The 72089-nt window shown below is 39.4% G+C and overlaps 3 protein-coding genes across 3 annotated transcripts; all 3 read left to right on the forward strand.

Moving 5' to 3' along the window:
• Positions 1–2430: 2430 nt before the first annotated feature.
• On the forward strand, positions 2431–32207 carry rabep1 (rabaptin, RAB GTPase binding effector protein 1). The gene is made up of 18 exons (XM_079237401.1): positions 2431–2542; positions 5274–5402; positions 6943–7146; positions 7294–7454; positions 8737–8856; positions 10665–10800; positions 11424–11602; positions 12308–12418; positions 15037–15498; positions 16421–16525; positions 16628–16744; positions 22186–22284; positions 23154–23294; positions 25890–26079; positions 27977–28032; positions 28859–28957; positions 29060–29176; positions 30380–32207. The coding sequence occupies exons 1-18, from the start codon at positions 2497–2499 to the stop codon at positions 30479–30481; spliced, it is 2574 nt and encodes an 857-aa protein (XP_079093527.1). The 5' UTR covers positions 2431–2496; the 3' UTR covers positions 30482–32207.
• A 1543-nt stretch (positions 32208–33750) lies between these two features.
• Positions 33751–47879, forward strand: mpzl1l (myelin protein zero-like 1 like; the record flags this gene model as incomplete). Its single annotated transcript, XM_079214468.1, has 6 exons — positions 33751–33823; positions 36602–36783; positions 38052–38262; positions 41144–41273; positions 46031–46136; positions 47784–47879. The coding sequence occupies 6 exons, from the start codon at positions 33751–33753 to the stop codon at positions 47877–47879; spliced, it is 798 nt and encodes a 265-aa protein (XP_079070594.1).
• A 9710-nt stretch (positions 47880–57589) lies between these two features.
• Positions 57590–64189, forward strand: lrrc32 (leucine rich repeat containing 32; the record flags this gene model as incomplete). The annotated part of the gene is given in 4 exon segments (XM_079214557.1): positions 57590–57634; positions 57636–57676; positions 59388–59484; positions 61771–64189. Coding segments are annotated over 4 exon segments (2019 nt in total). The 3' UTR covers positions 63607–64189.
• Positions 64190–72089: the final 7900 nt, after the last annotated feature.

A 72089-nucleotide genomic window follows, 5' to 3' on the forward strand; every position in this document is an offset into this window, starting at 1 on the left:
AGTTTATCACTCTTGTCTCACTCTGAGATGTCAAACTGTCCACCAACACGCAATGGCAATGATTATACTGGAAAATAACCACTTACCATAGGCAGCTGTCACTGATAAGCGCTGCTGAGCCGCCGGAGCCACGTAGACAAAGTCTGACTGTTTAAATACTATCAATTGTTTACTGTTAATTCTGTTTTTGTAGTGCACATTTCATACGTCATGTGTTGTGCATGTGCCTATTTTCTACTTCTACTCGACTGTTGTACTTTTTACTCCGCTCCATTCATCGCCTTCCTGTCTAGTAAAAACCTTGTATCTCCAGATGTTTTGATGTTGTTTGTGATGAACTGAAGGATGAAGTGTTTCCTTTATGGGCTAGGAAAATCCTTTTCAGCTAAATAAACTCTGTAAAAAGACTCTTGGATCAGCTGGAAAATACATCGTGATGAAGCTGAAAACAGGCTACTATTAAACAGGATTAAAATAGTCAACAGGATATAAAGGAGTTCAAATACAACATACACATTAATGCAGCAAGGAGGGACATTTCAATACTTTTACTTTTTATACTTAAAGAAAACTTTGCTGATAATACTGACATTATTCTATTTTAACAAAATATTAATACTGGAGCATTTCTTTGTCTGTATAAAGTTATATAAGATAAATGGTGTAATTTTGAGGAAAAAGAAGCAAACATTTTTGACACGTCCAACATGTGTGTTGGCAGAGTTCCCACCTACCTGCTCTTGATATGCACTTGTTTATGAAGATGAAGAGGAGGCTGATCACAATACTCGCAAAAATAATCACAATTATCACCCATAACCAGAGGAAGTTGCGCCAAAAATCCATGGGAGCTCTGCTCGACACAACAAGAGGAGATTAAAGAGAAAAATAAAATCAGATTAAAGATGCCAGACAAATGATTCTTCACTACAAGGAGACATCTGACTTCTTGCTTTTCAGTATACAGAACTGAGGGTCGGAAATAAGATCATTCACCACTTCCCCTTTTTGTGCGTTGACTAAGTCTCAAGGTTATTTTGGTGTTTACGTTAGCACTCTGAGATTCAAACAAGCCTCTTGGCAATCTCTAGGGACTTTTTTCTTGTGAAGAAGTCGACCAAAAATGTGAACAAAAGCTTTTGTTCGGCTGAGGCATCTGTGACTGTAATTGACATGACCTCACTTAATAGTGTACACCAGCTAAAACTATGTATTCGTGTCCCCTTATAGTCATGAACAGAATTCAATAAATGTTATGTTTTTTTCTCTTTATCTTCACCCCCCCCCCCCATATCCTCTTTACAACAGCTTCCTGCCAACTTCCAGCGAAGTCTGACAAATACTGCTGCTTATAAAGAAGTCTAGCTGGATATTGTGATATCTAATCACACATGGATGCAAATAAAAGTGATATCTTGAATACAAACACATATATATATTTATTATTAATTCATTTGGCAAAAGACCGGGGTTTTAGGGCTCATTCAAGTCGAAAATGCTAGTTCATCGAACATCAACTTCTTCTTTCCAAATACTCAGAATGTGCCTCACCTTCTCTGAACAGCTGATGTCTTCAGGGCGGTTAAAGTGTCTTGAAACGTCTCAAAAAATGGTTGATAAAAGCGGAGGGCAAGATATGACAATGTGTCATCATGTGTTGTATTTGCATGGCAGTTTTATTTTGTATTTTCTGAGTTCAAGGCTGAGACTGAACCTACCCCCCCCCACCCTCTGCCATGCTCCAGTAACCCTGGCATGTGTGTGTGTGTGTGTGTGTGTGTGTGTGTGTGTGTGTGTGTGTGTGTGTGTGTGTGTGTGTGTGTGTGTGTGTGTGTGTGTCTGTGTGTGTCTGGGAGAATCAACTAAGAATGTCAAATGTATACATATGTGTGATGTTTTGTGGGAAATGTTACTCTTAAGTCTCTGTGGTGTTAAAACCAATATTTTATGCATTTATCATTGAGGAAATGCAGTGATGTCAATGTCTGATGAGAGCTGAGTACTGCATCCATTTCTGAGTCTCTTTATATTTTCAGTTCCTCTTAAATAAACCTCATGTTACATTCGTTTTATAACTGTATAGCAACACTAGGAAACAGATTTAAGGCGGCTGCCTTTTTAAATTACTCCTTTTTTTTTAATCAAAAAGAGATAAACCAAATGTGAACGTGGATCTTGATACTTGAGAAAGTTTAAATTACCTTATTCTGAAAGGGAAGACCGGAATCACATTTAGTAAACAGGAAGTGTGCAAGCTATTAGCGTAACAAAATTGCAAATCACGTTCTTTTAATGTTTTTTTTTTAAACATTTACTAAAAATGTTGATTTAATTGTTATAATATTTGTAAAATATATCGTCGAGCCGTGACGATGTGTATTTTATTTTGAAAGTCTTACCGGAATCCGCACTCTTCGCCCTTCCTCGGCGGCTTAACACTAGTTGTGATGTTAGCCTGTTTTCTTGGACACTCCCGGTAACTGCCTTAGGAAAACCATGGCCGAGCAGGCCTCGGGACCCCCTCTGTTGTCCCAACATGACGGTAAACATGTTTGTGTTTGTGGGTTGTTGTGTTGAGTGTTTGTGGGAGAAAGAAGCGAAGCCAGCGGCCCTCTGTGTGCATCCCTGAAAACATTAGCTCAGTTAGCATCTTCATGGCCGACGTGTCACTGGCTTATTCTGGACATTTAACACTACGCAGTTAAACCTGGACATGGACTAGTTAGTGGGAAGTTACTGAAGCTTTACTTCCATCGCTGATAATATAATATATATATATATATATATATATATATATATATATATATATATATATATATATATATATATATATATACTAGCTGGCTACATGTTAGCTGGGAGCTAAATCTAGTCTGACAAATGTGTTCTCGGCCTTTTCGGTCTGTTAATGTGGATCATATGGATTATATATTTAAAGAGGTGTGTGTGTGTGGCCCGCAAACTCGAGGAGTTGGACCATAATACAGGAAGGTTGATCCTGCAGGAGGTGGTTCTCAAACAGGGGTCCGGGGACCATGTTGGGGTCCTGCAGGAGAATCAACAATGCAGCTTTCAGTAATCGGTTTATTGCCTTTTTATTATTATTATTTCACACATACAAGGAATTTGACTTTGGTGCATGGCAATAAAAACAAAAAACACAGATAGAAAAATATTAAAATTTACAAGAAAAATATGGTAGACCAATAACAGTACTTTAAAACAAGTGCATTTTAACATAAATAAAAGATCTGCAAGAGTGAGTAACAGTGTCAGAGTCAGTGGGGGTTCTGGGTTTTATTTATGAACCCAAATGCAGATGAGCAGAAACTGTTTTTGTAACATGAGGTCTTGGTCCTGATGGACCACAGCCACCTGCTGACTCGGTACTGATCTGATTTCTTTTAATTTTGTAGAAAAATGTGGAAGTATAGAAGTTTTATTTTTTGTTTATAGTTCTCACTTCTCATACTTAAATCTGGCTTTAGCAACAAAATATTTTTTCCAATATGCATCATTTGGGATTGAAATGAGTCCCATTTCCATCCTGCAGTTTCACTGGTGTGGAAACACGAGAGAACCGCCCAATAATAGTGATTGACTGGTGGAAAGCCATCTCAGGCGGTCCATCTTTGATAATTTGAGTAAGTTTTGTCCAAGAGAGTGTCGGTGTGTGATTTAGTGTTGGTCATTTCAATCAATATTTGGAAACGGTGCCTGTGACAGTTTTAGCAGAGTGTAATACAGATTTTGGTTATTGATAGACTATAAACACTCTGATGGTTCAATTACAAATTGAAAATGTAAATTTAGGGGCAGGTCAATTATTTATGTTATTTTTTTTTTCTTTGCTGGGTTTTCTCCTGCCGATATCTGTCTTTCAGCTGTATCTATATGTGCTTGTTCCTTTATGTGTAAAAAGTAAAACTAAGGAGAAAATTATTGTAAGCTGGTCCTTTTTTTATCAGGTAATGAGGCAGTAAGTGTCAGCTTTATAGCATGCAGTATTTTTATTTTATTGCATATAATAAAACCTCACCTAAGTGCTCGGAGGTTAAGTCAGGTCTATATCGACTGCTTACGTTCCCTTATAATCTCTAAACCGCTTTACTTATTTGCGTCTAAGGTGAATTGATGGTTGGTTGGTTAATAATTACAGACTTGTTTTACTTGGTGATCTTTGTGCATTTCTGAAGCAAATGCATGAGTTTCTTACACCAAGACAGATTCTCGGTTGGGTAGTTTATTATTTTATAACTACAGAAGCAAAGTGTTTTTTTGGGGGGGGGGGGGGGGATTTCATGTGTTAATTCACCAAAAAGCCACATGGACGTGTGGTAATGGAATTTCTGCCTTGGCGTCCACTCAGCTGTCACATGATCGCGGTGGATTTGAGCCGAAGCGCTCGGCTGCTCGTGTTCGTCAGTGTTTCCGTTCCCTGCGTCTGTGTTTTGAGGGTATCGTTGGCTCTATGGGTGCAGTCCGCTGGTTTTGAATAAGAAAGGAAGTAGATGAGATGTCGGAAAACCAAAAAAAACATGTGACTTTTGTTCATCAGTTTACACTTTGGAGTATTTGTTTGTTTGGGAAGAATATCAAGTAGCCCGATACTGCATTGATAAATACAAGTGTGTGGACTCTACAGAGAATGTGTGATTCATCATTATAGAAAAAATGATATTGAAAAGGAATCGGTAATAGTGGATATGTTGGCCTCGCAGATGTGGGGTTTATTTGCTGTGGTTCTCAGGTCTCAGGGGTTGTGCGACAATGTCTATCAGAGGAAAGCAGTAATGATGTATTATGTCTGCATCATAAAGGTTTTTGCAGACTTTAAAGAAGTATAAAATAATATAAACCTATTTATCAATAAATAAAACTGGGCCTCCACGAATCCATGAATTATTTTCTTGAACATTCATTCATCTTCAAATCATCTTGTTTTGATTATTTTTAAGACAAAAACAATATTTACAATCATAGAAGTCAAAACGTTCCATCACATTTGAGAAGCTGGAACCAGAAATGACTCGACAATTAGTAATCTATCAAATTATTGTTGATTATTTTCTTGCCTGTTTATTGGTATATTGTTATTTGATTGTCTTTTCTTATTAATACATTGTAACTGAAGTGATTTCTTGAATGCAAGTAGAATTAGCTCATTCATGTCTTTTTTAAAATTTTATTTCAAGGTTGTGATTTTATATTTGCATCATCAGATTAATTATAACCCTTTTGTGTGTGTTTTTGTATTCTTCTCCGTCACCCAGAGGTGCTCCAGCAGCGAGTGGCTGCTCTGGAGCAGGAGAGGGCCGAGTTCATCAAACTCAAGCAGCAGCTGGAGGCCGAGTTCAACCAGAAGCGAGCCAAGTTCAAAGAGCTCTACATGTCCAAGGAAGGTGAGGATACCGTCTCTGTTTACAACAGGGGTGCCCAATACGTCGTGCGGGTAGATCACGGGTACATCGCATGCCATTTAAAAAATAAAATAAAACTTTATTGTCAAAACGTAGCTCCCGGTGGGCAAATTAACAGGATCGTTCGAAAGCGCTGCGCCTCGCCTGCAATCCAAACGAGAGCAGGCGGGAGCAGCAGGGGGCAGAGTCAAACTGCGGTCAAGTCGGACAGTTTTCAGCTGCCTTCAAAGTAGTCGGTAACAGGAAGTCACAGAAAAAATTACTTCCTGTTAGTTCCGAACTTTAGGCTTCTTGTAGTTTACAGATTTATTCATATGTGTTTATAAATATATATTTATGTAGAAATGTGGGTCTAGCATCCTTTGTTCTTTTCATGTCTGCATGTGAAATACATTACTACTGGTTTTGATATATGATTTGTATTATCAACCACACAAGATATGTTTTTAGATTAAACATGAGACTAATAGTCAACAATCGAGCGTTAAGTATTACAACTACGCATAAAATAAGGATTTTCTACAACATGTGTTTGCTGTCAAATCTAAGAGCCAATCAGCTCTCTGATGTGGCGACAGCCAGGCGTTTCCCATCATGCACTGCGCCACGCAGTCGGTGGAGAGCTACTGCGGCGCCTGGCTCTGAAATCGGGGGCTGCCTTGCTCTCGTGAGATTATCGTTGACCACGTTTGCATGACGTCAGATCAAGTCGGGATCAAGTCAGACTAAAATCCAACCGGCATACATTGCGCACCGATCGCCGGCGATCGATTCTGCGCAGAACTGGCTCATCTCGAATTAACCTATTATTGTCAGTCACCATAGACGGTGCGCCCGCAATGGTTGGCAGCTTGAATGGATTTATTGCCAAGTACAGGGAGGATGATGTTTTCCCCGACTTCCTTAATTACCACTGCATAATACACCAACAAGCATTATGCGCTACAATGCTAAATGTAAAAGAGATCATGGATGTGGCAACGAAGATCGCCTGTTTGTTCGAGCGAGAGCTCTTCAAAGACGGCTGTTCCGTGCGCATCTGGAGAAGGCTGTCTTTATAATAATATTATAAAAATATTAAGTCCAAACACCGTTCCACCATGACTGATGACCATTTGGTCTGCCTGAGGCTAGCTACCAGCAGCTACTCTCCGGACTATGCAACCCTGCTGGTTCCATTCAGTGAAGTCATCAGAGTAAAATGTAATGACCAAAAATGTACAGAATTGTATTGTGTCATAAGGGTTCATGCAGTTATGCAAGGTATGCCAATATTGTAAATATAAAGTATACTGTGTGTGTATATATATGTATGTATTTACTATTATTAATGTAGGTAGATCTTTTTGACTTGGTCATTTTAAAAGTAGCTCGCGAGCCAAAAAAGTGTGGGCACCCCTGGTTTACAACAACGCTGTGCACAATACTGCTTCTTCCTCTACCTCTTCCTCACCATGCTGTGTTTGTGCCCCTCATTCTTCATGTCACCTTTGACCTTTGATCCCCCCCTTCCCTCTTCCAGAGGAGCTGAAGAGGCAGAACGTGGTGCTGGAGGGCGCCCAGGTCGAGCTGAGCTGCGTCCTGGACCAGCTGTCTCACGCCCAGACTGAGGTGGAGACCATCAAAACCGTCGCCACCTTGTCGGAGAACACCAAGCAGGAAGCCATTGACCAGGTCCGCAGCCAGTGGCAGGAGGAGGTGGCCTCGCTGCAGGCCATCATGAAAGGTAAAGAGCTGTTCTACGTGCACAATTATATGGTGTCATTTCACTCACACATTTTATTTCACACTGTGTGCAGAGAGTTGAGATCTGTAAAATATCGAAAGAACCGTACATTTTTTTTACATTTTAATTGCATGCTTTAATGACCAGAAACCGTGTGCGAGTACGAGGTCCAGTTCCACCAGCGTCTGGAGCAGGAGCGGGCCCAGTGGAACCAGTACCGGGAGGCAGTGGAGAGGGAACTGGGTGAGCTGAGGCGCCGCCTCACCGAGGGCCAGGAGGAGGAGAACCTGGAGGACGCAATGAAAAAAGTAGGCTTACCGTTTAACGTTTAACTTTGTATATACATATATTTATAGTTTTATGTTTTACAGAAAGTGAAAAAAGATGTATAGATACAAACAATGTCTCTTTTTACACATCTGACAGAAATCTGTAGAAAACTAATCAATTACTGCTTAGTCTTGAAATATTTGTTTTTTTATTTATTAAGTATGACTATTAATATCCAAAAGTGGATATATATATATATATATATATATATATATATATATATATATAAAAAAAAAGATTAGAGTGGTGAGAAGCCAAAATTGGCTTGCTTGAATTATTGTGTGTGTGTGTATATATATATATATATACACACAATAAATATATATATATATATACACACAATAAATCAAGACAATTTTGGCTTCTCACCACTCTAATCTTTTAAGTACTTGTGTAAAGCAAATAAATAAGTGAATAAAAATAGAATAAAACTGCGACACAGGATTGGAACTTAGAAAATATATATTTTATTTCACTTCACTGTGTCTTTGCGTCTAACTACAGAAAACGTGTTACAACATGTTATGTGTTACAACATTCTGGTATACTACATTACAGGTAGTATTTTTTGTGTGGAGTAAAAATTATTAAAATTATTAGAACATCTTTACATGGAAATAAATGACACTGAGAGGTAGAAAATTGTCATAAAAAAACATAAAGAGACGAAACTTAAATAGTAACGTAAAGGAATAGTCCCCCCCCCCCCCCCCCCCCCCACCCCCCAAAAAAATAAATAAATAAATTGTATACAGTACTCGGCTCTCCAGGTGATGTGCACATCAATGCAAACAGACTTGGAGACTCGGAACAAGACGGCAAAAAAGGTTTTCAAAACATTCTGAAAATGCACAACTAATTACTTCACTGGAGGAAGCTCACTGCAGAGACGTATAAGTGTACTCCAGGACATTGTGACATCACTGTGGGCGAATGTGGCTCAGTGGTTAGTAGGGTCGTCCTTCAATCAGAGGATCGCCGGTTCGATCCTCGGCTCCGCTAGCCCATGTCATTGTGTCCTTGAGCAAGACACTTAACCCTAAATTGCAGGAAAAGCATATATTTTGCACAGATATCCTATTTCACAAATATTACTGGGTATATTTCAAAAACACAAATATTGACAATTTGTATGATTTTTCTTTTTTTAATTATATTATATTCTTTTTTTTCTTTGTGGCTCAAGGTGGGGCCAGGCCCCATGGCCCTCTATTGGCCGGCTGCCACTGGCTTTACCGATGTTTAAACTTTGTTTTAAAGGCGCAGGAAGACGCGGAGAAGCTGCGCTCGGTGGTGATGCCCCTGGAGCACGAGATCGGCGCCCTGAAAGCCAGGCTGACCACCGCAGAGGAACGGGTGAGGGAGCTGGAGGCCTCCAAGGTGAGTTGGCAGGGAATCACACTCCGCATCGGCCGTTGATCTAATCGTCGTGTGTAACATGAAAGAGGTCACGTGTCGGGATAAACCCTCAGAGAATGCAGTTCCCCTTCAGCGCATTGTTATAGTCTTTACGGTCCACTGCTTTATAGGGATAGGTATATTTTGTTTTTTTCGATACCGGTGCTAAACCGATACTTTTAAAACGATACCGGTGCCTGAACCGATACTTTATTATTGCAAAGGCAAAAAAAAAAGCTCGTGCTCGTGTCTCCAGCGATCTCTGTGTGCGCGCACTGTGTGTGGTGTGTGAGCGCTGGAAGCCCCGCCCCCTCGAGCCCCGCTCTGCATGCAGGCAGACAGAGAGCAGAGCAGCGAGTGTGCTCTGATCCGCGCTATTTTAATAATCGTTTTTAACATGCGCTACCTTTTTAGTATCTATATATACCGTGCAACTTTACAGAGTAGTATTAAAAAATATATATTTAAATCGGCTCAGGCACCGGAAGGAAGCACCGAAATCTGCGTTGCTTTTCGGTCCGGTAGGTACCGGACGTGTTGTTGGTACCCAACCCTACTGCTTTACGGTTTTTGATTCACTAAAGGGCTGCAACAACGAATTGATAAAAATCGACTATCAAAAGAGTTGGCAACAAAAAAAAGAGCTGGCCGCCAGCGTGTCTGAGATTGGAGTGAGACGAGGAGAAAAGCTGAGGTTGTGATCTTCGCAAAATAAAATATCTTTGTGTCGAGTCTTGGCCAATCAGCGTTAAGATGTCTACAGCGTCTTCATTTCCCTCAAATGTGTTTTTAATGAAAGCTAGTCAGCTTGCTATCACGTTAGCTAACGTGTTTGGGTTGTGTATTGTCGTTAAAGTTACTTTATGTTCCGTTACAGTTCAGTCTTGCTTGGAAAAAAACGTAACGTGATGAAACATGCCGTAACCCCCCGGTCTGGTTCAGTTCACCAGTCACTCGTTAACATTAAACCGGCACACCGGTGGATCTGGCTTGCAAGTAGAATGAATCAAATCACGTAGTTGGGCTTAGCCAACAACGGTCAAAACAGACGTGAGAGGAGCAGTACAGCTTCCCACTGTCCCAGTATTTCATACATATTGATAAAGCAGGGTATGTAAAAGCAGCTTCTGCTCCAAGGAGATCAATTACAGTAAAACGGGCTCACATTTGGCAGATGTAAAGCATACACGTGTATGTTTTTTGTGTTAGTCCATTTTTATTTTCAGGGATGTTCGAGGAGCAACCTGTTTGTGCTTTCTGAAGATGTTTTGCACTGTCAGTTCTGTTTTTGAATAAAGGATTGGAAATTAATGCTTTTTTTTAAATTATTTTTTTTATCCGATTCATCGAAAAAATAATCAATCGATTATTAAAATAATCGTTAGTTGCAGCCCTAATTCACTCCCATCCCTTGTTTCCAGCCGCAGCTTTTATTTATGAATAAGTAATAAAGAAACATTGTTAGCTGGCGCAGTTAGCAACTAGTGGGTGAAGAAAGTGGAGTGTTTAGCAACTAAGGAGCCACATCGTTTCCCTGACAAGTTGATGGGGATTGAAGCAGAGCTAAAAGGAGAGTGAATATTGGACTTGTATTCTCCTCCAAACGCCTAAAAGAGGCTAAAGTTGCTCAGTGTTGTATCTTATAAACTGTTTTTACAGCTTCTTCTGCGGCCAGAATGTGAAATATTGCTGCTTCGAGTCACCGCTCCTTCTGCAGCGATGGCAACTTCTGATGTTTTTCAGGTCGGAGGGCAAGTAAAAGTGTTCCCTCGTCTTGGTTTCTGTCGCAGGTGAAGGAGCTCAATCACGTCCTGGAGGCGGAGAAGTCGTGTCGCACCGACCTGGAAATGTACGTCGCCGTGCTGAACACCCAGAAGTCCGTCCTCCAAGAAGACGCGGAGAAACTACGAAAAGAGCTCCACGAAGGTACTTTCTTTTTTTGTTTCTTCAATTAATGAAAGTCCTTTTGAGATAGAGGGAGAGATAGAGAGATAACTTTAAAAAAAAAAGTAATTCCATTTTAATACTCAATACATCTCAGAGGGAAATATTTAACTTTTTATTTGCAATTAAATTTTTGATAAAAGTAAAAAGAGTTTACATAAAAAAATTAAATTAAAAAAATGCGTTGTGTAAAATAATCCTTTATTAGTCCTGCAGTGGGAAATTGCAGGATTACAGCAGGTAAAGTCCACGTCTTGTGACCAGTTATGTTATTGTGTTCCACAAAAAGATTAATTTTTCCCCTGAAATGTAATATTTATTTGTATTCATTGTTTGAGGTCCAAAGAAGTAAAACTCCCAGATATTTGACAGTCCAACAAACTGAATTACATTTGTGTATTCAAACTTATTATTTCCAACCATAACAATCGTATTTATCATCATACTTTATCTTTTAAATCTTTAGAAGTTGGGAACCATGGACTAAATGTGTTAAAAGCCTAAAGTTACTGTGAGGAACTCTAAACTGGATCAGAATCAGTTTAGTCCTGATCATATTTCTTTCTTTCTTTCCCTCCCTCGTTTCTTGTCGTTTGGTGCTTCAGTCTGCCACAAGCTGGAGTTAGAGCGGCAGCAGCACAACCAGCTGAAACACACCTGGCAGAGAGCCAACGACCAGTTCCTGGAGTCGCAGCGTCTCCTCATCAGGGACATGCAGCGCATCGAGAGCGTGCTGTCCTCGGAACAGCTGCGCCAGGTGGAGGAGATGAAGAAGAAAGACCAGGTACGCAAACACAGACCCGTGGTCTCCCAAAAGTACAATGAGAATTGTTATACCCGATAGAGTAGACTCAAACTATCCCACAATGCAACTGGAAAAGCAGAGGACAAATGCATTAGTTGTGGCACGAAAATAATATTTTTAATGCGGACAGAGCATCACAACACAAACGGCCACGAAATACTGTGTATTTATGTATTTGGAAAATACATAACCCTTTACTTTTACTTCTGTTCTTACCTTTTCACAATAAAAGCCCAAGACACGTCGTCACAATTTTGATAAGAGGCTACTCAACAAAATAGCTTTCAATAGGTTTTTATTTAAGTAATGATGTGGGTATTTAATATGGATGTTGATCTGGCACTTTTTTAATTGTGCAACAGCAGTGACACAACTAATGGCGCTGAGGAAAAAAAAAAAAACCTGAGTAATGTCTGAAAGTGTTTCTCTTCATTTCGTGAATGATTTTTGGACAAAAATAAAAAACTCAATATATTTAATTCCAGTCCAACGTGACTGCATACCTCAACCTTAATAATACAATCATTAAAATTATTTTATTAAAGGCAGCATTTATGTTTAAGCTGTTATACAGCATTGCATTTAGATTTTCTAAATAATAAAGTGGAGTAAATGGAACAATAACGTGATGAAATTTGCCATTAAAACCTCTTTTTAAAATTCTTTTCTGTGTCTCCTTCCAAGGAGGAGGACGAGCAGGAGATGCTGAGCCAAGTGAAGGAGCTGCATGAGGAGGATGTGGGAGACCACACCGAGCCTCTGGAGGATTCCTTCCTCGGGCTGAGCGTCGAGGAGGTACGAGCATTATGTAATATGATACGCTCTCAGGGAACAGAGCGGAGCCATTATTGTCTTACGTCATATTATATTCCCTCTTGAGTAACGTGAGCTTCAATCAGGCAACACGGCACCTTCACTTCTGTCTCTTTTTGTTTTCTCGCAGCATTTAACCCTTCAGGGTCTTAGGCCTTTTTCCTTGATTTTACATAATTTCTTTCACCTTTTTAAAGCTACTTGCATGTGAGATGTATACCAATGTGTTAGATAAAAATTGCAGACCAATCTCAGCTCTCTATATAATGAGGCACCATTGTCCCAAGGCACAAGTGTAAATGGATAATATGACCCTAAAGCTGAAAAATTGAAGCTCGATTTTGGAAATTCTTCATATCTCTTGTGAAAACATACCTTTACTCATGTGGACAAACTGTTTTGGTGATGGAAATTGGTTTAGCTTGGTAGTGTGCTGTCTATCTAAGTGAAAACCAGTGTATTTTTTCAGCGTGGGTGGGTAGGTCCTTAGGGATTTCCTGAGGTAGTTTCACACAAAATGTCGACAGACACCTGAATTGACAACTCACGGTAAAAGGTGGAGCTCGACACAGACTCCAGAGTTTCAGCTCCTGTGAGAGTCACGTAGGAACACACAGAGGGGGAGGGGGCGGAAACTACAGAGTCTGGCAGATCTAAGGACAGCGGATTCTTATTTCTGTCGTTATTTTCACAGAGCTATTAATATTTTTAAAAAGATCGTCAAACAAAATTTGTGCTTTTGTGACTTATCTCAACCTTAAGCACACATTTGTCTTTTCTTGTCATATTTTCATTCAGTATTACTTAACAGATCCCTTTGTGTATTCTTAAGGTCTAAAAATGTTTTATATTCCTCATAAACAATTTGTCGAGCTTCCCCTGTTTACATCCATGTTTTAATTAATCAATAATTAATGTTTTATTTGAGTCAATCATGGTTTTCTAGTTGCAGAATTCCATGTTTTTTATTTTTTTTACTGGATCTGGTAACGACAAATGGTTTATTTTGTTGCTTTTTTCTGAGTGAAGGGTTTGTCACTCATGATGTGTTCAAAGACCGTCGGCAATGACGGTGTCTGTTTTTATAGCTTCTGGCTGTGATAAATGCTGTAATTTTGGATATTTAAAAAAGAAAACATGCTTTACACACCTTGTTTTGGGATTTAAGAAGTTTAATAACAAAAGACCAGTGTCTGCACAGCTTAAAATTACTAAAAGAAACATCTCACCTTCAGCATTAATGCACCATTAAAGAAATCAGAACCACATACAATTGATTTGGCTTGGTGAATGGTTCACAATAAACGCATACAAATATGAAAATATACACAAGAAGATTATAAACAATAAAAAAACATGAGATTACTTAAAAATAAGTTTTTGTTTATCCAGTTATTTAAGTGTTGTCTATTTACAGCACGGGTCACTAACAGGTGGACCGCGGTCCGGGTCCGGACCCAGACACCGTTGTTTCTGGACCCTGGACCGAAAACCAATTATTATGATTACCGAATTATTAACTGTTGATGGATCACTTCTATTTTACCGGCGCAGCTTTTCCTGTCTTTACGGCTCTTGTTCAGAGGTCCAGGAAACACACCAACAAATCACACGCCTTGTAAAGCCTCTCACGTGATCCTATTCGACCAATCACTTGTGTGTATTCCGTTAAGCCCCGCCCTCGACTCGAGTGAGCTATTCACACACACGAGCGACAGGAGAGAGACCAGATAGTTGGAAAAAGTATGTGAGTCAGAGAAGTTATTTCACTTGGCGCTCCAAAAAGATAAATGTGGACCGCTTAACCAGAGCCTGGACAAATTCCCACAACCAGTTCAAAAGCAGTATGTCTCATGTTCAGCAATATTAAAAGCAGTGATGTGAAGCGCCGCTACAAGACAAGGCACACATCTTTAGAGCAAACGGATCGACTCGCATCCGAAATTAAGGCATAGAAAAATAAACCTAAGAGGCCAATATGATCAGAACCCTAACACATGAATTGATATGATCAGAACCCTAACACATGAATTAACTGACCAATGATGTGAACAGAGAGGAGAAATGAGCTGAAAGTGGTTTAATAACCAGGTAAAGTCCCTGAATACACATTTCTCTTTTTAGATGACAAGAATATAATATCTTGGCTCTTTTGATTGACATCACTTGACGCCCGAATAAACTGAATTTGAAGCTACATGACAATTCAGTTAAATTAATTTTTCAAAAATTAAGGACTTTATTTAATTTATTTAGTCACATTATTCAAAAGCTTTCTGTTTTAAATCCAGCTTTTATTTTTCCTCGAAATAAGAGAAGATAATGTATTATTAGAGTATGTATTATATATAATTATTCCATTTAAATTGGAAATCTGTAATAATAAATATTGTTTAGATGTTAATTCATTGAACTTTATTTAATTTGACAGTCAGTTGTTGACGTACAGACGTTGTTAATACAACTGTTGACTAATTCAATACATATGGCACAACATCATATAGCACACATTTGACATTCTTGTGATGTTCCGGACCTTTGCATGAGGAAACTCTCTTGAGTTTCCAGATTTCTCACGTCTTTGCCCTTTTCTCCTGCAGCCTCATGGCAACCACAGCGGCCACGGCTCTCTGCACTCTTTAGACACCGACGTGGTGACGGGTGGCCCCACGGACCCCTACAAGGAAAACCTGCGGCGGGTCCAGTCCACGGACAGCCTGGGCTCGTCGCTGTCCGTCCAGCAGGGCCTTGGCGGCCACAACCACAAGGCCAAGTCGGCTAGCCACCTGGACGAGTCTGACTTCGGGCCCCTGGTGGGGGCTGACTGCGGCGCGGCGGACGCTAGCTTTGGCGAAACCTCGTCCATCAGCTCCATGAAGCTGACGGGGAGCCACTTCCTGCTGACGAAGGACCAGGAGAAGGCCATCAAGGCCATGACGCCCGAGCAGGAAGAGACAGCGTCGCTGCTGTCCAGCATCTCCCAAGCACCCGACAGCGCCTTCCTATCGCCGGCCGGCTACCGACTGGTCAGCGACAGCGAGTGGAACCTGCTGCAGCAAGAGGTGCAGCGCCGAGGCTTTTAAAAATGTTCTAAAAACTCTACTGCGGTTTAATATCATCTAAAATCTTCAGTGGACATTAAGCGTACACGTCTCTGGTAGCGTTGGGAGGTTTTCCTCCGATTCTAGGACGATTTAACAGCGCGGCAGATGATGAATAGCATTTATTGTTTTATGATTTCCTGACTATTAGATTAAAGTGATATTTCTTTTAATATATATAACTGCTGTTAAGCGTGCCCCACGTTCAATTAATTCCATCCTTTATTCACCTCAAGGTACCTCAGGGTGAGCAATTTATATACAAATGCTGATTTTTTTTTTTTTTTTTTGTGGAAAAAGTATCTTTAGAGTCACTGGGGCAGAGGCAGAAGAGTTGAGAATTGTAATTTGAGCTTTCTAATGAACAGACAAAAAAGTCTTCTGGAACACAAGCTGTAAAGAGTGATTCTTTATTGCTTGCAAGCGGAGAGCAGTTTACACAGACACGTATCAGAGTGACAGTGGAAAAGACTCACACAGACTTCCCTGTCCGTCAGATGAAATTCAGACCACCAATAAAAATGAGCCACACACTTGAAAAAAGCCAACATATGAGTCACATAACCAAGTCTCATGTTCTTGTTCCAACTATTAATTAAATTTATCAGCAGGTGCAGACTTATCTATTCACCCTCGTTCTGTATCTGGCCTTGAGGAGAAAGCAGCAGTATTTCAAAATAATTGACTGGGAACCTAGTTTGTGCTGGGAGTATTTGGGCCTTCCAATCTTGAGACTATGACAGGATATATTTTACCATTACAAGTGTTCCCTTTTTAAGGAGTTTATACTCATGGTTGAATGCACTTATTGTAAGTCGCTTTGGATAAAAGCGTCGGCTAAATGAAATGTAATGCTTCATTCGTTATTGTTGTCTGCCACCAGATGAAAAACGCTGGCAGGAAGGTCGGCCGACGTTGCGACATGTGCTCCAACTACGAGAAGCAGCTGCAGGCCATCCAGGGCCAAGAGGCCGAGACACGAGACCAGGTTTGTGTCTCCGGTGTCGCTTTTTTATTCAGAACGCTTGTTGACGTCAAACCATGGGAGTTTTAAAAATGCTCATTGGAGGAACCTTCCGTCTCCTTCCAGGTGAAGAAGCTGCAGGTGATGCTCCATCAGGCCAACGATCAGCTGGAGAGGACGATGACGGAGAAACAGAATTTGGAAGATTTGGTCAAAGTGGGCAACGAGGAAACCACCGCTAAGGTTTGAACACGCTGAACGTTTTTAATAATTATTCCCTTCAGATATGTGCGACTGACAGTGTGAACCTGGGACCTAAAGCTTAAAGTTCTCATTCTCAAATAAAATTTGATGTCCTAGAATGAAAGCTGCAGGCTACAAATGTATTATTTGAGTTTCAAGGGAGGTGTTCGTATCTTATGAACCTTTCAGGACTGTTAAGTTCCCACAGTGCTTTTGAGAATGTAAACAGGGAGTATAATGTTGCCATGGATTTTGGAGAAATCCCAACCTTCACATTTATGGGATATTTCCACCATTTAAATTACGCCAAATTAGCTTTTAGCAGATCCTGTTTGCATTGTACCCATAAATATACAGACGACTATCAGTGGATTCCCTTGATAATGAAGAAAAATACAAAATATGACGATTCTCAAACGAGTTCTGCAGTTATAAGAAACAGATTTTTTGTTATCTCTAATACAATTTATGGATAATTCTCCAATAAGCATCAGAGACGATGAAAGTCCCAACTAACTCTAAGTTTTAAAGCCTCTGCGAAAGAGAACTGTTAAAGAAATAATCACGTATAGATGGTGTTACCTCACAACTAAATGGTGGTTAGGCTGCACGACCTTTTGGGGTAAGGATCAGGATTATTATTCTGTAAAGTGTTTTATGGATAAACAAAGCAAGCATTTAGACTCATATTAAACATGCTCAACAAATTGTTTGTGTCACAAACTGTCGTGGTTTTTTTACGCTGTTAAAGAGCGTTAGTTGTGGGTTATTAATTGTTGTTATAAAGTTATAACCATGACACGTAAGTAGCCCCGACCGCTGCGCCCTCAGCGGTGAGCTGTGAACAATACATTTTGCTGCCTGCCGAAGAGCGACAACAGTTGTTACGGCTATGCACCACCGGTATGACGGTATATACAAAATTCATACCGTATGGAAATTTGAAACTGGTATACCGGTTCAACCGGTATATCGCCCAGCCCTACATTTACAGTAACATTCGTGCTTGGTGCACGTCAGAGAAGCTTGATAGCTTTGTGGCTAATTTGATTGGTTGAGTGGTAGATTCGGAGAAGAGTCTGTCAGACCCGAAGTGCATTCGAGCATTTATTCTGGATATACAATGCTCCAAAGCAAATATGCTGCTTGGCTGTTGTGCATTATGTATATTATTTACATCCTGTTTTATATCTACCTAGATGTAGTGCAGTGAGGACTAAGGCTGCAACAACGAATCGATAAAAATCGATTAGCAAAAGTCTTGGCAACGAATTTCATTATCGATTCGTTGTGTCGCGCGATTATTACGGCAGTCATAAAGTCGCGTAGAAAAAAAAAAAGAGCGGCACAGAGCCGCCAGCGTGTCTGAGATTGGAGTGAGAGACTGAGAAACGCTGAAGTCGTGATCTTAGCAAAAATAGAACATCTTGGATGTGACGTGTCGAGTCTTGGCCAATCAGCGTTAAGATGTATCCAGCGTCTTCATTTCCCTCTAACTTGTTGTTAATAGAAGCTAGTCAGCTTGCGATCACGTTAGCTAACGTGTTTGGTTTGTGTATTGTCGTTAAAGTTACGTTATGTTCCGTTACAGTTCAGTATTGCTTGTAAAAAACCGTAACGTGGTGAAACATGCCGTAGCCCCCCGGTCTGGTTCAGTTCACGCTGTCACTCGTTAACGTTAAACCGGCACACCGGCGGATCTGGCTGCAGGTTGTTTTTTTACTCAAAGTAGACTGAATCAAATCACGTAGTTGGGTTTAGCCAACAACGTGATTTCGTGGTCGTAAGAGGCCCAGAATGAAATAGTTTAAGGAAGAGGACTCTATATGCAGCGCAGCTTGATGCAGAGCCGAGATGAAGTGGAGCTGGGCCTGGAGGTTGAGGTCCAAACAGACGTGAAAGGAGCAGTACAGCTTCCCACTGTCCCAGTGTTTCATACATATTGATAAAGCAGGGCATGCTAAAGCAGCCTCTGCTCCAAGGAGATCAATTACAGTAAAAAGGCAGATGTAAAGCATGTATGTTTTTAGTGTTAATCCATTTTAATCTAATTTGTTTAATTAACAGCTCGGGGATGTTCAAGGAGCAACCTGTTTGTGCTTTCTGAACATGTTTTGCACTGTGAATTTGCACTGTCACTTCTGTTTTTGAACAAAGGGTTGGAAATGAATGTTTTTTTGCTTTTTTTATCCGATTCATCGATTAATCGAAAAAATAATCAACCGATTAATTGATTATTAAAATAATCGTTAGTTGCAGCCCTAGTGAGGACGTCTATTGACTTCAGTACTTTAGAATAATAGCGTTTCAACGGTAGTGAACGGGTTGACTTCCTGTAAATCGCCACGATCTACGTGTAGGTGTGTGACCTGAAGGATTCCTTCTCTTCTGCACTGGATTGGTGTTTAGATGACTTGCCACAGTGGGAGGAGAGGACCGGACGCTAAAATAGGAATCCTGCTATATGGAGGCGAAGTTCTGCCCCTTCCGGTTTCGGAAAAATAAGTATGGTAGTCAATGACGAGAGAGAAATAATGATTTGAAAAAAAAAGGATTATATCCTGTTTCTTCTTTTTATTCAGCAAAAATAACTAGAAATCTTGGTAAAATTTAATTTAAATAAAATAATTATTTATACAATTTTACTTTTTTTCCCCCTCAATATTATTGCATGTTGATTTAGTCACAGTTGGTGTTTAACGACGTCTTAGTTGCGGAAATAAAGAACAAATTGACGCTGATCCCCAGTGAGGATTCACTGGACAATCGTCTCAATTAGTTCCTTAAAGAAATGTGTCCTCTTGAGCCTGAGGCATCACATTTTTTCGTGTGGGTGGGATGATGAGCAGGACATGGTGGAGCAGAATTATATAAATGTATTTCTTTAATTTCACGCCGCTCTGACCACAAACAACTGTTTGATATGGAACCGTTTGTCGATGGTTAAAGGGACTATTTTGAGGTATTGAGACTAAATGCAGCCGTACGACATTGTTTAGCTGAAGTGACGTTATTGTGAAACAACAGACCTTCAGAATATTCAAATTACAAAAGAATATGAACAATAAAATTGAACAAACAAAAGTAGCACTAAACTGGGACAAAGACAACAAAGCTGGATGGATAAAGGTACATTTATATATATATATATATATATATACACACACACACACACACTAGATTTTATTTATTTACATTCTTATTCTGTCAAAGAATAAGAGCATTTTACTGCATTTATGACCCGACTCTGCTTTCAAACGAGAGGGAAAGACCCGGTGTGCTCGTCCTTCATTCGTTGAAAGGCACTAACAAACCGCTGACACACAACACGACCACTAATAATGAGTGATAATGGATTCCTCCCAATACCACACTGTTTCCAGAATACAACACAGGCCGCTGTACGATCTGACCTTGAATAATCTTTTCACTCCCTTTTTTTTAATAATAAAAAAAACAAAAACACATGGAGCTTTTAAGCCATAAAAAAAGATGCCATGTGGACATAAGCCCCGACTCATTATATCCAAATTACTGATGATTATTTATCAAAACAACCCTCATTTTGTGTAAATATGTAGTGAAAGCGCCAACAATCAACTCAACGATATTGTCTCTAGCGAGGTAATTGGTCAAAAATACTGTAATATTTTTTATATTACAATGCACTTTTGCTGTCGTTGTAAGCAGTTATAAGTGTTTATGTTGGACCTGTAGGATGAGGCAATGAATGACAATCTAGTAAAACACGTTATATTATTGGAAATGTGTCTTAATCGGAAATGCTGTACATTTGAAATACATCAGTGTTTTTAAATGCTTATCCTTCGAATAATCAATGCTTAACCCTAGAACACTAAGGTTAAAAATAGTATCAGTAACGTTGGGTATATTTCACCCGATATAATGTACCTGATAAAATATACTTCTCATCAAAATATATTAAAATACAAGGCAAGTTGAAGTACTCTACTTTTATTTTACCCTATGGAACTTCTCATAAAACAATAAACGGGTATCATGGGGGGACCCTGAAAAAAGGCTCAAAATCGGGTGAAAAATGTGTGAATCATCAATAAAACATGATTAAAAATATAAATAAAGGAGCTATGAACGTGTTCTTTGGTCAGGTCGTTCCTGGGATATGTGAGCCTTGTCCTGTGAAGGAAAAGTCTCCCTTCAATGTTAAAACCCACCCGAAATCTTTTCACCCTCTACCACTAACGTCCCGAACGCGTGCCTGTTGAAAAAAACAGAGATCGAAGCAGAGACACGTGCACCTTCAATAAGACACGCCTACCTTCAATAATGTCAGTGAGCAGCATGAAGCTACACAAGGACTCACGCAACTCAGACAAAAGCAACACAATGAAAATCACCCGAGCGATTGTGTTCTAGGGTTCAAGCTTTGCGAGGATCGTGCAGTGCAGCAGAGTGCGTCGGAGTCCGTCACAACAAAAAAGAAGAAGTGTTAGTTTCGTTTTTATGTCAAGTTCTGGTTCCCATTTAGTTCTATAATACTTAGTTGTGTTTTAAGGTTTTACTTTAATACCCAAGACATTAATACGTCTAGAGTGATTGACTTTATTACTACTTCTACCATTCAAACAAACTGTTTTATAACTCTTTATTCAGCATTAAAAGCTGATTATAATCATGTTTGTGGTAGAAGATGCTTGAACTCTACATTTTTATTTTACACTATACAGTATGTTATGTATTTCCAGGGGTGGAAAGTTAATTTACTCAACAAGTACAAGTATTTCCATATTCTGATATACTTTATACATGGAGTCCTCTGCGTTTGTTTGATAACTTTAATTAATGAATAATAACAAATAAATTACGATGTGATATTAGAGATTAAGATACAACTTTATTGATCAAATTCACAAGCTACCCAGCAGTCAAAGTATATAAAGTAAAGTTTATATTTTGTAATAATATGATGCATTTTCTGAAACAGGCAATACTGCATAATGAGTACTATTTCTTTGGTTATTTTAAGTATAGTTTTATGCTAATACTTTTGTACTTTAAGCTTTTGAATGCAGGACTTTTACTTCGTCGTCGTGCAGTATTTTTTCACTGTAGTATTGCTACTTGTACTCTGGTAAAATATCTGAATACTGTTTGATTAAAACCATCATTATGGTGCTGATACTTTTGTGCTTTTGAATGCAGAACCTTTACATGTAGTGCAGTATTTTTCACAATGTAGTATTGCTACTTAAAGTACAAGGTAAACTATCTGAATACTGTATGATAAAACCATTATTTTGATGCTGATACTTTTCGTAAAGTAAGTAAAAAAATGTGTTTTTACTACTTTTACTTTTGCCAGATTACAAGATGTGCGTCCTTCTTTCCCCCCCGACTGAGTGTTTCTATGCCAGCTTCATCTCGTCTTCACTATGTTTATTTTAATTTATTTCTGCCAGGTGTCCGCCTTCATGCAAAGAGTGCAGGAGTCGGAGCTGCTGCTCGGCACCCTCCAGCAGGCCTTCAGTGACGCGAAGAGGAACACACAGAAGCAGATGGTGAGCAGCCACCTCCTCCCGCGCTGCCACTTCCCTCCAGCTGCGTTTGCACGTCGAGCTCCTTCCCTCGTGTCGGAGTCCGCTGGCGAGACTTTAAGCCCTTCAAATCGGCGTATCGGTACTTATTTGGTTATGACAGCAGGCTCCAGCACCGCTATCGCAGACTGAGCTGCAGCCCGTTAGTGTTTTGGGGATTTACTTCTCTGTGGCGATGACGTCACTCGTTCCTCCTCACCACAAAATGTTTGCTGACATGTTTGAGGGGGAGATGGAGGAAAAGTGCTGTTAAATATGTCCAAATGTTTCTCAAGCACCACAACGTAAATGTACAGATTTATACACTGTAGATTATGTAGAAATGTACGTATGCATTGCTCGGTAAATAAGGGAAAATGTTTGCATATATATATATATATATATATATATATATATATATATATATATATATATATATATATATATATATATATATATATTTCATCTTTCATCTTTTTTTATATATATAAATAAATGTTGCTCCTCCACCACAACCGAAACATTGAGATTAATTCTGTAAAAACAGGAGGAAGTGAGTGAGACAGAAACATTTTCAGTATTGAATGTGCAGCTGCGAGCTTCAAAGCCTTTGAAGAAAAAAATTTGACATTCCTGTTGCTGCATGTGGCTTAATCTCAAGAAATATGGGTCTCCACGCCGTCATGAATTCAGCCCGACTTTTACACCGAGCGGAATGATCGCTCTGCAGAGAGAATCTGAGAACTGGTGAGTCACTTTTTCACCAGTGACTCGTCCACATGGCAGACAAAAAGAGGGAGAGAGAGGGGGAACAAGCTGACACACGATGAAGTGATTTGTTTGGTTTGGTTCAGGCGGTGCTGGTGAAGTCGAGGGAGCAGGTGGCAGACGAACTGAGCCGACTGCAGAGAGACAACGAGAGCCTGCAGGGAAAACACCGGCTGCATGTGGAGCTGCAGCAACAGGAGGATTTCCAGATGCCCAACACTGTGCAGGTACGTGAAGCCCAAACTGCAGCTTTCAAACACAACATTAGCATCGGCAGTAAAGCTCAAAACTCTGTGAATCGACCCACATGGGTCTGTTATGTGTGTTATTAACACGACACCCCTTTTTCTTTTCTCCCGAAAATGAGAATTGTGTTTTTTCGAAACTAAAACTGCTATCTCCTCATCCACAGGGTCGATTTAATTCATTTAAATTGCTAAAGTACCGTAGCCCTTGTGAGAAGAGGAGTGTTGTTTTACATTAAAAAAAATAAGAAAAAAAAGATTGTTACGTTTTAATAATTACGTAGGGTCCAGACCCTATTGTCCTTAAGGGAAAGCCACGTAGGCTTGTTTTTTTTTTTCAATAGGTCCAGATTCAAGTTAACCAGACGGATCGCTTTTTTCAAATTTAAACGTTTTTTGGTTGATGAAGTTATAAATATGACGACGTATATTTGAAGCTTCATTCAAAAACTTCAAAATATGTGAAGAAAAATGGCATTCTAATTTTCGACTTCGACGGTCAAATTCCATCAGTATAACTTGATTTTACTTCATGTGTGTATGTATTACTAAAGTAATTACAACAACAATAACAAAAAGATTTGGATTAAATTAGTTTATTTATTTTTTTAAATCATTTCATAGCAACAACTGTAGAAAGATGTAAAAAAAAAAAAAAAAACTAATTTTGGACTTCCACGGTCAAATTCCATCAGTATAACTGGATTTTATGTTGTGTGTGTGTGTATTTTAAATACATTACTAAAATCATTACAACAACAACAAAAAGATAATATGTTTCACATTTGCTCGATGCTCCTTCAGGACGTCATCATTTCATAGCAACAACTGTAGAAAGATGTAAAAAATAAACTAATGTAATCCAACTAATCACATTATTTAAAACTGAGGATTTAGTTCTTCAGAATAAAATATGACGTCAGACATTTGAAGCTTTGAAAACCTCAATATTTGTTTGTATATTTTATTTGTTTTCTATTCCATTTTCTCTTTTTGGTTATTTGTTTGGCTTTGTTGTATTCATTGCCTTTATGGTATGGTCCTTTTTGTTTACTGGTTTTTAAGTTATGTCTATTCTTTGATTCTCTGTAGAGCACTTTGTAAACTTTGGTTTTAAAGGTGCTATCTAAATAAAGTTATTATTATTATTATAATTATAATAATAGAAGCTTAGAAAAAAGACATCTAGTACAGACGTCATTTTGGACTTCTATGCTGAAGTTACATCAGCGTAACACGCAGTGCCTTCGCTGCTGGCCGATCAGCTGTTAAACTAAACAACAGGCGTAGTTACCAAATCCACGGCCCACCACGTGTTCATATGAGGAGACGCTTCATGGCTGCTCTACTGCGCTCCATTTAGAGCAGGGGTGTCAAACTCATTTTAGTTAAGGGGCCACATGCTGCCCATTTTGATCTCAAGTGGGCCGGACCAGTAAAGTCATAGCATAATAACGCATACGTAATGACAATATTTCACTATGTTTAAATCATTGGTGAAGGTTTTTGGATGATAAACCCTATTTGGAGGTCTTTCTACAATAAACTAGAAACATAAAGACCAAAAGTTCAGACATCAGCCCACTGTTTATCTGCCTGGGCTCTCCTCTGCAGATTCCCTCGCTTTGTGGCGCGTTTGTGACGTCACTTTCATGACGTGATCAATTTTTAACGACTTGCAACACAATGCCTCCCGGTGAAAAATACAGTGAAATGTCCAAAAACGTTATCCACCATTTGCAGATTGTACTTTCTCCCTGAATTTCGTCACACCTGTTTTTCTCCCGATTATTGATGGTGCACCGTCTGTAGCCCACTGACAGCACGGGTCCAGTCCACTCCGACCCGGTCCAGCGCTTCACCGAGAGCACTAACAATGTAATTGGCTGTAGTGGTGTCTGTCATAGGTACCAACTCAAGGAACTCCTCGGTGACCGCCACAATCTCATCAACACCACGGATGAATACGGCCAGTTGAGCAACATCTTTAGTAATTGCTCTCATTGTCTGTGCTCTCATTTGATTGCAACTGAAATTGCTACAAATGACTTTACTTTATGCTTCTTTTGTCTATCCAAATCTGCTGAAAGATCGGAAATCCTATCCGTCACAGTATTCCTCGTGAGGCTAATGTCACTTTAAAAAAAATTTAAAAAGAAAGAAAGAAGAATGTTTGACACCCCTGATTTAGAAAAAAGAAACAACAAGAAATGTCCCCATGAAGGCCATGTGGCGAGCGGGGGACGCCACATTATACGATAATCCTCGCAGTGCAGCAGTCAGAAGATAATTGCTTCGGCGGTGACGCCTTCGTGGCCGAGTTAGCTCATTTGCAGAGATTTTTTAACGACGCCACTTTCTGACGGCGCGACAACACAATCTCTCAAACGCAAAGATTACAAATATCCTTAAATGGAAATATTTATAGATCATCAACGAGTTGCAAAAACTATAAGAAAAAAAAAATCACCGCCCTGTCTGCAAACTCCTTCCCTGTTAATGGCTTTTATCTGAACTAATAGAACTACATGATGATGATCCCCCACACCGATGCCTGTAATGTGTAATTCTCCTCAGGAGCTGCATGCTCTGGTGCTGCAGCTGCGCGACGACCTGGTGGCGTTGCGGACGGCGGCCGATCACATGGAGGAGAAGCTGAAGGCCGAGATTCTGTTTCTGAAGGAGCAGAATCAGGCGGATCAGTGCCTGAAGGAGAACCTGGAGGAGACTCTGCAGCTGGAGATCGAGGGCTGCAAGGAGGAGATAGGTGAGATCATCGATTAACCCTTTATCAAGCGGTAGATCAGTGGTTCTCAATCTTTTTTCAGTGATGTCATTTTTGGTTGAAAATATATGTATTACACACCGCTGTGCCATCAGTGTGTGATTTTAACCTTATAAGCACCAAGCCATCCAAACGTGATCTGTAAACTACAAGAAGCCTAAAGTTCGGAACTAACAGGAAGTCATTATTTCTGTGACTTCCTGTTACTGACTACTCCGCCCCCTGCTGCTCCCGTCTGGATTCCAGGCGAGGCGCAGCTCTTTTGAACGAGCCTGTTAATTTGCCCACCGGGAGCTGCGTTTTATTTTTATTTTGGTGATGTCATTAAATTAAACTATTGTTTCTCACATGGACAACTTATTTATAACTCTAACATGCTACATATGTGTGTGTGTTCTGGTTTGTATGTTTTCTCCCCTTAAAATTACAATCCAATAGCCTATCATCATACTTAACCTTAGGGCACTAGGACCTTGGGGAGGCTGCTGCGCTGGCTTTCTCACTCTGTAATGTCTCTCATCAACCACAGCAGGATTACACCAAGGAGTTTATCTTATAGTAAACTATACCAAGGAGTTTATCTCATAGTAAACTACACCAAGGAGTTTATCTCATAGTAAACTACACCAAGGAGTTTATCTCATAGTAAACTATACCAAGGAGTTTATCTCATAGTAAACTATACCAAGGAGTTTATCTCATAGTAAACTATACCAAGGAGTTTATCTCATAGTAAACTATACCAAGGAGTTTATCTCATAGTAAACTATACCAAGGAGTTTATCTCATAGTAAACTACACCAAGGAGTTTATCTCAACGTAAACTATACCAAGGAGTACCATCATACAATATTTATCATTCGATAATTCAGATGTACTTGAAATGTTTTTATTTTTTATTTTTGTTATTCATGTTTTTTTTTACTATTGAATGGTATATTTGACACTGAACTAGTTCATCTTTATCTCAGTATTAGTGTCCAAATTAGCATAAAATATCATTGGTTTGTAAAAACTACACAGACAACAAAATAGATCAAAATCGTATTCCCTTCTGCTCAAAATAAAACAAGTAAACAACTCAAAAGTTGACACTGTCAGGTCCATTCTCCATCCATTGGATTTGGGAGTGACGTGGATATGAAAGCTAGTTTATCCGTCTTTCCTTTACAAGCAGGAAAAGTATTTCTCTCGTTATTTGAGAGAAGTTCATATTTGTGTTCACTATGACCCTGACATTCTGTCTCTTCTACTATCATATACTGAATGAATGCAAGCAAAACTACAGAGCAAAATCACACTCTTTCTGATTGAACCAATCTATGAACTGTCTGAAACAATGGATAAATTAAATACAATGGAGAAAAAAAATTGCCGCGCGAAGCCCGCGCACACACATGCCAGTTCTGTAGGGGCTAAGCCCACCCTTTCCTTGAATCCTAGAAACGCCCCTGTTGGGCACCCCTGGTTTAAGCCGTTTTGCCACACCTCCAGTCTACGTTCATATCTCTGATTTACACTCTTCACAGTTAATTTAGTTTGTTCGAAACGACAGAGAGAGGCTCTGTCGTTTCGGAGAATAACGAGTATAAATGCCTCTGTGCTGTTTGGTTTGCTACCTAAAAACAACACATTAGGTCTTTACTAAATGGAACGGTTGTGTGTTTATCAGCATGTAGAAGTGAGTTAGCGTAACAAGTAGTCAGTCGAGGTGCGACTCTAAAGCTACTGATAACCGCTAACGGTCCAAATAATTCTCCAGAGAACGCAGAAATGTCTCCAGAGAGAATCTGGCCTTTTTTTTTTTTTTTTTTTTAAAGGATCCAGGTGAGATCTGGTGCTGTTTGAGCCTCCTAATGACGTCTCTCCCTCCCCACAGCGTCGTTCTCAAGCCTGAAGACTGAGCTGGAGCGAATAAAGGCAGAGAAGGAGAAGGTACTTCCCCCAACTCTTTTTTTTTTTACACACATGCACAGAGGAGCCCGGGATGTGTGTTAACTCCAAATCCGCTGAGAAACCAACCTTTGCCAAGTTATGTTATATATATTAAATTAATTAATATAGTTACGATATAATAAAATATATATATATTTTTTAATATATTATCCTTTTCTGTGTACTATCATAAACTAATATAACACTAACGCATATATGAACTTATCTATATTCACAAGGTTTTTTTTATATTATAGATTTTTAAATTATTCAAATAGACCTTGGGGTTTAGGAGATATTTAGTTGAATGTAAACCATTCGCAATTTCCGTCATCAAATTGGCTGGGCCTAAAGCGGTTTTAAAAGGAGAGGAAACGAGAAAAAGTGTTTTTAAGATGAGACGTCCTTTCCTCCGTAACGTCACATGAAGTGCCGGCCGTTTTTCCGGCGATCGCGCGACGATGCATTTGTCTTATTTAATAATAAAAACTTGTGCATAAGCTGCTTGAGCTTTTACGGTTTTGAGATCGGTTTAAAGAGGATCACGTAACCAAAAGAGGTCAATTTTTTTAAAAACAGCAGTTAAAAACATATCTTTTTAATAATGAGAATCTGACACAGTGTATTTTTAATACAACCACTGTCGAGACATTTTTAAATCCTGAAACTATAGGCTTTAAAAAATGAAATGAAATAAAGTCTGAATCACCCCTGATCCTGCGGTTGGGTTCATCCCACCCTCCTCTCTGTTGTCGCTTCGTGGTGCAAATGCATTACTTGCAGTACTTTTGCGTATTAATGATTTAATAATTTGTTGTTCGTACAGCTGCAGAGCAGTCTAGCAGAGAAGACAGAGACGCTGGAGAGCATCCAGGGCCTGAGGATCAGCCTGGAGCGCCAGCTCAGGGAGCTCGCCACCGCCAAGGTGGGAGTCCTTCGCGCACGTTTAGCTGCAGACCCGCCACACCAGACTCCATGCAAAATATGGCCAATTTTATAAATTTAATCGTGTGTCTGTTCACTGCAGAGTGCACTAGAGAATCAGGCGTTTGACGAGAAAGACAAAGCTCTGCGGCTGCAGACGGAGCTGGATGTCAGTGAGCAGGTTCAGAAGGACTTTGTCAAACTTTCTCAGACCCTTCAGGTAAGGAAGAGGAGCCTATTTTTGGTGATGGCATAATCTTGTTTATGTCTAATATATGCACATTTTTATATATATATATATATTTATTTATAATACGGGTAGATCAAATGAAGCATAATGATTGGTTGAGAGTGAGTCACGGGGTGTACTTTATTCAGCCATAAAGTACTGTACAGCCTGTTTACATTTAGAGCGTTCCATATCAGTGCGCACTTAAAATAACAGGTAGATTTAAACTGCGCGACCGTTAGTTGTCATTTCAAGCTTGACAGTTACCAAACATGTTTCTTGTAAACTTTGATATTGTAACGTCCGCAGTAACGACTCGCAGACGTTGATTTCCTTAACTTGCAGGTGTATTGCTTGAGTGTTCACAGTATTGCAACGGGGCTCTTCGCTAACAGTAGCTCAAACGGAACGGCTAACAAGCTCACTTAGCATCCCCCACACTAGCATAATGAACGACAACACACACGTCACTTCCTCCCTAACCTAAAGATGAGGAATGAAAAGGGTTTGATCACAACATCGTGATCATTTCCAGTGAGAGATAATTACGTCGGTAATTTCCCAACGCGAGGCAAGTTCTCTAAACATCATGGAAGAAAAAAATAAAAGGAGAAAAGACGGACAAAAGCAGCGAGAGCACTTCTTTACATCGGTGGCTGAGCGTAGCGTCATCCTCCACCCTGCTTTCAACCGGCCTGGTCAGGCAGTCTGTTTTGTGTATGTGTCCTGTATGTGTATGGCGGTTGCGATACACAACGTTTGGTGGCTACAACTATTTTGTGCTGAAAGGGAGCTTACTATTACTATTTATAAAGTCACAGGTACCCGTATTATAAAAGCAATAAGGTACTCAGGGCAGTACTGTGTCTACAATAATGTACAGTTCAAGGGTATGCCGGCTAACACCTTTGAACACTACATTATTGACTATACAGTACTGCCTCAAGTACCTTATGGCTTATGACCTTATGACTCGAGGCAGTTTTTTTTTGTGTGTGTGTACATAAAAATCATTATTGAATTCCCTTTCAGAATTAAATTAACGGTGATAAATGAATGATGCGTATCGCTGTAATATTAATACACTAAGAGATACTATAATATATAAATATTTACTACCAAATTTGTCTGTCCTTGTGACGATGAACTGTTCAAACTGATCAAAAATGAATGAAATGATTGTGGCGCCCGCAGGTGCAGTTGGAGCGAATACGACAGGCGGAGTCGTTGGACCGAATCAAAGTCATCCTCAACGACACCAACTTGACGGACATCAACCAGCTCCCAGACACATGATGCCCATCCCGCCGCCTCCATAACCACCACAGAAGAAGAGTTTGAAAGGACAGACGAGGCAATGAGAGCCTCATTTGTGTAAATTAAGAGTCTTTGAAACACACCGTGGTTAGAATAATGAAGAAGAACACTACTACTAAAAAAAAGAAGAAGAAGAAGAAAAAAAAGATGTAAATACCTAAATGTGGGCGGAGAGGGCGTCCATCTTCCTGTTGGTCTGTGTCTCGTTTCTACTGTAGATATATGACTGTCTGTCTGTATTAGCTCAACCAAAAACACACACACACACACACACAACAAATGTTTGTCGTCTTCTAAAAGCACTTTTCATCTGTGGCTTCTCTTTCCAGGTAAATATAGAAAACTAGTGGATGCGTAACTTTTCTCCGTCTAGTTTCCGCAGCGGTTTCGATAATCTCTTCCTGATTTTTTTTTTTTTTTTTTTTTTTTCCCCCCCTCCTTTCTGTGACGTTTTCCCACTTTGTTCTGGTCTTTTTCACCTCGTGACAAAGACGCAATGAAGGAGACTCATGGAGAAACACTCGCACATCACTTAACTGAGATAAATTGAGCAATACCCTCCATATATTAAACATCACATACTGTATCTTTGCTTTGTTGTTGACGTCTGACAATTTTTTATTTTTTTTAAGCTGCAAAAATACAGTGAAGAAACATTCATGTGTTGTTGCTAATTTTTATTTTTCACCCTTGTTTCTTGATTGTTTTTTTAAGTGTGTTTGTATGTGGTTCTTCTCCATAGTCAGTGTTTTACTACAGTAGATGTTCTGCTGTGGACGTATTTTAGACCCATAAAAGCATCTATATCAGTTTAAGTAAACGCTATTCAGAATATTTTCAGCATTTTATTGAATGAATAATTGAAGCGGCTCTCTTCAAAGACGCCAGACTCCAAAAAACAGGGATTTTAACCAGCCGAAGACCAGCAGCTCCTTTATCCTGTGGTAAAATCACTGTTTTTGTTAATGGAGTCTTGTGGCTTTGAAGAGAGCAAAGATAACCGCTGTAGTTCTGATATTGATTGAGAGGAGCGTCATACAACCACACTTTAAAACAGTCAAACTGTCTCTTTATGGACACAGGTATTGTCAGACTTAAAAAAAAAAAAAAGAAATGGTTTGGTGATGTGTAAATGGAAAATAATGAATTTTAAAACACACAGCTCCTTTTTTGTATTGCTTTTTTAGTTTCTTTGTCATTCTAAATCTTCCTTTAGATCTTAAGGAAAGAACACTTGAGTCTTCTTTGTTAGAGTCATTCATCACTACAAGAGATTCTGCTGTCTTTGAAGCTACTACTGGATCTGATTAATATAATCTTAAAGTGTTAGAAAGCAAACCCTGAAGGATCCGTTTTGATATATTAAAACAGGAACAGACCTTCTCTGTAACTTCCAACGCCGTGAATGTTCTCGAGGAACACTAAATATAAAGATAAGGGGTCCTCTGCATGGATCTAAGTATGTGGATATCGCTCCCGTCAGTTTGAACTCTTTGATTCTTCAGATCAAACCAGGTCCACAACGGCACACGTTTTCATTTGGCGCTGATTAAAAGTGAACAAATCACTTCCAAAAACTTCTACTTTTTAGAGTAATATGATTTTTCAGAACCTCTGCTAATATTCTCTGTTATGCACAGTTATGCTCTCCTTGAAAGAAATAATTTGATGGTGAAAGAGGTTGAATTGTTGTATCCAAAAAAGTATTCCTGAAATGGAGGAGAAAAAATAAAAAAAAATAAAAATATATATATATATATATATATATATATATATATATATATATATATATATATATATATATAGCATGCAAACAGCAGCTTTGTAAGGTTCAAGGACATGTCGATATCTGTTGTATTTGCTTTGACGTGCATGATTTGCGTCTCCTCCTGTTGCACATGTCTATACTGTAGATATCTTGAGTTGATATTTATGAAAGATTCCTTCAACATGTTTATGAGAGGACGTTTTGGGTGAACAGGCCTGAAGTTGCACTGACAGGAAAAACTATGTTGTTGGTTTTTCATTTGTTTCCTTTTTGCTCGTATGATTGTTGCCTAAAAATCTGAGAACTGGTGAACGCAAGAGAAGATATTTTATAGGGTGAGATCTGGATGTTTTTTTTCTTCTGAACGGCCTTATTGCATTATGGCTTGGTGTGTTTTTAATTTTATTTGTGGAATTGAATGTCCCTCTAATTTAATGTCTGTTCATTAGGGGAAGACATTTGACTCGTGGCTCATACGGCCTTAATATGAAGATCCTTCCGACATCATCACATATTCTGTTACTTGAATAATTTCAGGTCTAACATTAATTCGTTATTTAATAAAAACAATGTGTTGAATCCCAAACATGATCGGAGTAGATGTAGGTCTGAAAGCTCACACTGCACTGCCTACGACTTTGTTTTTTTAGTATAAATGGAAAGTCACAACAAATAAAACGCACTCGCAGTTTGAGTTTCAGCTGTGATGATTTGTTTTTTGAAGAAAATGACTTCTGGGAAAATCAGCTTTTTGTAGTTTTCATAACATGTTCAGTCAACAGTTAAAAATTCCCAACCTCGAACATAAATATGAATCGGACAGCTCTTGCATCATAAACTTTGACAATTATTTGTTTTTAAAAGAATTGTTTGCAATAAATCCCAATATTAAACATCTGATTTACAGAGAGCATCATGTGGATTTGACTTGTTTTTATGCTCTGTTTTACTGCCCTTTACTGATAATTAACATATATTTTGTTGCAACTTAATATTGACTCAAGAGCACAGTTTGAGGTTTTAGAGGTTTCACAACAACACAATCCTATAAAGTCTCGAATACTTGTAGTTTTTGGTGTCTTTTATGTCAAAAATGTTGGCAAAATAATGCTGAATGTTTAAAAAATAATCTAAAAAACTATCTCTTTCAAAGTAAAATCACATTTTTACATGTCAAAACATTAATTATTTTTAACTACATTAATATTATTTCATTTATTTATTAATTTGCAGTTTGTTCTATATTCTGTGTTTATTTCTGCAGCCCTCTTGGTAGAAAATATCTTGTCAATCTCAACGTGCAATGCAGGTGGCAGCCACAAGCCGTCGTAGCACTCATCGACCTACAGGGGGAAGCAGCCGCGTTTAGACACTGCGCACCCACCGCCCGCAGCTGCCCACGAAGAAGAAACGACTTGTGCGATAGAGGGTGGACAAAAAAAAGGAAAGCAAAGGAACTACTCCTGTTTACAACAACATAATGGAGCCAAAATGGTCAAATAGCATCTGCAAGCAAGTTTTATTGACTGGATTTACGCTATGTGTTGTATTAGGTGAGTGCTGGAGCCCAACTTGGGTTACATTTATATATATATTTTTTTTATTTTAAGGTGGGACACCAGGTTAGCTAGCTAGCGATGTTGTACTATTACTAACACCTCTCGGCTCTAGCCACCAGCTGGCTCGAGACGAGATTTAACACCGCCGAAAGCTCTTAACTTGGGAGTATTGGTTTATCCCATCTTTGAACACACTTCAACATATACTTACGGTTAATGTATTAGGCAATATTTAAATCCTAAAAAAAAAGAATGCGGTTTGGTGCAGAGCGGCGGCTACCGCCCTCCGTGGGTTCGCTCTGCGGACGGTCATGGTGGGGACCCCAGCGTAGAAACGGAGGCTAACCGGCGCGTTCACGGTCGCATTTGGCTACAAATAAAAACAGCTGGGTGGGTGTGACGTATGCCGATTTGAAGAGTGACTTCTAGTGATACAGGTAATGTGTAAAAACGTGCGCTGTAGTGGAGGCGTTTCGGTCGATAAGCAAATACAGATTAAAACGCCGGGTTTGTGAATAATGGTGTCGTGGGTCTGTCTGGACGCGTAAATACGTGTCGCCCCGGGGTCATGTAACGTTTCTGAGCCCACCAGCTCACTGTTGACACCTTTTAACAGTGATTTTACAGCACAAAACACCGTTATAATTAGCATTAGCTATCAGCTGTTTTATTTTGTATTAACACAGAGCCAACGCATCGGCTCTTTACCTTCACTAGCTTAGCGTCCAACAAAGACAACATCCCATTTCCTTGTTGGCTAACCTCCTCCTGACCCAGATAGTAAAGCCACCATCAAATAGACATATTAAGCAGTTTTTGATGCAAGTAGCAACGCAACTGTATTGTCTTTTTTTTGTTCAGAGTTTGTCTTCAGATTCACTTTAAAGCTTTGGTCTGTTTTTAACTACATGTGCTAATAATGACTGGCCATCAAAAACAGCCCCAAACCCACCAGCTCAGACGTTGATGCGTCCTCATTTGCATAATACTAAACATGTTTTACCCTAATATTCACCCAGACACTGTAGATTTAACTCTATACCTGAGGCATTATATGGTGTTTTATATGTGACTAATTTGATGCAGCAGGTGAAGGAAAAAAACAAAACTAAATCCACCACTTAGTTTCTTACTTATTGCTGGACAGCTGGATTGCAACATCCTGCAGTTTGTAGAAGTGCACTGAATCTCAAACTAATAACATCTGACTTGAGGAAGCGGAAGACCAACGCTTCCTTCCTTTTAATACTCTGCAATAATCTTCAACTGATTGCTGACAGAAGAGTTTCTTCTGCTTTTAAAACGCACAGTATTTTCCATGCTGGAGACCGGATCTCTGTCAAAGCATCTGCACTTGCTGTGCAGACTAAGTGCAGAAGACAGGAACTATCGCCGCTCCTGTTTTATTTACACCGTGGTTATTAGATCCTGCATGGGAGCAAATGTGAAAGTCATATGCCCGTGTTTGCTAAGGTTGTGACTTGGTTTCCAAGATGTTTGAGGTGAGCGTGCTGTCAAACATTCCCCAAACATAGCTCTCCTGTACATGTTATTCAATAGTCGGTACGTAAATATTATAAACCCAGTTCTGTCTGTCGACTCTCAACTGTATCTGTCGACACTTTTAACAAACTTATCACGAATATAATGTTAATTAAAATTAAAGAGGCTCTCAGGTGTCCTTTTTTTTTTTGGGAGAATTTTGACGGACAAGTTAGTCATCCATACTCTTGAATTAATAATGTGCACATACAAATGAACAGAAACAGTTTGAGAGATGATACATATCACACTTTGTTGAGTTCATCATTCAATTCATTAAAAAATAGATTCACTTCTCTAAAGTGGTATTAAACCCAATCTTTTGCTCTTCACTTCACAGTGAGCAAAGAGTAAGTACTAAAAACACAGACGATAAGAAAGTTTAGAAGGAACCAGCACAAACTGAATGAGTGCAGTAAATCAAACATGATTAATTAGTGGGAAGTAATTCAGTAATTTGCAGACTCTTTATAGATTATTCGATCAGTTGATGAACAATTTTGTTGAAAGTTTCAAGCTTCCCGCCTGGTTCCAAGTGTGAATGTTTGCTTTAAAAAAACTTGGTACAAAGAGGCCACCCATAAATACGGGCAGAGGTAGAAACACACGATACGTAGACATTTTTATAGAATATTGTATCAATACACAGACGCCAAGTATCGAAGTATCAAACGTTGAGTGAAAGATGAACTGAGTGGAAAAAACAGACAACCTGCATAATTTGTTGTTGGGGGGGGGAGGCGAATAAAAAGCCATATATGTTATCACAATATTGAAAAAATGTTTAAAATATATCATAACGTAGGGGCCTTTGGTGATTCCCAATCTTAATAGACATGGATATAATGTCTACTGTTTACTTGAGTAAACACAAATGAAACAAAGAAGAAAACAAGAACAATCTAAACCTAAAGTTCCTCTTCTATGAATGAAAACCCTAGAAATATATTTTTTAAATGAGTTATTTGAAAAAGTCCCATTGGGCACTGGGAAATCGATCAAACGATCAATCGACAAAATCGGATAATGACACCGTGAGACCCAAAGTCGTTGGTCGTCTTGACATCTGAGAAGCCTTTGAAGTCTTTAACCTGCTTCTCAAACTGGACTTCCTGGTTTCATTGTGTCGCCGGTTCCTGAAACAACACAACGTATCCCCTCCGCTGTGCTGGTTGTTTACGTTTGTGTTTGCCTCTTTTTCTTCTTCTATAACGCTCGTTTTACCAACAGTCTCAAAACCCTCGTTTGCAATCGACATCCACGCCGACTCCGAGGTGATGATGCAGAACGGCACAACAGGGATCCTCCGGTGCACCTTTAAGTCCAGCGAGGTGGTCAGCAGCTCCACCTCGGTGACCTGGAGCTTCCAGTCGAGTCAGCCCGACAATCTGTTCTCCAAAGCGCCGTACACGGTGAGTCCTTGTGCGCCTCCAGAATGTTGTTATTATCTGCGCCGACACATGAAGAGCTGCTCCTCCAGGCCTGAACCGTGGTTTCAATATAAAGCAGGTTACGGTTTCACTTTTGTTTGTTTTAATTTTCTTCCAGCTTTGTGTCACTGCAGCGCCGCAAATCTGTTTGTTTTTCTATTTGCTTTCTTCTATTTATCTTTGCATCTCGATCGTGTTCGAGCGTCACAATTCAATCTTGTGGTGTATTTTTTTTTTTTTCCCCCTTCTTGGGAGCAGCAGGATGTATTTCCACAGATATTTCATATTTGTTTCTGGCAGAAAACCACACGCGTGTCATGTTCAAACGATGGAGATTTACTGTTGAGTGCTAAACATGTCTTTATTCGCTCCAGTGAACATAATTAATCGCTCGTGTGATTGCGGTTCTACTCGTGTTTACTAATCCGAGACACTTAAACCTGAAACAATGTAAATTATGGTTGCAAGTACAATATTTGCGATATCAATTACTGAGCTTAAAATCACATTTGATGACTTATTTTCATTGTGTTGTTGTACTTTTGAGCAGAGTGCAAACAGTTCGTCCTGCATGAGTCCGCTGTGTTTGTTCGTGGGGTGCGTTGCGGATCCGTCCTCCGTCCACGACACCGTCCCGCTTTGTGTTCACATACCGGTCCGGCTGGGTGGAGGCCACCCCTCCCGTCGGCAGATGCGATGAAATAGCCGTAGGGTTTCTTTACCGGCACTAACGAGCCACAACGGATGCATGCGGCCAAATATTCACACTAACGTGGTTAAAAGCATATATCTTTTCTCTCCGTCCAGACAAACAGAGTTGTATATTTTCCCGAATTGACTTAATTGAGTGGCTGCGCTGTTAGCTTCCAATTTGATCTAAATCACATAAACATAAACTCTCATTTCACAGATAAAGTTTTTCTTTCACTGGAACTTTATTTATTATTATTATTATTATTATTATTATTTTTTGGGATTTGATCACTAACTCAACAGTTGTTGATTTGGATCAAACGGCTCAGAAACAATATAGTGGGTCGAATGTACGATTTTTAATTAAGTGAATATTTCTTCTTCTTTTTTCATCCAAACCCATAAAAAAAATCCTCATTCAAACGCTGGAATTGGTTTAGGCATTTTTTGCTTGTTCTGAATTATTCTTCTAATATAAAAATAACAAAGTGTTGTCTCTTGTCTGTGACTTTTAACGAAGGTTTTCCTTGCCTGTTTTTTTTTTTGTGTGTTTTTAGATTTTCTACTTTTCCAACGGGAAAGGGTTTCCGGGACATGACGAGTTCAAAGACAGGTTGCAGTTCATCGGAGACATAAACAAGCGGGACGTGTCGATACAGCTGAACCCTGCTCAGTTCAGCGACAACGGGACCTTCTTCTGCGACGTGAAGAACCCGCCGGACGTGACGGGAACGCCAGCACGGACGGAGCTCAGGGTCGTTCTCAAAGGTGAGCGCGTCGTCGTCCTTTTGAAATGGAAATCCAACGAATGCTCGTTAACCCTCTGAACCCCCGAGCCGTTTTTTTTCTTCACATTCACTCTCTGTAGCCTTGATTTCTCTATGGAAACGGCACAATCATGGAGAAGTTGGTAACAATGACATAAATCATGAAAAAAAGGAAGAAAAATTAAATGCAAGTGGAATTTCTTTGACAATTTCTTTTATAAACATTGGAAAACAATGACTCCTATGAATCCAGGAGCGCAGAATTGTATGTTTTATTATTTTTTTTACTGGATCTGGTTACTTACAAACGGTTTGTTCGTGTGCGAGATTTTAAATGGGACCTGTAGAAAACGATATTTTTGATAAAATATCAGAATTGTAAGCTTAGTTTTGGTTGCTTTTTTTCTGATGGAAGCATCTGGCCGCCGGAAAAGATGAAAATCGGACTATAATGAGCTTCTGGCTGCGATAACCGGTGTAGTTTTAAGTGCTTTTCAATCCCGCCGTTGTGTTTTGGTGTTCAGATGCTAAAGGACGTCTTTCTGGGACAATCTCACGTTGAGGAAGGAATACTTGAAGGTTGTGATTGCACAAATGTACCTGCGTCTTGTTATTGTAAGATGTGATGTTATTGCGGCCTTGGCCAGAAGACACTTGTCGGTTGTGTTCGCCCACTCGCTAGCTCGCGCTCTGATTGGACGGTGCGAGAAAATGTCCGCCTGAGCCTGCGGCGCCGTCTTCGTCATGTTTCCAGGCAAACATGGGCGCTTTCCCTTTTTAAGGAGTGAGTCGTTTTTTGGACACACACCGCCTGCACTGATTAAATTACAGGTTCAGTTAAATCTAGTTTTAAACCAAATAGGATTACATTTGAAATCTTCTCTTAATCTTACTTGAGTCGGCTTTAAACCGAGATGTGTGAAACCCAAATGTTGAATGTGAAAGACGGCAGCAAAAGCAATGCTCGCACAGCGTGAGATGCTTTCCATCCGACAGATTGTACAACAAGATGTTTAGGTTGAAGGTTCACTTGTGGAACCGGTTCCCTGCGTCCAACTTTTAATCTAATCAGCACTTTGTGGCCGTTCCTGCGTGCAATATGAAAAACAAACGTTCCAAAAGAAAGTGCTCGTTGTTTACGTAAAATGATATTTATTCACCCAGAGGAAAAATGTTGAGCAGCAAGAGTGTGAATCTCAAATTATTAAGCCATTATTGAGCACCTCGTGCGTCGTCTGCAGCTGCTTTGCAATAAAAGCATTCGTCTAATTTTGATTTTGAGAGCTTTTAATGTGAAACGAGAGCAGCAAGAAGGGACGGTTTTAAATTACACTTCCAGGAAAACCGCTGGTGAAAATTGAATTACTTTTTCCTTTCTTTTTTTTATCGACTCATGATGGCGATCGCAGATCTGAGTCATTCAGCTCAATTTAAACAGATTTTAAAGAGATGTTTTTTTAGCTCAAGGAGCCGCCGGACTCCTTGTATTTTCAGTCAACATTTGAAGTGGCGTTTTCGCTCGTTTTACATACAAAGATTAAACCTCTGATCTTTAGGACTACAAACAAACAGCTGCGTCAAAGCTGTCGGCTTATTTAAAGTCAGAATGGAGGATTCAATGTCGACTTGCGACCAGGATTAATCTGGAGTTAATCCTGGTCGTATCTCGTGTAGATTTCCCTGCAAATTCCTCTCATAAAATCCGTTCCAGCAGGCGCATTCTTGCCATTTGTTTTCCTGTTGCACTTGTGCGTGTGATGGCTTGTTATCTTTTGGCTCGGGCGGTGGTTGCCCCACCCTCCAGGTGGGAGATTGTTGTTTAACTGGCATTTGTAACTGGGAAGCAGCGCACAGCCTGAATAGACGTCTGTGGTTTCCTTTCAAAATGTGTTTGACTGCGATGTGTTTTTTGTTTTACAAAGAAATGCAGAAGTGGTTTCCTGTAACACACAGATGTTTTGTTATGTTCTATGCCCAGTAACACAACTTTATTTACACACCATGAAGAGGCAAGCTGAGAACACCAGTTTAAAGTGCTGAGGTGGAGCTTTCACACAGTATCTCATCTCTGTCTGTAGACCACGAGAATGTATTTTGATGAAATCATTTTGAATATTAACCTTTAAAACTATTTCCAATGTAAGTAAAAAAAATATATTTTATAGGTTCTTTTTTTGTGTTTCTGAAAGATTAATTCTTTGTCTTTTACGGGCCAGTGAGTCTCACTTCTAGGGATCTAAGAACAGAAATATAATACTAATAATTATTACATACAATTAGTCATAACTATGTTTTAATTGGTGTATAATCATCTGAAACTAAGAACCGTACATACATAGGCGTCTCAACCAAGTCCTCCATGTTTCTACATTCAAACAGACAATTACATTATTTAGTTTTCTTTTCTTTCTTTCTTTTTGTTGTCTGTCTCATTTGTCATGTCTTCATTTTATGTTTTGTAAAATATTATATAGGTGGAGGCTTCAAATAAGGCCAGTTGGCCTTTTGCCTGTTCCTGCACTGTTCATTTATCTCTGTTATGTTTGTTTTTCAAAAAATTATGTTGTTGTTTGAATTGTGCAAAATAATTAATCGAAACAATAGCCCAGATCGGACAAACCAAAGTTTTGCGGGCCTTTTTAACGTCGCTTGACCATAATCTTGAAGGGGGGGCTGCAATCTGCAAGCTCACCAGTAGATGTCACCAAATCGTTTAGCTGAGTTCATGCTGAAAGGAATTCACCATGAATGTGGGGGAGGAACAGATTTGAATAAAGGCAAAAATGAATCCATAAATAAACCAAAATGTACATCAGATGGCTTTTTTGAGCTCAGTGGTTAAATGTGGACTTCATATCTGAATGAAATGTGTTCTTCTCCAGAATCTCTCCCTCAGAGCAACACTACCATCATAGTCGGAGCCGTCTGCGGCGCTCTGCTGCTGCTCGTCCTCGTCGCTGTGGCAGCCTGCATCGTCATGAGGGTGCTTCACAACCGCCACGACTATGAAGGGTGAGTCTGGCGTTACGTGACACCCGAAATCACAAAATAGGATTCAGAAAGTACATAAAGTCCCGAAGAATATTTTGGAACACTTACTTTCACCCCAATACGCATTTATATTCAGTACATACACTTCTAGTAAATGATTTGTAACTTGTTTATTAAGCCCTTCACAAGGTTGATTACACATTAATAAACCGGTGTATCTACTTGCAACGACATACAAGTTTGTTATAAGCCATTTATTAAGTGTATATCCTCAAGGTGCAACTGAAAGGATCCATAGAGCCACATTGTTTTCCAGTTTAATAAGTGGAGGCGGCTGTGTAGACGGATCATGTTTGATAATAAAGTCAAAGTTAATATAAAATGTCTCCAAAGGATAATTCAAATAAGATAAACCTTCATTGATTCAGCACAAAGGACAGAATACATGCAGATAAATGGAAAAAGTACACAAATAAATAAGACGGTGTATATATAAAACTAATAATTATTATAATTCAAATGATTATAATAAATAGAAACAAGCTGATCATCAATGCATCTTCTCAGTGTTTGTTGTTGTTGTCAGGTAAGTTTCTCAGGTGTTTTTAAGCCTTGTGTGTGTTTGAGCTGGTTTCTTGAATCTTTACTAGTAATATTTTACCGCCTGAGGTTGAATCGGACGTAACACCGGCTAACTCTGCATGGAGCAGGTGCTCTGTCTCTACCTGTGGAGAACAAGCTCTTTCTTTCTTTCTTTCTTTCTTTATCCTCTTCTTATGCTTATATCTTGTTTCTTTCTTTCCTAATCTTTTTCTGCTTCTTCCTTCTTTTTCTGCTTCTTTCTTTGTCTTTCCTTATCATCTTCTGCTTCTGCTTCTTCTGCTTCTTCTTTTTCTTCCTTCTTTTTCTTCTTCTTCTGTCTTCCTTCTTCTGTTTTTTTCTTTCTTTCTGTCTTTCTTTATCTTCTTTTTCTTCTTCTTCTTCGTATGGTTATTTTTCTTTCTTCTTATGCTTCTTGCTTCTTCTTCTTAATTAATGTTGTTATCTTCGTATGCTTCTTTTTTGCGGGTGACCAGATGTCGTGACTAATTATTAACATGATCAAATCAAAAGCAAGACTGTCCTGTTTGTGCTCGAAGGAAGTTTGACTGCGTCTGCCTCGCATGCTGCAGAAACACTCGATAAGAGAACCACATTTTGATTCTTAACTATGAGAGATGTCGTAGGAAAAAAAAAGAAGAAAAGAAAAAAGCCCTTCTTTGGCTGTTGGATGGTGATCTTTTTTGGGGGGGTTTTCACTGGTGCCAGTCACTTCCCTCCATTTTGTGTGTTAACACGACTAACTCCACAGCAACACTTTCCATTAACGCAGGGGTCAGCAACCTTTCGTATCCAAAGAGCCATTTTGACCTTTTTCCACCAAAAAAAAAATTGTCTGGAGCCGCAAAAAATATTTGATATCACAGCTTCTGAAGTTTTATATATAGTCATATTATATATACGAAAAACTATAGTTTGTTGTATTTATGAAATTATAGAACAAGAATAAAGACTTTTTTTTACATTGTATTGCTATTTTACCTGTTTATAACTATCAAACAAAAAATAGTCATGTGTCACATTACATTAAGGTTAATTAAAAACACAAGTATGCAGACCTTCAGGTCTATCTATATTTGTGGCTCATGTGGTAGAGTGTTTGCCCCGTAACTGCAAGGTAGCAGGTTCGATTCCTGTCCTCTTCAGTGAGTTTTACATTTTAAACGCATATCTTTTGCTACGTTTACACTGAGCGTCCTCCTCACTAGAGCACCGCAAACGGAGGACGGATACGGATTTACTAACAGACGCCTCACTATCTCATGAGCTGACACAGAACCAGCAGCAGTAGTGGAGTTTGGAGACGTGATTCACTTCCTGAAAGTAGATCTACTTTACTCAGTTTGCTGCAGAAGTTGAGGAATCGCTCTTCTGCACTCATCTGCGCGCGAGGGCGGGGCTCTGAATCACGAGTAGCAGCTGCAGGAGCGGAGGCTTGACAGCGACGTGACGCACATTTTAGTGAAAGAAATATTTAAACATTTATTTTTATTTTCAGTGACACAATATCACCTAAAACTGCAAGATAAGAGGACTTCCCTTTAAAAAAATTTCCACTGGGCAAAAAAGAAAAAAAGTTGTCTTTCTTTTTTTCTTTTTTTTTTTTCTAAGCCTCAGGGAGCCGCAACAGACGGGCTAAAGAGCCGCATGCGGCTCCGGAGCCGCAGGTTGCCGACCCCTGCATTAACGTCATCGATGGGCTTGTCTTCAGCTTGTCGGCATGCGGCCTTGTCATCGATTGTCTTCTTCCACTAAAACGACAAACTGACCACCGTCTTCTTCTTCTTCTTCATGTGTGTTCCTTCACCGCCAGCTTTAAAATGAAAGAAAAAAAAAGGAAGAGAAACGTTTGTTTGGAGTTTGACCGTGAAATGTTAACAGCTCATGATGTAGCACACGTTGCTTCTCTTACTGTACAAACTGTTATACATTGTCTCTACTAGAGGTGGACTGATGCCCTTTTATTGATCCAAGTACTAATCAATGAGCGGCAGGGCTGAAGAAATATTCAGATCCTCACTGCAGTAAAAGTACTAATACCACACTGGGAAAATACTCCAATACAAGTAAAAGTCCTGCATTTACAAGTTAAGTCAAATCAGCAAAATGTATTTAAAACATGAACAATAAACATTATTTTGCAATAGTTAGTTAACTATTATATATGTTTCTTCCGTCTTCTTCTTCTTCTGCTTAACATGTATGTTAGCACTGCAACCTTCTTAGCTCCGCGGCGCCCATTATCGGACAAGGAAGTTAAAAAAGAAGTCAAGTGACGTTTCCTAAAGTATCTCTGGAACCACAACGTCGATTAACTTAATTTAAATTGCTGAAATACGATAAAGCCGTGTGGGAAGAGTTATAGATGAAAATAAAAAATGAAACTTACCGCTAAGTTTATGTAATTACATAAACCCCGTAACCTCGTCGTCATTTCCTGGCAGTTGCCGTAACGTTTCACTAGATCGTTAATAAGCACACTTTACCTCTTCGTAACCCTACGAGCTTGTAGGAGTCTAACAAAGTATGATAGATCCTTGTGTGTAGTATATTAGTACCTGTAAGATCCAAATGCGGCCGGACTGTTTTTCCCCCCTACTCTCCTTTTGACTTTTTCCACTCTGCAGACTTCTATGATCGGGGGAGGTTTCTTAGAACACGTCTTAAGCAGAAATTTATGCAAAGAATAATACCCAGCATGCACCAATCAGAGCATTTTTAGGCATAAAGGTTATAACTTTTCCATTTTTGAACCGAAAGACACAGTTCTTTGACTAAAACTCCTTGGTAATTCCCCAAGGCTTTGTTTTATTGTGATTTCGATTCTTTAGGTCATTATCTTTACAAAGAGGGGTCTTACTAACTCTGTAGGTTGTTGTTTAGGCCTTGAAGCATGGAGTTGGAAAAGCTCGGGGCCGGCTCGAAAAGGCATTTTTGGGAAATCTTGCTCCTATCATGCTGGATGTTCATAGTTATGATCAAAATATGTTATACATTTTTTTGTATATATATATATATATATATATATATATATATATATATATATATATATATATATATACACAGTTCTTTTCTACAGTTCTTTTCTATTAAATAACATAAGTATTAGAACTAATTTGGGGTTCATACGACTACTTGAACAGACCTCGCTAAGGCTGCTAGAAGGGCTTCTCCCCCCCTCGGGGCTCAAAAGGTTAATGTGTATGTAACGTACTAGAACTTATATTTAGTACAGTAGAGTTGAGTTAATGTACTTATTTACTTCGTAATTTTACCACCGGCTGCAACGAAGGATTCTTTTTTAATTATGTTATAAAAACAACATAATTTTCAAGAGTCTGAAGATATTCAGTTTTCTTTATCTTCAAAAATAACATTTATTTTTTATTTATTTACTTTGGCGTTTAATTTCTACCTCTTTGCTTATTAAGATTTCGTTAAACTTATTTTTTCTTTTTACAAAAGGCACTAAAACCAATTTGCCAACGAGGACGATCTTTGGTTGATAATAATGAGAAGTTACATTTAAATCATACCCTCCGAAATAAAAAGACTGGATGGAGTACTTTAATATCATTTCTGATGCATTTTGATTTAGGATAACAATAATACAATATTAATTATAAAGATATTTCTAGTTAAAAAGACAAACACAAAGGATATATAAAGATATAAAAACAACGAAAAGTCCAGGAAATAAACCAAACCAGAGTAGTAAAAATAAACTAAAAATCTAGTATTATGTGAAAGAATAAGTCTAGACGTCATAAGAATGTGAGTCTATAAAAATAAAGAACACACATTACAATAACCTGTAGTTTCCAGGCCTATTGAACCACAATCTGTACACATCCAGTCTGGTAAACAGACTGGATGTGTACAGATTGTAAAGCCCTCCGAGGAAAATTAGTATTTGTGATGTTGGGCTATATAAACTAAACTGAATTGAATTAACCAGTTAAATCCCATCAGTGCACCTCTAGTCTGCTCCCAGTATCTCTGCCAAATCACTGGGAGCCGCAGTGGTTTGCATCCAGTGTGTTTCACGTGCTCATCACTCATTGTTTTTTTTTATTTCTTCTGTCTTGTTTCCCATTTATTTGTGTTCGTCTCTATTTGACTGTGCACCAATGATTGCTCAACACCACGGCAAAATCGTAAACCCCCCCTAAACATAGATGCACGTCCCTGGATAGCGTGAGCTCTCAGGCTCCCAAACCACGAAAGAAGGTGGAGTCCAGCCTGGAGGTGTCCAGGTCTACCGGTCCCTCGGGTCCACTACAGGTAGGAGCTGGGGGACAGAAACAATCCACTGGTGGCCGCCATTTCACTGGGAAAATGTTCCATAAATGTTTTTTATTCAAGCTGGGCTGGATCTTTGTCCCACCGTACACCGTATGTAACATTCATTCAATGTGTAATACTCATCATAAAATCAACAGTAAATATGATAAAGTTAGTTTATATCTCATTTGTCCAAAACAAGACAAACTGCAATACAAAAGTAGAATTCTACGTGACAAGAAATTATCAGGAAGTTGGAATACGATGACACATTTACAGTAAAGTAGTTTAGTAAAGTGCGGGACCGATTCAGCATAGTATCGCGATAGTTTGCGTGGCGATATTGTATCGATACACGAAAGCCAAGTATCAATCTTTTTTGTATGTAATCAATTATGGGAGGCATCGGAGAAAGAAATGAGAAATGCGCCGTCCGTGTGTAAATCAAACGTCTGGACTTCCTGTCACTCGTAGCGGCGCTGCTGCACAGCTGCTGCACGGCGCACAGGACAAAGTCCGCGACACGGCGCTGGTCAAAGACGTTAACTCAAGCATAAATCAAACTGGCTGCTGGTACTCTCATAGCGCTGGAAGCGGCCGGTGTTACGGTTTAACAGGCGGCCGTGTTAACTGGTGACTTCCAGGCGAAAGTCGGCAGTTAACACGGCCGCCTGTTAATCCGTAACACCGTCATCCCGACACAGTTCCTGGAGAAGTAAAATTATGAACCAAGACACAACGGTGTTTGATGCTCCGACCTCCTTGGGATTTCCACAACAAGTATAAAGCAGAAATAGTAGTTATTTTCATGGTGGAGGCAGAAATGGAAACTTTTTGCACGGAGATAAACCACAGATATAAGCCCCGCCTCCTCTCTGGCGCGTCCAGCGCGAATGACGCGACAATGCAGACTGTAACACAAGCTGTTCAGTTTGTCAGGTGCAACATTTATGAAAGTGTTGGTCAGTTTGTCTGCTTGACAATCACATTTTGCTGCAATAAAAATGATTGAAGTGAGATGAACAGACTGAAAATGTTATCTTCTTAGATACAATATGTTGACAAAGTTTTCCTTTTGGGGACAATTTCCGGTGAAAAAAAGGGAATAAAATCGCAATACTCAATATATCGCAGAATCGTGATAGTATCGAATCGTGGGACCTCTGGTGATTCCCATATATATATATATATATATATATATATATATATATATATATAGAGATAGATAGATAGATAGATAGGTGTCTAAAATACGTCCACAGCAGAACATTACTTTGCGCCCGTGCTGGTTCTCCATCTAATATAGTAAAACACTGACTATGGAGAAGAACCTCATACAAACATCCCAACTATCCCTTTAACTAATTAACTGTAACAATAGCTTTGGCTGCAAAAAAATGACTGAAACAATTCATTGAAATATCAACACAGAAGATCGACTAAATAATGAATCAGCTGTTTGCCTTTTCTTAACTGTGTGGCTAATCACTAATGAAGCCAGAAGTCAGAAGTTCTACTTCCAGAGAAAAGTACCAGAAAGACTTGTTATTGGCTCTTTGTAGATGTTTAATGTGTTTGACTGATAATGAAATGATGTTTTGTTTTTTTACTTACTGCTTTTTCTGCCTCTTCCGTGTTGTGTCTCAGGGCCCGGTGATATACGCCCAGTTGGATCACTCAGGCAGCAGAACTTCCTTCCACAAGATGGAGCCAGTGGTCTACGCTGACATTCGTAAAAACTGAAGAGGAACCGGGGACCAAAAAAAACTAAAACGCTAAAATATAAACACAGTAAAGTATCAGACCTCTCTATCAGCTGCTCTTGGGAAGGGTGGGAATATTTCAACAGGGACAAAAAAATCGGTGCAGTTTCTCTTTTTTCTTTTTCTGTTCATCTTTCGTCCTCTGAAAGCATGATGCCGTCACATGACGGTAACGTCTCAGTGTGCTTTTATTGTGAAGGCAGGAAAAAAAAACACTCTTAACGGACTCTGCATCAGCCTTTACGTTCTCAGTAGAAAAAATACCAATGCTTTCATTGATATCATTCCACATATTCAGATGTTTTTATTTTGTTCTGTAGCTTTTGTGCTTGTGAAAGGTTCTGCAGGCTGTTGCACCAGCTGACGATCGATGTGAAGCGTCAAACCAAGCCACTCGTACACAAAGCAAACGTACGCCAACCTTACTGACCAGTGAAGGGAATTCCTCCTACTGCATGTGAACTAGCTAACGCCTGTCTGTCCGACTAACATCCCCTCATTATTTATTGATACTCCTCCAGTGTTTATTTACTCAGCTGGTGTCATTAAAAGTCAAAGAGCCTAAGTCTAAACTTCAACAGATACAAGTTTCTGTTATAAACACACTGAAAATTGTCAAAATCATCATGAATATAAACAATGTGCTGCCCAATTTAACTATCAAATAAACATGTTCATCATCGGTCAACAGTTATTTAGGAATGACCAAAGCTGGGCAGAAGTGCTGCGATTCATTGATCTTGTACGTTGCGTAAAGAAAAAGAAAATCGTGATCCAATCGCTCGTGATTTTTATTCAAACTAGGTGGCTAAAAAAAAGGGAAAGATAGTGTTACTTCTACTTGAAGAGATTCAAGAAGTAGTCTGTTTCGCTACAAAATTCTGTTTTATTTCTATAAGAGCAAAGCCAGAAATCGTCTTGACAGCGCGTTTAAGCAGTTTAATCATTCATTAGTGGTTCTTTATACGATATTCAGAACATTAATTTAGCAGCAAACGACTGCAAGCTATGTAAAGATTTAGCGGAGTCTATCTGAGAGGAGAGTGATGTCTCTCTTTCTCTGTTGTGTTTTTTCATGCTTTATTAGCATGTTACCACGCTGCTGATTAGCTCACGGGCGCTGCTCTCGCACGGCGGTTACAGCTGATAACGTCCCACCCACCTGTTCCCTTTAAGGTAATAAAAATACTCTGAATATCGACTTTAGCACCTTTATAACTTCTGGTCTGATTTTAAATGTCTGTTTACAGGTGTTATAGAGTGGGAGGAAAAGAAAAGTTATATAAAAGATTTTTACGACTCTTCAGGGAGCTGCAGGAAATCTGATGATAAATTGACTCAAGTGATCGTCAGTTAGGGGGCTGAAGAAGTAAAGAAATTAGAAAACGTATCTGGATGCATGTACTGTACTGCTGCAGGGTAGAGGCTACATTAGCCGCCACTAGCTAACCCCCCCCACTCCCCCCATTGCATTGTGGGTATAAATTGCGTGGAATAAAAATAGTACTAGGTCTGTCCAGCGTTACACATACACACGTTACACTTCAAAGTTCTATTAACATCTTCACTAACCTGTACAGTGAAGCTCGTTTCTGTGAGATTTTAAAGCCTCGCCCTTGAACGACCTTCCAGCTGACCTTCGTTTTGAATCGATGACACAAAGCCGGTGCAACAGGCTGCTGCAGCCACACTTCAGCTCCCCCGTTGGGCACTTCCATAGTGATATTGTTTTGTTGGAGGCCAATAGGTCTGACATTGCCTTTGGTAAACTTCGTATGCGGTCGTAAACATCTACAGATTGAAAACTTGGTACTCTTCAGACGGAAGAAGCTGTCTGACGTTGTGTTACTGTGAATGCTTCAGTTTTCTGTGCAGAGTTCTGGCATGTTGTCGTGGTACCGTTACAAAAAAAAAAAAAAAAGAAGAAGCCTCCCATGTGATTTTTCACCTCAGTAGAACATCTGCTTTAAACAGTTGTTGGTTTCCTTGACTGTCTGTTTTTATTTGTAGTTTTTTTTATTTCGTTTTTCAAGTGCATATGAACAAAGAGGAAATGCAATCCAAGTAGAGTTTTGCGTCTTTCTGCCCGTTTTGTAAGTGTGATTTGAAAGAATTTAAGACACATTAAAGTGTTTATCACCTGGGCTTTTTGTCAGCTTTAGTTTTGAATAATTTAGAAATATGCGTTGACACTAAATGTCACTGAGGTGAAATATCTTCTCGGAAAACTGGGAGCTAAATACACTGTTTGCATGCAATTTACTAACATAACAATCATTATTATGAAAATATCCATGTTTCTTTTCCCATCCTTGTATCATGTAAAAGCTCGTTTTGTTGTTTCCAAACTAATGGGCCAAATATGTAATACCAACAGTAATATAAAAAAAAAGTTCTTTCAGATGCTTTTAAGCTTTGAAATGCATTCCAAATGTAAATGCTTGTTTTATACAGTTTGAAGCATTTAAAAGCCACATTTATGTTCCAGTTTGTTAACGCCGTGGTCCGATATTTGTGTTGCAACCAAGTCTTAATGCCTAAAGCTTCAGCTCGTGATTCCGAATGCAGTAAAGTTCCTTGTTGACCAGTATTTGTATATATTTCTTGCTCCTGTAAGATATAGTGCTGTTTACTGTAACTCATTCCAGTGTGGTTCGGCTGTGGATGTCTTTCCAGAGGAGGAAAGCCGTTTGCTGTAGAGGTCTAGAAAGTTGGTGGCATGCTCAATGTTTCTCTCTCTTTTTTTTTATGTACTAATTATTATTTGTCAGCGAACACTCCATCGAGCGCAGTGTCGAGCCCGTCAATCCAAAGTGGCGTGATTCAAACTTTATTTAGTGTCGAAGCGTGCACAAAAAAACCCACAAAAGTTTTTTTAGCTTTACGGTTGCATTTATATTAAATCCAAAATATGTTTTGGGCCACTTGGGGGCAGCAGAAATACATTTTCAACAGAACACTGACATATCATCACCTTTTAAAGTAGACATTTACAACATGTACAATATTCTCTCTCTTTTAGCTCCGTTTTTGGTCTCCACCACCTCCTGGGCGAAACCTCTGTCTCTTTAGCTACTAAATGCTCCTCCGTGTTCACCAGCGAGTCGCTAACAGCGTCTGTGTGCTGTTTATAGTGCTGAGCAGGACGCTACGAGAGCTTGAGCAAGAACCGTAAAGAGAGCAAAACAAATAACTTTAAACTCACTTTAGAGCTCCGTAAAGCTAAGATTTATAAATTTGTATTAAAAAAAATATCAATTGTAGCCACTTTACACACATCCAAGACAGAGAACGTTATTATTATTAAGTACATTTCACAAACTACTGCTAAAAAGCACGGCTTCCTTAAAGTGTGGTTGATTGTATCGGTGTGAACGTCATTGATCACGTAGACGACCTTCTGTCTGTACTGCGCTCACAATATCTACATTACAGGACTCAAAGTCTGCAGCAACGACTGCTTTGAAGCTCGAACTGCACCTGAAAACAGAATAAGTGAGTAGAATAGAACTTTATTGTCCCACCGGGGCAGGAACATTTTATTTATCTCACCAATAAACACATAACGTTCTGGCATTTAGCACGTTCGCATTTGGAGCTGCAACGATTAAACAATTATGTTGATAATCAATGAATAAAGTAATTTTTAAAGGGAAAAAAAAGTCTGATTGCAGCTTTTTAAATGTGAATATTTTCTGGTTTCTTTACTTCTGAATATCTTTTGAGTTTCGGACAAGACAAGACATTTGATGACGTCATCTTTGGCTCTTGAATTACATTTTTCTCTATTTTAGTGACCGAACTACTCCCCAAAAATTATCAAGAGATGAATCGACCGTGAAAATAATCATTAATTTCTGACTTCAAAATAAAAGCAGAGGATGTAAGGACTCGAGTCATTCGATTGAGAACCACCGAAGTAATAACGAGCGTGTTTGTACCAAATACCACGACAATTAATCCAAAATGAAGGAAACCTTTCACTTAATTATGAATAACTCCGGCCAATAGAAACCTGTGTTCCCTTTTTTATTTAATTAAAGTTAGGTCTTCAGATTCAAGCTTTACCTTGTCTCAAACTCTTTGTTTACGTTCACAACTAGAAAAATCTTAATTCACTCCATTTTGGCTCGACTCTGGCTGTGATACAGACACTGTTGTCTTCCATCTTTTTTTTTTTTTTAAATAGTTTTGTTTCTTCTTCCAGTTTACAGCATGTTATTTCCGTTTTTTTAATTCACCAAAATCCAAAAGAAACCAACCTGTATGATACCGACGAACCTTTGTACTGCTGGTCGCTTTGCTCCTGACGCGTGACTCGTTGCAGTGTTTAGTGCTGTTGTAGAGATTGTGATGTAAACTATAAATTATGAAAGATTACGGTCGGCGTCCTGAAGTTCTGGGCGGACCCAGCGTTCACTCCTCTCATTACGAGTCTTAAAAAGTGGGTGCTTCGGTGGTAAATAGTTGTGTGTTGTTTGAGAATTGTTTGGTATGTTATGTTGTAAAATCTGCACTATGTCTTGCAAATCAAAGACAAACAAATTCCCTGTGATTTTTGTTTTAATTTTTCGTTCATCTCCGAGTGACCTTGGCCTCTCTCTCGCTCTCTCTCTCTCTCTCTCTCTCTCTCTCTCTCTCTCTCTTTCTCTCTCTCTCTCTCTCTCTCTGTGTTTAACATCTTTAAAACTGGAATGTTGTACATTTAGTGCCTTTTACATTTCATCAGCTAACTTGAACACTTGCTCAAAGTAGAGAAAAAAATATAAGATTCATTTATTTTCCTTTTTATTGTATGTATTTTTTTATACACATAATATCGCCTCTGTATCCACTGTTCAAATTTTATATAAAACCTATTCCTGGCCAATTATCTGTGTTGGTTCTGATTTATTATATTCTCACTCCTGTTTGATGCATGTTTATTAGACCAGTTTGGATTATTTTCACATAATGCTGTTTTATGTGTCTGAGTATTTATTGATTTTATTTTTCAAAATCATATTTCATCAGGAATACTGTGTTGAAATTCTAAACTGTGATATTTACAGTATACAGTTTTGAACTGCATGTTTCTTTTAGCGAGTACATCATTATTTATTTTTATAAATATATATATTTTAAGACTTTAGATAAGTACCATATAAAGTGATCCGTAATAATATTTTTTTTATTTGCCATTATATTTGTGAGTGTTAGTTATTTTAAACTATTATTAATCCTAATTTGTGATTTAACATCTTTTCTTTGTTTTTAAGCCAGTGTGCATGTGGGAGTCAGTTTTTCTCTCCGTCACGTCTTCTCAGTGTTTACGTGGACAGCAGGTCACATGACATGAGACACCGTATGACACAGGTCACATGACCCATTGTTGAGTTAAAGAAATGTATTTGAACACCGGTCCTCATCGCACTTCTTTACCCGGAGGAAGAAGTCGAAACGCGTTTCTTCCCGAGAGCTTCTCGTAGTTTCCAGAAAAACGTAAGATAGACATTTGTTTTCTATTTGTACTCTTGATATTCTTTTGGAAACTAATCTCATATATATATACATATACATATACATATATATATATATATATATATATATATATATATATATATATATATATATATATATATAAAAACTGCAGGCCTCACTGATGATCACAGTGAGGTAAAGGCTCCTACTCCATACGGACTCCTGCCCAGATCTGGTAGCAGGAGCAGTCATGTCATTAGACGTGTATGTATGTGTATGTATGTATGTATGTATGTGTGTGTATGTGTATATATATATATATATATATATATATATATATATATATATATATATATATATGTATAAAATGTGTATATATATATATATGTGTGTGTGTATATGTATATATATATGTGTGTATATATATATATATATATATATATATATATATATATATATATATATATATATATATATATATATATATATATATATATATATATATATATATATATATATATGTGTATATGTATGTATATGTATTTTTTTTTCTCTTCCATTTGCAGAGACTCTCCTAAGAGCTGTTTGGAGACCAGATGGTGGACAACTGAGAACAGAAGGCTCCAGCCAGGAATCGAACCGGTGACGTTGTAGCCCGTCGCACTTTTTTCTCTTCTCCCGAAAATGAGAATTGTGTTTTTTCAAACCGAAAACTGTGCTATCTTCTCATCCACAGTTCCGATTTAATTCATTAAAATTGCTAAAGCACCGTAACCCTTGTGAGAAGAGGAGTGTGGTTTTACATAAATAAAAAGATGAAGTTTTAATAATTCCGTAAACTCTTTAACATGAATGAGCGATTAGAATGTTTTACTAAAGCCTTCATAAGTCCCCCTTACAATGGTGAATTTCAGTCAAGGACACATCCCTGTAACCGTACGGAACTGTGGGAGTCTAATAAATCAATCTAGATAATTTTCTGACCAGTATATGTGTCTCCAGATGAAGAAGAAAGACCAGAAGTTTCTTTTAGTTTTTTTGGGGCGTTCCGAGATCCTGAGATCTCATTGGTCCTCAGACCTTTCTGAAAACGCATCAGACAGCACATGCGGAAGGAGACGGTCATTTTGGTATGCAGTTTGTTATGGTGCAAGCAAGGATCAGGTCAAAGTAGGTCATTTTTCAATTTCTGAACTGAAAAACTGTCAAGGGGCAGCGGGGTGTGTGGTGCGCAGAGACCCAGGTGCAGGAGGGAGAGACTGGAGGCAGGTTTCAGTGGAAAAAATCCAGAACATGCTTTAATTAGCAAAAGGTCCAAGACAAAACAAAGTATTTGATCAGGGGTGGCGCAGATTTAGATGCTTTAGGTCGTAATCTTTCTAAAGATGTGCAGTATTACTCTGTGGGTTGATGGGAAGGCACTGACAATACAATTTTAAAAGAAGAAAAAAAGTCATTTTTGGGGAATCTTGCTCAGACTCTTCACTTTTGATCATATCACTTTTGATCATTTGATCACATTTTAAAGGCAAGGAGTTGCGGATTCGTTAGAGATCAAGGACAATAGGGCCTGGTATTCATATCGTGGTCGTATGAGCTGTAGAACTCTAGGGGTGGAACTGGTTTTAATCCTAAAGACCTCTAAAGCTCATCCTAAAGCACCGACGTGTCAACTGTGGCGCGTAAGACGTCGTTAAACTCAGACGAACAATGTTTGATCTGTTAGCATGTAGTTTAGTTTGTTAGCAATGTTGGCTACGAGCCGCTCGCGCGTCGCCATGTTAAGAGCCGTCCAGAGGCAACGCAAAAGCTCCCAATGTCTCATTGTTTAAATGTCATTGTTTAAAAGACAAAATAAAAAGACAATTAACTAAGAAAAGAAAAGAATCGTCATTTTTACTTCGGCAGAATGAGAGATCGGCCACGGATGGTCATTGTTTGAGCCTCCTGGCGGGTGATAATTCTTTTTTTATATGTAATAATATTTTAAACTTGTGCGAGTCGGCACATGACACACACACACAGCTGGTGTGTAACCGCTGCACTGTGTGAGTGTGAGCAGCAGGAGGCAGGATTGATCTGACAGAGTGCTCGAAAGGGTAAAAAATATCTCATTGTGTTACTGATTGATGACCTGGAACTACATCCTACTGGTCTCACTGGCTCCTTCTTCTCCTTCTTCCAGGAAACACACTTCTGAAACAGAAAAGAGAAACAAGACGCCAGCTGAAAGGGAAACAAAAGATACCGGCTGGGAATCCCGGAAAATCAAAAGAGGGACAAATCCCCCGAAGGAAGGAAGGTGTGCATGCTTTGTTTGGTGTGTGTGTGTGTGTGTGTGTGTGTGTGTGTGTGTGTGTGTGTGTGTGTGTGTGTGTGTGTGTGTGTGTTGAACACATGACACCACCAACATAAGGAAGGATGGTGAATGTGAAACCAAACCTGCTACGAATGTACGAGACACTGCAGAAGAAGAGACCAGGTAAGACTACTACTACTACTATAATACTACTTCTGCTGCTGCTGCTTTTTCTTCTTCATCTTCTGCCTCTTCTTCTTCTGCTGCTGCTTTTTCTTCTTCTTCTTCTTCTTCTTCTTCTTCTTCTTCTTCTTCTGTCTCATCTTCTTCTTCTTTATGCTTGTTCACAAAAATGTGAAGTCTTTTTCTCCTGTTTTCAAATGCTTGACTCAAGCATAAGCGTACTTAAGTCCACTTGTGAGTTATTTTTAGATCATCCTACAATTCATTATTGTTAAAGTATCGTTGGCAACAGTCTTCTTCAGCAGCTGAAGTTTGCTCAGATGTCTTGGTGGTGGATCTGTTGACATACCAGCCAAGTAGCTTTTATGATTAAATGCTCTTTTTTTTACTTAAAGTACAAAGCTTTAAAGTTCCCGTCCACTTACTAGCTTTTTCTGGGGCTTTCAACCCCATTATCCTGTTTTGTTGGTGTCTTGCTTTTATTATTGCCTTTTTAGGACTTTTCGTGTGCTTCAAAGTCCATTTTTGACGATGTTAACTCAAAGCCCCCTTAATATCTCTTACCGGGGCATTGAAGTGTATATATAATAGTTAAAATTAGAAATAAATAGAAAACGCTATACGTACACCAATAATAACAATAATTTTGTTATGCTACAGAACATGCTCTCAGATTTAGAGATTAGATGGACTTTAAAAAAAGCTTCCAGATCCAGGAAAAGATAAGAACAAATGCAAAACAAGAGTGTCTAACAGTCAAAGGAGTTTCCAATTCCAACGAATTTATGGAATAGTTTTGAAAATTTAAATTAAAATGTCAAACATACAAAATAGATTTAAAAAATAAAATAATAAGTTAGTTTAAAAAAGAAGAAAGAACTGATGTACAAACACTAATTTAATTATATATTATTTGTTTAGTATTATTGTGATATAATATACATATGTTTTATTTTGTTTCTATCTTTCCTTTTCAGTGAATAATGATTGAGAACATTTACAAAATAATAAAAGTAAAAAAAAATCTGCAGAGATTGTGAAATGATGCCACATGTAAACAAGATTTTTTTACTTATTTAACTTTTTTTTTAAGTACAGTCTTGGGGGAAAAAAAGATCTGCAGCTCATTATACCGCCAAAATAAAAGCCTGAAACCCTCAGTGCACAGTCGTCACTGTCGAGGAGAATTGTTCACTTTCCCAGCATGCTTGGAGACATCCAAAGACACTTGTACAGTCACTCACAGTCTGGATGTGTAAACTGGCCTCTACTCACCATAATGACACCGCTGTTTGTTTACAGTATGGTGAACCACAGGAAAAGTCACATGATACACCAGACTCACTCCCACAGTCTTGAAAAGGATGTGATTTATTTAAAAAAAAAATCCCCCAACATTCCTATAAATCCATCAATAACTGCTGCTGACATTTTTTTCTCTCCCTCTGCATTCTCTCTTTTCGAACATGTATCCATAAAATGCTGTTTTAGAAAAAGATAAGATACACATGCAGAGCTTTTTAAAATACCCCAAATTCCAAATGGAGATTGGTGTGTGAGAACATCCAAACTATTTTTCTGAAGAAGCCTTAGGATTAATTGAGGGTATTTTATTGGGCGGGGGGTGGGGGGGTTGTGTCTTCTTGATGTGAAACTGGACTTCCTAACCCCCTTATAAGGCATTTCCCTGAGAACAGTGGGAGGGTGAGGGAGGGTGGGGGCGATGCAGGATATTCTCACAGGATGTGATGGCTGGACAGCAGCCGGAGCCGTGCAAAGTGGAGGGAAGAGTCAGCTGAGAGCAGCTCTCTGGTTTGCTCCGTTACTATCGATCTGTGAGTGGGTGTGTGCGCATGTTGAGGATGTGAAATCCACACGGTCAGGAGACTAGTTATCAGCCGAAAGTGAGGTAATTGTTCAGCTCCGGAGCTTGTTGCTGTTGCACTGGTTTGGTTGTTGGGAGCGCTGGACTCGCCTGTGGGAGCAGATGCGTGCATGCTGACAAGTCGCAGAGCTGGAAGAAGTTCTCTGATCCTTTTGCTTCAGCGGGAAAAGTAAAAGTACAGAAGTTACTAGTTTGCAGAAGAAGATTTTACACGAAAAACACAAGATGTAAGTACTAACATTTTTATAGTTTGTTTTGTTTCTATTTCGCAGTCATTTGAAGCCAAACCATGATATTTTTTACTAAACCTAACCTAGTTTTGTAAAGTACAAAAACCCAAACGTTAACCAAGTGTTAGAAGCATCAGCTGACTTCAGATCAGTTCTCCCCTCTGGCTGTGAGGCTCCTCCACTCGTCCTCCAGCCTCCACATGTGGTGGAGTTGTGACTACAAAGTGTGTTTTGTAACTGAAACATCGGACACTGAACCTTGATTTGAGAGTTCGGTTTAGTTGCATTTAAACATACTTTTATAACTAGTAACTATAGCTGTCAAATAAATGTAGTGGTGTGAAAATTCAAATGTTTCACTCAAATGAAAGTGAAAACTAATAAACATGGTAAACATTGGGTATAATTAGGTAGAGTACCTGGAAGTCCATTTCTACCTTCAGCCAGAGAGAGTGTTGATATTTCTGGCTGCTGATCAACAACCAGAATGTTTAATCAGGTTGTAAATGTTTAAAGTAAATTCGATGATAAGCTTTGTGTTCGACCTTTCGGTTCATGGAAAAATAATAATTTTTATCTGCTTCTGAGCACATTTCAAGTTGCTTAATGAACAACAACATTTTTTATATTTGTTAAATGCTTATTTTTGTTAATTGGCAAGAAATCCCAACGTTTTTTTAGTCCTATTAAATTAATGAAGGACGCGTCTGTATTTTGTGCAGCTACACGTGTTTACAGACATCACATGAGAGCACTGTGAGAGAGCTGCTCTGTTCTTGTGTTAAGGTTTTCCACAAGAGTTTAGGTAAGATTTTGAAACGTTCGTCTTTAACACTGAAATAACAACAAATTAATCACACATTTAAAAGCAAGTGAAATTGTAGAGCAACAGCTGTTTGCATTTTCTAATTGAAGAGCCCAGACTATGTGGTTTCTATTCACTCTCTGCAGACCTTTGTGGAACCTCTTCTGGGTACTTATCATCACTGCGATGCTAATTACTCCCACATTGTCTCTCCCTTCAAGCGTACATGTGCTGTTTTTGTTTTGTTCAGGGGAGCCGATCAGGAAATATTTCAGCAAAGGTTTCCTGCAAAATATAACGAGGCACAGAAGTCCTCAAAGGTGACTCATCGAAGACGGCACAAAAACAATCTCTCTAAAAAAACAACAACAATAACCTCCAGTGCAGAATTGATCGCATTTCTCAGAACTCACGGAAACACGCGTTATCTTAGTCACTCGTTCAGCTAAATACAGTATAAAATAGAAACCTCGCTATACAAATGACATTTTTTTTGTGTCAGGGTATAAATAGCGTCATAGGTCAGCATGTCCTTCCCTTTTCAAGTCGTATCGCACCGGCAGCGTGCTTCCTGCATTCATGTGTGTGTAACCCGTGTGATCTGGACTCTTCTCCCTGTGCCGCAGAGCCATGGCCACCTTCCCGCTGCTCCTCCTCCCGCTGTTGGTCGGCTGCGTGGCGGCTTCCAAGCGTCCTCCCCGCCACCTCCCAGCATGCCAAGTCGTAAGTAAAAACTATGTGGAGGTTGGATTTGTTCTCTGGTTTTATTGCATCTTTCCTCTTTCTCCAGAAAAATAAACACAGAAAAATGTGTTCATCTGTTTTTAGTTTATTCCAAAGTGGAGATAAGGCACCTAATCCATCAAGTGCTGGAGGTATTTTTCAGATTATCCCCGGGCAGGTCGGCGGTTTATTTGAAAGCTGACGGCCGGCAGAACTGGTTTATTGGTTTAAGCTGCGCTGCCGTCAGACATTCAGGCTTCAATATTTGGACAGAGGAACCAATGTTCCCTCCAATTTTTTTCAGCACTGAGCAAAAAAAAAATTTTTTCTGAGCGCACATTTCAGCACTGTGAGCAATTCTCAACCACGCGACCTGCCGAAAATGACCACAAGCCTGGTTAGCCGTAGGGGATTCAAAGAGATGACAGCAAATGCATCAATATGTGTACAAGGTTGATATTTATTCAATATCCTTTATAATGGCTGGACTTTGGGAACATTTTAATGATGGTGTTTTACCAGTCAGTTTAGTTGAACTTAAATGATCTTTGTTGAACTTCAATAAGGGGAGGTTATGACTGGTTCACTGGTTATGACTGATAATGATATATATAAAAAAATAAAAGTATCAAAGGTGTTTAGTCATTTCTCAGCAGGTACAACATTTAAGTGGAACTTCATTGAAAGAAAAATGCTAATGCAGTGCTTAACAATAATTATAGGCCTATTAAATTGACATGGTGTCATTTATCCTAAAGGTAGCCTATATAAACAATTTAATAACTTCATATTCTTCATATTTAAATATGTCTGAAAGTTTCATCCTACCTGTGTCAGTTTGGACTATTTCATCTAGCCACTCATGTTTGAACGTTAGGCAGACCTTTTCCTGGGGCGCCTTCTCTGCCTTTCTTTTCGTCATGGTAGCCTATAGCTGCTGGAGCAGGGTCCGCCAAGAGGAGCCTAAAGAGCGCCGGCCCTAGCTCATGTGGCGCTCTGGGCGAGCTTCACTCCTGGCGCCCGGAGGAGGACAGCGGGGGTGGGGGGTGCTAACGGAGGCAGAGCGCTAGCAGAGGTACAGAGAGCGCATGTCGAGAAACGGGACGCTGATTGGCCAAGAAGACTCGACACATCAAAGATCTTATTATTGTGAAGATGGCTCATTCTTATCTCAGAAACACTGGCGCAAAAAATATTTTTAACCCCTGAAAAAAAAAAACGTTTGTGCGGTCTGAAAAATCTATTGCGCGGCCCCTTCGACTGGCCTGCGCGGCCGCGCACGCACGCAGCTTAGAGGGAACACTGAGAGGAACTTTATTTGGCTTCTCTGGAAGAAGAATGGGAAGTGTTTTTTTTTATTATTTATTTTTGTACATCTTTTCTCATGAATCCTGTTCTAGTTTTGGCTTCTCATGCAAACTGCCGTCAGAACTTGTTCTAATTATGTAATGAAGTTGAAATGTGACACACATCACTTACTGGAGGATTTTATTTTCTTAGGAAAGAGCAGCGAATACATAGAAGAGCTTTGAAAGACGTCGGGGGTGTTACTGTACCTGTTTCAGAGACTAATAGTGTATATATAGATATATATCATAAAGTCTGGGTGATTCCCCATCTGTCATCTCTGGGCTGTTGCTGTCTAATAAAGCCATACAACAATAACAGTAACAAACAAACACACATGTCCTCGACCAGATTCAAACCAGTGACGTTCCAGTTCTTTTTGGCTAGAAACAAGATGTTTTGTCCTCCACAATAAATCAGTGTGTTTGTTTCCTTTTTAAGCAACAAGAAGTGCCATTTTCAAGATGCCACAAATTTGCCAAGAAGCTCCACGTACGCTGCCTCAGAGAGAAAACAGAGACGGAGACAGTTTTATGAGCTGTTGTTGGACAGAAGGGGTCCCGGGCCATGTGGTCTCAATTATAAACTGCTCTTAATTACTTAAATATTTGAATCTATGAGGGTAAAAGAAGAGAGAGAAGATGACAAAAACCGTGGGTTGGCAATAAAGATATGAGGTGCATCGTGTTTAAACTGACAAAGCTTTCTTTAATTTGGTTGCTTGAAGAACTAGAGATTGAGTCATTAAAGCAGTGAGTTAATTTCAAGAGAAAAGAAGTAATTTTTTTCGTTAAAACAACTCACCATCATGAATCTTCAGAGGCTCGCGTTGCTGCCAGGAACATGGAGGCGCAATGCATCAACCCTCTGCGTCACGGTCAGGCAGTCTGGCGGCGTGCCCGCGTAATCACACTGGTGTGTTTTGTCTTTTGTTCGCAGGTCCAGATGGATGCGTTCTGCAGCGACCTGAGCCTCAGAAGTGCCCCCGCCGACCTCCCGCGTGGCGTCCAGACGCTGGACCTCTCTCGTAACCAGGTGCAGAATCTCACCCGGGAAACTCTGGCATACCACACCGGCTTCCACCACCTGGACCTCCGCTCCAACAAGATCCACTTCATCCAGCCGGGGCTCTTCAAAGACATGGCTGAGCTGAAGGTCTTGGACCTGTCCCGGAATCATCTGAATGTTTTTGCGCTCTCAAAAATTAACATTGGGCCCCTCACGGCCGTGAAGTCGCTCGATCTGTCGAGCAACGGGCTGTACACGGGGATGTCGGACTACTTCCTGGCGGAGTCTCCATCGCTGGAGAGCCTCTCTCTGAACAGCAACAGCATCACCAAAATAGCAGAAACCACCTTCAGCGGATCCGCGTCATTGAGGAAAATCGGCCTCCACAACAACGTCATCCTGGAGATCGAAGACGGCGCTTTCGACTCCCTGAATCGTCTAACTGAACTCGATCTGTCCAAGAACTCTATCACCTGCATCACAGACTTCAACCTCTACAACTTAAAAGTGCTCAATCTCAGCAAGAACAGCGTGGAGCTTTTCCAAAGCGCGACATCAGCGGATTACTATAATCTGCTCTCGCTCGATCTGAGCGAAAACAAAATGTCTTACTTTCCTCTTCTCCCCAGAAACAACAGGCTGGAATACCTGGACGTGTCCCGGAACAGACTTCATAGCGTCAACGTCACGGGGAGTCCAGAAAAAAAGGTGTTTTTTTATCAGCTGAGATACCTGGACATGAGTTACAACCAACTCCAAAGCATACCGGAGTCCTTTTTTTACTGCATGGGGTCCCTGGAGGTCCTGAACGTGAGCAATAACTGCCTCAGCTCGTTCTCCGTCGCTAACGAAGGCCTCCTGCAGACCGCGAGGATCATTAATCTCAGCTATAATCCGCTGCAGAGCCTGACGTTCGGGGAACACGCTCTGCCGTTGCTGGAAGAGCTCTTCCTGCATGGTAACGACCTCGCCACCCTGGAACATCGCATATTTCAAAGACTTCCGAGCATCAAACACCTGCAGCTCCAGCAGAATAATCTGCAAATCTGTTCCCTGGACCAGAACCAACAGGGTCCTCCGGGTTGCGTCTTCTTTTCTTCCGTACCGAACCTGCAGTACCTGGATCTGTCCGAAAACAACCTGAGGACTCTGCCTGCGGACGCGTTTGCCAACAGCCCTCTGACCTTACTGGACTTGTCCCTGAACCCGGGCTTGGACATGGACAAAGACTCCCTCTCTGGTCTGGAGCATTCCCTGGTCCAGCTCCTCCTGAGGGAAAACAACATTTCTAGCCTAAGCACAGACTTGTCGTCGCTGATGAGTCTCAAACACGTCGACCTGTCCACCAACCAGCTGACCGCTCTACCACTGTGGAACAAAGACTCCTCCATCGAGTCCTTGAACCTGCAGAACAACCACCTGGTCACCCTGGAGTACAGCACCATGCTCGCCCTGGAGCACTCGCTGAAGACCCTCTACATGGGCTCCAACCCGCTGAGCTGCTGCAGCAACCTGGACTTCCTCCACATGGTGCAGAACTCGACGGTGGTCGTTCCCGACATCGAGACCGTGACCTGCGTTCGTGAGGAGTACTCGGAGCCGGTCAACATCGAGATGGTGACCCGGGAGATGTGCCGCCGGTCGGGCCTCCAGAACGTCGTCGTGGCCGTCGTGTTGACGGTGTCGGTCGTGTTGATCGCTTTGGCGCTGCTGGTTAAATGTTGCCACTCGAGGAAACCGAAGCGCAACCGAAGCTTCAACGCTTAATGTGAAGAAGCCGCGAAATAATTTTATATTCACCACTTGGTTTTGGTGGTTTTTAAACCGGAGATGGAAGAAGAAGTAAACACGAATGCCCTGTCTGCAAAGTCACTCAAAGACTTGAGAAGGGACAATTTATTGCCTTGACATTGGTTTACCGCGACCGTCTTTGCCCCTGGAATGAATAAATCAGAATGTAGTCAACAGCGGAAGAAGCGACCACAATGGCTGCCTGATGGGCCGAGACACCAGTGAAGAAACCATATTGTCTCCTAAATCAAGACAACAGAGTGCTGCAGGAAAGAGTCTGAAAACCTCGGAAATGAGTCATGAACGTGTGTTTGGCTAGAAGCCTGAAATCAGGTATGTGGTTATTTTCTACGTTTTGTTCTACAATATGAAACGCGTCAGTAAATACCTCTGGTGACTTTCAAATCTTTTACGCGTCTTCAAAAAGGCGGTTGCAATCATAAATGCGTCCAAATGACACGACTACACAAGAACATTTCTCCTCTTTTAGTTTAGTGGTGGAGACGTGGACTCATGTTTGTTTTTAGCCTCACTTTAGCATCTGTATTTGTTTTTTTACTCCTGCCGATTGTATTTATGCTTTAAAAAAAATCCTAAAAGTGGTGTTTATTTGTGAAGATTATATGACAGAGTATATTTTAATGCTATAATCCAATGAAAGAAATCCCGATGGCTTGAGGGAACCAGTGCGATGCTAACTTCCCAGCAATCAACAAACTGTTCAAAACAAGTGGGAAATATTTGCTTTTAGACTTTTTAAAAGGACTTCAAAAGTCAAGATTTCTTGCAGTGAGCATCTATCTTAGTTATCTTAAGGTTATCTTAGGAACTGCGACTTTAGCGCCTTTTCGGGTAAAGCAGAAGTGTTTCATGTTTGTTTCACAAGCCTCATACTAACCAGCATACGTTTAATGAATGTAAAAGGATTAATCCACAGTAGAAACACTTCAACACTGTTGACTCTGCCTTAAAATGCTAACAGAATAGTTTGACTTTTTGGGGGAAAGCTTACTGGCTTTTCTTACAGAGGCAGCGGCCTCTGTTAGCCTACTTTAGCTTAGCATAAAGACTGGAAACGGCTAGCTTAACTCTGTCGAAGGAACAAAATTTGCCTCCCAACTCCTCGAAACCTCACTAATTAAAATGATCTTCTTCGTTTAATTTGTAGGCAGTAACTACAGGAAGTGACTCCGCCCGGCCAACAAACAAACAAACATGGAAAAAATGAGATTTAATTTGTGAGGTAGCCAAGCCAACAGACTGCTATCTTTCGCTTCATATTTGCAGTAAAGAGGCGAGAGCGGCTTCATCAAACCTTAAGCGAGAAAGCCAATAAACACATTTTCTATCTTTTTAATATTCAAATATTCCTTTAAGTGTCGATCGAGGGACTCTTGAACATCATTTATTAATAAGATCAGATGTCTTCACTCTGTGACGTTCGGTGAAACAATGCGAGTGGAATTTTCCTCTGAGCTAAAAATAAAGGAAGACAAACACTATAACAGATCAGGAAACAAAAGGCTGTATTCATGGTCGATGAAGTATGATTCATGAAGTATATACGTAGGTTGTCAGAAATAGTTTTTATGAAGCAATCCAACCAGTTCCTTTACCCTTTTCATGTGGTTTGCACTTTACGTTCCTTCTTGTTTGTGTGATTGTCTTATTCTGTGACTGTTTTTAACACTAAGAATAATTTTGCTGGATATTTGAAACGGGAAGTTCTCTGTATTGATCCCAGGCCTGTGGTGCGATGCAGAATATCTATTCATTTGAAATGAAAAGCTGAAAGCTGGGCTGAAAGCACTGACATGAATAACTGTGATATTCTGATATGGAAGTTTAATATACATACTGTTTATTTGTTAGATAAATAAATGTAGTGGGCAGCACTGGGATCCAGTTTCATACAATTTTAAGGTGTTTGCTACTTTTCTCATCCTGTGATTTTGAATATTTTGTACCAAATGAAGGCCATTACATAACATTTGTGTACAAAAGCATAAAAACCTTTGAACGTAGTATTCACACCAGCCATTATGTCACCTCATTATTCAGCTAATAACTGTTTTTTTGCTCTGTACATTTTGTTATAGGGTTGGAGTTTGGGGCAAGAAACGACACATGTGAGATTAAACTGAATGTTATTTTCTGATATTTGTCTCTTGATTATTTCGTCAGACTAATATTCATATTGAATATATTATTTAATTCTGTGTTTTGTTGTTTAATGGAAGATACGATAGATTTATTACAGATAGAGGATATATATATATGAAAATATATTTTTTTGTATTTTTTTATATATATATATATATATATATATATATATATATAAATAAAACATGACATAAGACAGAAAATACAGAGAAAAACAACAAAATGTTATATAACAGTTACTGTATAAAGGTATGTAGGTACTTTATATAACATTTACTGTATGAAGGTATTTATATAACAGTATATGTAGGTACTTTATATAACATGTATTATATGTAGTTACTGTATACTTTATAGTATATGTAGGTCCTTTTTATAAATTATTGGATGAAGGTACTTTATATAACAGTATATGTCATCATATTATCATTATTATTGTTATAAGTCACAGGTACTTTTGGTGTTTTACATGTTGATGCTAAAACGTCTGCAGCACCATATCAATACTCTGCATGCCGATGTTCACATAGTAAAAGTTTTTCTTTCGTATCGGTGAAAAATGAAACGTTTTATGATATCCAGGTTTATGAGTTGTGCTATTTCACTTTAACACATAACTTCCCCATATCTGTCATTATTGTAAATTAGTTTAATATCAAAAGTAACCGATCAAACTTTTCCTTTTCATCGTGCAACTCGTTTCAATGACATGCTGATCATAAGACATCTTGAGACTAAGAAATTAAATGACAAATAAAAAAAGTCAAATATGATAGGATATATATACTTTATTGATCCCCAAGGGGAAATTTGGTTGTGGCAGCAGCAAGCGGAGTTACATAGACGACATTTAAGAAAATTAAATAATAAAAATGCAAAGTATATGAAGTGTGTAAATATAGTATATACAGGAACAAAGTTGCTAGAGTTATTGATGTTGATGATTCAATTGACAGAGGGTCTGACCTTCCTCCGGCCTCTCCTTGAAGATTGAAGAGTGCCGTTCAGCATGAGAAGCTGAACTTTCTATGAAGAAAGTGTTCCCCCTCTGTGACTCAGATCCTCCTCCTCCCCCCCAGGAGGGAGAAAGACGCTTACTGAAGCTAATTCCCCGTCCAGGGTGGTACAGGAAGTTGTCCTCGGGCCGCCGGCTGGTTTACGTCAAAGGGGAAAAATTCCTCTTTATCACTTTCCAAAACAGGCACGAGAATCTCTCGGTAAAATGTTCCATTTAGAAACTTTCGCCGTTGGTTTACACCTTATTTAGCAGCCTGGCACGAATATCAACATGTCACTGGGTGTTCGTGTTTGATTTAGAAGCTGCCCTGAATCCCACTGAAGTGTTTAAAGAAGAAGATGTTGTTTAACTTGAACTTTTAAGAAGCTCCTCCATTTGTATTTGTGTGAATAATAAATATAGTTCTGTCTGAGATATTTTTGTTCCTGATATAGTTTTCTTCCAGTAACGCAGCTCTGAATCAGCTCTTTTCAATAGCTCAACAATCAACTCTCTGGTTGCGTTTATAATTGTTCATAAAGTTTAAGTTTATAATTGAGAACTTGCTTGTTTAACTGTTACTCTGTTTGCAGCAACAGGAAGCCTCACAACTAATTACACAATTTTGATCTGGTATCTGTAACTGTCTCGACCGTGTTTATGTTGTGAGAGTTATGTTTGTTTAACACTTTAATGAACTAGTTCAGTCCTTCTGCTTCCAAGTTACACAACCTCAAGGGAACTTTACGTGTTCCACAATTTAATCCTTTTTATCAGTGGCCTTCCACAAAAAAGCGGGAGTTTAACTTTTACATTTGTATTCTTAAATACTTATTTATGTCTATTAGGGAGAATGTTAGGGCTCTTATTGATTAAAGGAGTGTTGTAGTTTTATCAGATTTTCAGTATAGTTGGTCAGTCAACCTGAGGGTATCATGTAGCGGATCATAAAGCCCATGGGTCGGATTGGATCAGCACAAAAGAAAAAGGAGAAAAAATATAACTTTTAGAGATTTTAGAGTTGTTTTTTTGCTGCCGCTACTAATTGTCGACTATTGATGATCCATATTGTTGTTAGATTGTCGCAGCTGGTCTACGAGCCACCGTCCCATAAATCATTTCAACTGCTCTGAAGTCAGTGAACCATAAACAATTCTAAATACTATCCTTTTCCTTTGTTAAAGTATTTTTTTTTGTATTTCTTTAGAACAACACACGATTCAAATGATGAGGAAATAAAATATTTTATTTTTATGGATTGAATAAATTTACAAGATTTGTTTCAATCTCCAAAAATACTTTAAGGTGTTTATTAAGATGCGTATAGATATTGTAAACGGCTCATAATTCATCGCTAGTATCTATTTATGTTGCTGTGAAAACATCTTCAAACAACACTACATTTTACGAGATTACATCATGATAACGTTATAATTTACTTTCGCCCAATAATCATTTTCACTGAACAGAGCCTGAACGCATCATGATGAAACCGAACCTTCATCCTCCTGTTGATTTATATACTGACTGGTTGTTAGGTAACATTATCAGAAATCGGCAGCTAGAAAAGCATGAATGCCGATGTCCTGATCGCGTATTTTACTGAATATTGGAGGATAACAATTCATACAATAACATACAATTGACTTGATTTAAAATGGACTGTTACAGGCAGTGCAACCTCTTGGGAGCATGAATGTGCTTTTAAAAAGCTCATGACAATCTGCCCTCAACAGAGAAGTGATTATAGTTTATGACCTACTAGTTAAAATGGCAGTTTTTGCCAGAATACGCTTCTGTGTGTCGTTCTGGACCAACAACATATTTTGTGCGGCCTGTAGCAGGTCGCATGCCACGTAACTGCCGTGTCTTGGGTTTGATTCCCGCCTTGGTTCATACCCCTATTTCCAGTATCAGTCAAATAAAGGCCAACAAATCCTAAAGAGACGCATTTCTCCACCATTCAGTTCCTCCTTGAATTACCTGAAACGCTCAATACATTCCTCCTTTACTTATGGTTCCAGGAAGATCTACTGTGAAATAAAATTAGACTACTATACGCTCTATTTCTTTTTACTTTGCACCGGAGAGGTGACACCTTGCTGGAGAAATAAATAAAGTGAGACAGTAGTGGAAGCGCTTCCTCCGCAGGGAGATGTTTGTTCAGCCTCTGAAGGGAAGCTCTGTTCCTCCTGGTCTATATAGAGGCGAAAGATTTGAGCTTCGCCCTTTCAAGACCCGAAGATAAAAAAAATGGACTCCGACCAACTGGTCCCTCGCAGCTGCACCTCCCCGCCACCGAAAGGCATCATTTCCCTTCAAATACTTTTTTTTCCTCCTTTGTTTATGAGATGAGCAGAGATAGAATCAGAGGAGCAGAGGCCTACGGGAAGTCTTTGTGGTTCCTTGATTGGAAGCAGACCTCAGTCACTTTTCCTCCTCTGTGACAGGGCATTGAGTCATAAATGAATATTATTAACCTGTATTTATCATACTTCAGTCATGCTGAGATCAAAAGCACTCGACTAAAGCAGGAGCACTTAGTCACACAGTTTGGAAAAGAAATTGAGAAGAAAGAGAAAACTAGATTCATCATGTGTTTTTGTCTGAGCACCAGCTGTAAACAAAGAAAAATTTGAATACATTTGTTTTTTTTTCATTTAAGCATGACAAAAGCATTTTAAAAAAAGACTAATTGACTAAAGAAATCTTAGTCGACCAAAATAAAGATTTGTTGACTGATCCACTAAGAAGGTTAAACACACTATTACTGAACAGTTCAATAAATAAATATAACATGTACATGAGGAAAAGCAGTTATTTGAGCCACATGCTAACACAATGCCAATGCTGAAGTGCCTTAAAGCTCCATTCTCTCTCCTGACCACCAGGGGGCGACGACTCTGGTTGTATAGAAGTCTATGCTTAATGTGTTAAAGCTGCATTCTCGCTACTGACCACCAGGGGGGCGACTCCTCTGGTTGTATAGAAATCTATAGAAAATGACTACTTCTCTCTTGATTTATTCCCTCAGTAAACATTGTAAACATGAGTTTATGTCTCAATCTCTTTAGAGTCAAACAGACCATAAAGCAGGGGATGCTTTAGGGGTGGGGCTTAATGTGATTGACAGGTCGCTACCACCGCATTGTCCTTTTTTTTAGTATGTTATAAGTTCATGAAGGTTTACTGTAACATTTTGGTAGTGTTTGGTTGTACTTAGCTCCATTGTCTTATGAAACTGCTCGTTCACAAAAAAACAAGATGGAAAATCTCGAGGCTTCACAACAATAGTCCACAAACAACTGGGTGACTTCATGGTGACTAAGTGAACCACATTTCGTGGTTGTTTCACTCAAACCTAAGGTCTATTAATCTGGGAACCATTAATGTTTGGCAAAACTTCATGGTAATCCATCCAATACCTGCAGAGATATTTTAATAAGTTGCCATTCTTGGACCCTAGCACGGCTTAAAGAGGGAAATATAAATTGGGGGAGCCGTACCTTATTTTAATAAGATCAATGAGCATCCAGGTTGTTAAGTGCAGAACAAACATTTATTACCCGCTTGCCCAATCAATAGATATACTTTCCAGCATGTGCACGGACAATAAAATAGGAAATCTGGCGTGATATTGTGTTTACCTCGCAGCCATATGTCCAGAATCTCGTCCTGCCCACAAAGCAAACGGCCAAACTCCAAACTGAATCAACCTGGACTCTCAAACACAACGTTCTTGGAATCACCTCAAAGCAAGTCGAGTAATTTTTATTTTTTTGCAGCAGATGCATGATGTGTAATACCATTGTGCCGAGTGTGCGTCCTGTTTGCGTTCCGTCTGCTGCCCTCCTCGCCGGTTCAACACAGACTTAAAGAACAACAGCTGTAGCTTGACTCTAGATCCAATGACAACAACTGGAAGTTTAATGTAGAATACGTGCACCGAATTCATGTAACTACGAGGAAATAAACACAAGGCACACCTCTGACCTTTCCCATGGTCCTCGGCGATAAATCGGGATAGTGAGCGCCGTGTGGGAGCACTGGGATGGCTGTGGATGAATAATAGGATGCTCCCAGTCTGCCAGTCAGTGCGGCTGGAGATCACGGCGCTAGGCACAGCCGCAGAGGTCAACGTGCACATCCATCTGCTCTGAGATACTCCCAACTACACATTCTTGACTTGAAACAGATGGAAATAGGATATCATCATCGCTCACATATTCATTTACGTTAGCATTGTCCGGTCTGACTTATGAACACTGTCCGAGGTGGTAATTTAAAAAGGCAGTGGTTCCCTTTTACGGCAGGCTGAAATATCTCTTGAACCTTTGGAAAGACCTTCATGTTCCCCAGACGATTCATCTTACTATGGGGATCCCCTCACTTTTCCCTCAGACGTTTGTGGTTTTGGAATGTCGCAACAACTATGGGCTGGATTTCCATTAACTTTTGGACATACTCATGTTTCCCTCAGGAGGAATTGTAATGACTTTGGTGATCCTTCACTTCATATTTTTTTCCATCAGGTCAAAGTTGTAATTCAAATAATTAAATATCTTCAATAGTTCGTTTTTTTAACACCAAATACCTGTCTTAGCATTAAATAGTTTATTCGACAAATGTTAGCATGCTAAGTGCTACATGCTAAACATTTTGCTGTCGACTTTTAGTCTTGTTGGCTTGTAAACCAGCTTTTTTACAGCTTGGGTTTTATTTACTCATTGAAGTAATTACAGGAAATCTGTGAACATGAAGACACGAACAGTCAGACGAGTCATATCAACAATCTTTCAAAGTAGAGTGACGATACTGAAACGCCGATGTCACTGGATGAGTCTGCTTTCAATCAGGCAGACATTACTCCACTGTCTTTACATAGCAACTCGTAAATAAAAGGCTAAACCTCAATCGAACCTGACATAACCAGAAACACAATCAGTGAACGTCTGACGCGTTAAAGTACTTTCGTACACACCAAAGTGCGTTTTAATTAGCTTCGTAAAAAACAGTGAATAAACTACAGAATGCAGGTGTAAAGGAAAACAAACTGAATTAACATGAATTCGAGTCGCTGAGGTCCAACAATGAAGATCTTCTCCACCGATCCACTCGTAGATCTCTTTAAAGTCTCAGGTTAAACCCTCGTAACCACAATGACTCACAGAACTCTCCGGTTTCTCACAAAGTGATGAATTACAATAAAGAACCATCCTGGCTTTTAAAAACCCTGTGAAACGTCGTACATACGTGGTTGTAGTAAATGTCATTTACCTCCTGTGGAGAAACATTTCCT

This window comes from Taurulus bubalis (genome assembly GCF_910589615.1).
Source record: "Taurulus bubalis genome assembly, chromosome: 2".
Classification (NCBI taxonomy): Eukaryota; Metazoa; Chordata; class Actinopteri; order Perciformes; family Cottidae; genus Taurulus; species Taurulus bubalis.

Coding starts and splice junctions, on each gene's coding strand:
- rabep1 (XM_079237401.1), top strand. CDS start 2,497: ATGGCCGAGCAGGCCTCGGGACCCCCTCTGTTGTCCCAACATGACG. Junction 7,147..7,293: donor GCTGCAGGCCATCATGAAAG/GTAAAGAGCTGT, acceptor TTTAATGACCAG/AAACCGTGTGCGAGTACGAG. Junction 16,745..22,185: donor ACGAGGAAACCACCGCTAAG/GTTTGAACACGC, acceptor TATTTCTGCCAG/GTGTCCGCCTTCATGCAAAG.